This window comes from Trichosurus vulpecula, chromosome 4, assembly GCF_011100635.1.
Source record: "Trichosurus vulpecula isolate mTriVul1 chromosome 4, mTriVul1.pri, whole genome shotgun sequence".
NCBI lineage: Eukaryota > Metazoa > Chordata > Mammalia > Diprotodontia > Phalangeridae > Trichosurus > Trichosurus vulpecula.
Window position 1 is genome coordinate 89,569,036 of NC_050576.1, and position 72,089 is coordinate 89,641,124.

A 72,089-nucleotide genomic window follows, 5' to 3' on the forward strand; every position below is an offset into this window, starting at 1 on the left:
AATCTTTCTAAGACAATTAAAATGGAAATGATTCTGTTTCCTGGCATGGTGTTGGCATTCTGTTCAGGTTTCATAGGCATACAACAATGAAGACAGCACAATGACTCTGTAGACCTTCAGTTTAGTAAGCAGTCTAATAAATCTTTTCCACACTTTTTTTTAAAGCCTCCCAAACTTTAAGCTAGCTCTGACAGTGCATGTGTCAATTTCCACATCTGTGTGTACATATCACCAAAGTAAGTGAACATATCCACAGCATTAACATATCCCCATTTGCTATATCTAATGGTTCCACATATGAATGGTGTGGTTCTGGCTGGTGGAGAACTTCTGTTTTCTTGGTGTTAATTGCTAGACCAAAATTAGCACAAGCAGCAGAGAATCAATCCATACTTGGCTGCATCTCTGCCCTCAGAGGCTTCATTGAATGCACAATCATCTCGAACAAAAAGTCACGTACCAAATCTCCCTCCACTTTAATCTTGGCTTGTAGCGTTTTCAAGTTAAATAATTTGCCTTCAGTGTGGTAGCTTGCCTTGATGCCACTTTCATCCTAGTTGAAGGTCCCTGACAACATTGCCGAAAACATTATTCTAAAAAGCATCGGAGCAAGCACACAACTCTGCTTCACTCCATTGATGACTAGGAAAGCCACAAAAGCATCATCCATTAACCAGAACCCATGCAAGCATGCCACCACTTAATATTATCTAACCATTCAGTCCTCACTGTGGCAAATTAATACTATTGTTCCACCAAAATGATTATCTGCACTATACTCCACAGGAGTTGTTCCAAACCTCTTTTGTCTCCAAGCTTACTACTTTGTGCCCTTTTTAGACCCTATCAACTGAGACCTTGTCTCATACTTTATTACTGAAACTACATAGACCACTATGTTTCCTCTTTTCTGTCTCTCTACCTTTCTTATATCTTTGATACTACCCCCCAGTCTTTCCCTCCCCCCATATTCTCATAAAAGGTGTCCCTTTTCCTTACTAAGCCAAATACCTCCATATACATCCTTGATCCCTCTCCTCAGTCTTAAGAAAATTGTCTCCATAAGCATGCCATCCTCTTTTATAGCTTCAATCTCTTTCTATTTACTCATACTTTACCTGTTGTCTACAAAGTTTCCCATCTCAGCCCTCCAAAAAAGAAGACCCATTTAATAAAGTATCTCTTGATGTTCAAGCTATCATACCATTTCTGGGGGCAGCTAGATTACATTGTGTATTGAGTGTTGGCCTTGGAGTCAGGAAGACTTGAGTTCAAATTCTATGAGAACCTGGGCAAGCCATTTAACCTTCCTTGGCCTCAGTTTTCCCATCTATATAGTGAGGATAATAATATCATTTGCATCACATGGTTGCTATAAATGTAACTTGAGATAACATTTGTAAAACACATTGTAAATCTTACACTATTCAAAAATGTTTGCTAGGTATTATAATTATTATAATTATAATTATTACCTCTCCTCTACTTCTCAAACAAAGACCTAAAGCAAAGGTACCTGTAATAGTTATTTCAATTTCCATTCTTTTCACTATCTTGTCATCCCTTTGGAATCTTGCTTCTGATCTTAGCAGTTGGCTAAAATGGCACTTTCCAGTATTACCACTGGTCTCTTAATGGGCAAAGTTGAAAACCTTTTCTCAATTCTCATCTTTCTTGACTTTATATGATTTAACACTACCGTCCTACCTCTCTTCCTAGATACCCTCTCCTTTCTAGGATTTCATGCCACCCTATCTGTCTCACCACCTCTCAATCCCTTTTGCTTTATCAGCATTCATATCCTTCCTCCTTCCTATAGATGTACCCAAAGTCTCTCTTGTGGGTCCTCTTCTTTTCCTATTATCTATATTGATACCTTATCAGAATCTATAGGATTAGTTATCCTCTTGATGTGAATCACTTCTATCTATCTAGCTCTGATCTTTCTCCTAAGCTCCAGTCACCTAAAACCAACTGCTTATTGGACATTTTGAACTAGAAATTCAGTATGTCCAAAATATACATTATCTTGAACTCCAAACTTACTCATGTTCTAAACTCCCTATTCCTGTCTAGGTTACTACTATCATTCTTCCAAAAACCCAGATTCACAACCTTGATATCATTTTGACTACTCACTCTCTCTCCTCCCACAAATCTAATCAGTTGTGCAATCTTGTTTTTTCTAACTGCAAAACATCTTTCACATCTTACCTCTTCTCTCCACTCACATACTAACTACCTTAGGTCATGGCAGGTCATGTCACCTTCTTTTCCTCTGAAATACTGCAATGTTCTTTTATTGGGTTTTAGTACTTCAATTGTTTCTCCACTGCACTCTATCTCCCACTCATTTACTGAAGTAAGTTTTTGCAAAGCTCAGTTCCTACTGTATCACTGCCTATATATAGAATCAAGTTTGCATTTGTCTGTTTAGCATTAAAAGTCCTTCACATTCTGGCCCCAACATACATTTCTAGCCTTATCACACATTATTCTCCTGCACTGATAAGTATCTCATAGTATTTGTGTGGAGAATATGGAGAAATATGAATGCAGTAATAACTATTACTCATTGAATCTAACTGTTAATGATTCAATGTCAATGTGGAAGGAGGTCACTAATGGAGTACTCCATGGACGTGTGTTTACCTCTATGTTATTTAGCATTTAATCAATAACTTGGAAAAGTCATAGATGGTGTGTTTATTGAATGCACAGTTGACACAAATTTCTAAGGGATAGCTAAAACACTTGATGACAGAATCAAGATCTAAAAGGAAAAAAACACATTGATTCAGATGTAATAGAATGAAATTCAGTAGGGATAAAAGAAAACTTTTGTACTTGAGTATAAATAATTTAACTTCACAAGTACAAGATGGGTGAAGTATTATAAAAGCTGTTCTGAAAAAAAAAGATTTGGGAGTTTATTTGACCTTCAAGCTTAATATGCATCAACAATATCACAGCAGTTTGACAAAGTTAATGGATCTCTGTTAAGAGGCATATATCTTCTACCAATCTAGAATCTTATATAATGGTTAGATGTAAAGATAAGCAACCATGACAAATTTGATAACTAATCAACACAATGACCCACTAAAATTCTAAATGAGTCATGATAAAAAAGGTTGTCCATCTATACACAGAGAAATAATGGACATAAAGTGTAGATCAAGACATTTTTTTCCTTTTTCTTGCATTTTTCAGAACCTGGCTAATGAGGAAAATAAATAATTAAATAATTGAAAGAAATGTTAAATTTGACTTAGAGGCAAGTGAACCTAATCATATAATTTTCCCATATAATTTTACAAACCCCTTACCACAGGTTTATACCCTTATTTTAAGGTATTGGTTGAAATAAATGACACAAATATATTCTAACAATACATGATTTCACAGATAAATATTCCTTTTCTGCATCATATATACAGTTGATTTTGCAATTTATTAGTTATTCTATAAGTTTTTATTAAGTACCTACTATGCCAGGCAGTGTGCTAAGTTCTAAGGTTATGAAAAAGAGCAAAAGACAGTTCCTGCCTTTAAGGAACTCACAATATAATAGGGGAGAAAACAAGCAAGCAAAAAATGTAAAAACAAGCTAAATATGGTATAAATAAGAAATCATTAACTGAAGGAAAGCCCTAGATTTAAGAGGAGTTGGGAAAGGCTTCCTGAAGAATGTGGGAATTTCGTTGAAGCTTGAAACATACTAGAGAAGTCAGGGAAGACAGTAGGTAGAGAGGAGGAAGGAAAGCATTCTAGTTATGAAGGACAGGCAGAGAAAGTGTCCAGAGCTAAGATATGGAGTGGCATATTTGTGGAACAGCAAAGAGGCCAGTGGCACTGAATCAAAGAGTTTAGGGTGGGCAAGAAGATATAAGAAGACTGGAGAAGTAGAGCAAGGGAGCTAGGTTATGGAGGACTTTGAGGTCTAAAACAAGGATTTTATATTTATCCTAGAGCTGATAGGGAGTCACTGGAATTTAATGAGTAGGGGATGACTGTTGTTTTTATAAATTTTAAGTGAAATTAAACAAATAAATGCATCAGCAACAATATGGACCCATGCCAAAGAATAATATTTTGAAAAGAGATCACCATACTTCTAACCTTAACTTACATGGAATGAAAAGGTTTCAACATATAAAGACCTAATAGAAGAAATCACAACCATATGGGAGAAGTACATGCCATCCCTTTATACTACTGGAGTTTTCTCAAAGATGAGGCTATAGTTGATAAGACTATCTCCAAAATTTAATTACTAAAAACAAATCATTTTGTCCACTTGCACAAAAGTTCACTAACCACTAAATATGAAAGGAAAATAGGATAGCAACTCATCCCTAGAACCCATTTCTACCTAATCTCCAAGATATCTAAAGGTAGGAGATTAGAGAAATAATTCTAACTGGAGAGGCAACATGGTAGATAGAATGATAGAGTGTAGACATTGCCATCAGGGAAAGTTTGGGGCTTAAGTTCTACCTTGGACAGCTACTTGCGTGATCCTAGCCAAGTCATTCCAGTGCCCACAAATTACCTCCATCACTCTGCTTGCAGAATACTGTCAGATCTAGATTGATAGCATTTTCTTACTGAGAGGTCTCTACACTAACTAAATTATAGTTCAGCATATTTAGAGGTTTAAGTTTTCCAGTGTTTTGAACACATTATGGCCTTTGAGTCTCCCACCAACCCCTGTGAACTAGGAACTACATGCACTATTACAAAAAAAAATTACAGAAATCATAAAAAACCTACTTCCGATGGTCATACAGCTAGCAATTGTCAGTAGCAGGAGTTGAATCCAGATCTTCTTGATATTGAAGTTCAACATTATTCATACCTAACCCAACTGTTTTGAAATACATCATATGTCATTTGTTCAATTTGCTTATTCAACAATCTCTCAGTAAAGAAGTCCTGAATGCACAACAGTCAATGAGTGAGATGGGAAGTAAAGGAGAGAAGGTTCCTGCTCTGAAACAGCTTGTGAACTAATTGAGAGATAAACACTCAACAACTACATAACAATTCTAAAGGAAAGGCATGTTAATTAAAGAGTTGGTGTGGTATAATAGAACATTGACCCAAGGGTCAGGGAGATCTAAGTCTAAGCTCTCCTCCTGACAAGTATGATCTTAGAAGACCACAGGAAAGTCATTTTAACTTTTTTGGACATAAGGGAGAGGTCTAAGACATACATTTTAAACAATTTCCTATATTGTATCAGTGGCAGAAATTTGGATACTAGCAAAGTCAGTAGGGGTCTGCCTAGCAATAACCATTGGCTTACAGTAAAGAAAGGAAAAAAAAGTTACTGTAAAATAGTAGATATTAAATTATAATTGTGAACAATATAGACCCAACCTCTGAATGTGTTCTCAGAAAACATTAGAAAGATTGAAGAGGGATAAGATTAGGTTACATAGAACCACTACTAATTAATTATAATAATTCAGACTTTGTCCTATCACTTACTAATAATGAAGTTTGAATCTGGTGAACATAGAAAGGGAGAAGTAAGTGTGGTATTGAAATAAACAATATAATATGTAATGGATGCTGCCAAGAATTAGGGTTAAATGTTTTTTTTTAAGTTTGGCATGTAGCTCTAACATTTATCAGGAGTAATGTCTGTTCAAATCGCTATTACATGGAATCCACTTCAGAGTAAAGATTTGAAATTGCAAGGTCATTTTGTCAACCTCGAAATCCCAACGTTTGATGGCCTGTTGCAATTGCATCCATTTTCTCCTAGGGAAATTAAATAGATTCATCGAATGTTCCAAAGCCTGCAAATGAGGTAGGGTCATTCCAAACTACTGATCTTTTCTTGATTTGATTTCACTTGTTGAGCCTTCATTTTTAGCCACCAAAGACATTCATACCTATAAATAGCATAGTCCTTTGAATTTTTTGCTCAGGAAGATGAGCAGATCTTGAAGGTAAGATAAAATGTTTCCTTTAATTTTTTTTACAAAAGCAATCTGTAAATAGACATTCGGGACCTCCTTTAAAATATGACTGATCATTTAGGCTTTTGCCTATTTCCTTTTTTCCAAAATGCTTACATCCAAAATTTATGGGGAAAATTTTATATTAGCCTCTTTTGTTACAACTCACAATCATCATTATCACTAGTCTCCTCACTGGATTTTAGATTTGAGAACTTGATGTTGTCACTGATGCAATCACGACAAGCCCTCTCCCTTGACTTTTATAAAAGCTAATTAGGCACTATACATTACAGATTTCTTTTCCTTAAGTGATATTACTTCATCTCCTGAACATCTTAATAAAACCTAGTGAAATAACCAGCTAACTGACATCCTTAGATCTTTTTCCAACTTAGCCATAGTTGTATGCATATAGATACTTATTTTTGCTATTCTATTTAATACTTGGTATTATGTATTTATTTAGTTACTCACTTATTTCAGTCAATTAACAAACATTTATTAAATGCCTACTATGTATTAGGCAGTGGGCTAAGTGCTATGGAAAGAGTCAATGAACAATTCTTGCTCTCGAAGAGATATAATTTTATGGGAGAGAAAATAAGAGGCAGGGTTAGGGAAAAAGATAATGAGTTTGGTTTTACACATGTCATATTTAACATGTTTATTGGACGTACTCTGAGAGAGGTCTGAAAAACAGACATCTAAGATTAGAGATCAGCTGAGAGGTTAGGACACAACAGGTAGATTTGAAAATCCTTAGCATAGAGATAGTAATTAAATGCATGGGAGCTAATAGGATCATAGAGTGAAAGTCAAGACAAAGAGAAGAGAAGAAAATAGCTAGTACAGGGGAGCTGGCATGGGAGAGAATTGAGGGGCTGAGAGATTAGAGGTTGTAACATTGATAAAGAGTTGGGTAAGTTAAAGGAAAGCAGAGGTAGAGAAGGAGAATCAATAAATTAAGGTTGGACAAGAGTTATTTCAGAATTTTTAAACATGGAGGTGGTAATTTATAGGTAATAGTGATGGTAAAATCAAGAATATGACTATCTTTATGTGTGACTGAGGTAAGGTGGAGGAGTAGATTGTGGGAAGTGAGTAAGTTGAGGATTGAGTGGCTAGGGTATTTGAGGGAGACTCTCTCTCTCTCTCTATATATACATATATATATATATGTGTATATATATGTCACCTAATATGAGGTCAACACTTGGGTAGGAGAGGAAAATTATGAGCCATGTACTAAGCGCATTGAAGAAAGTGAATAACCTGGAAGTTTATAGACAACAATTCTTGGGTATTCTTGGGTGGTAGAAATGAATAGCATGAACATAAAAGGAGAAGCTATTTAGTGAAGGAGATAGGGAGAGAACCTGGATGTGGAAGTGGGGGAGCAAAGAGTATTCTAACTCCCCCACCTCAACCAGTGAGCCCAGGGGAATGAATGAAGGTACAGCCAGTACTGGAAACAGTGGCCAGGGAGTCTGTGTCATTGGGAGTTAGGGAGCCAGTTTTCTATCATAGCTAGAAGATGAAAGGAACATGATAGGAAAAGATTTAGAATCAAGGGAGGTTTGTTGCCTATGGAATAGGTATTCCAGAGGTCACAGTATGAAGGGGAGGGTAGTGATTGAATGGAACTTTGGGGTGGTAGGATTAAGAGTGATTGAAATAATCAAATGGCATAAGACAAGGAATGGGGTTTGGATGACTGCTTACAGGGGTTTAGAATCACTGGGTTGGGTAGGGTATGCCCAAGTGTACGACTGTCCATTCTGCTGCAAATGATCCTCAGGGGACATTTGCAGCAGGAGATGGAAAATGCAAGGTCAGAGGAAGATCTAGCTCTTCCTCTCACCTGAGAATGGAGATGAGGCAGTGAGAGGCACCACTCCTCTTCCCACAGGAGGCTGGAGGTCAGGCTACAGAAAAGTATACTATGAGATGGAAGGTTCAGAGTCAGATGGTCACATAGAAGGTCCGTTTCACTACTGCTCTTTCCTCTGAGGCTGGAGATGTCAGGAAACGACACTGCAGAAGGTGGAAGTAAAAGCTGCACCCTGGGAAAAGGAAATCCTACTCCCTGCTACTTTTCTCTCCCTTCAAAGGAGCAGTGCAGTGGGAGATAGAAGGTCTGAGGTTGAGGGGAAGGTTACACAGGGTAGGTTCCTTCTCTTTATACCAGGTTATCTACTTTTCTACTGGGAGAGCAGGCTGAAAGTAGGAAATGAGAAATGTTTGTGCTGGCACAGATGGAAGCCTGGCCTCTTGTCTTCTTCCATCAGGGGACATTTGCTGCAGAAGATGGAAGATGAAGAGTCAGAAAAAGATCTGGCTCCTCCTCCCACCTTAGACTGTAAATCAGACAGGAAATTGAAGACTCCTGGGTGGGGAAGATAGTGACTTTGGGGCAAATGGAAGACACCTGGTGAGGCTTGGCAAGGCCCCATATAACATTCTTTCAGGGACAGGCAGAGGGGCTAGAGAAAGAACTGGCTGCTCTTCTATATTTATTTGTTCTGTTTCTTTGTCTATTTGTGTTTAATATGAAGCCACTTGTTTCTGAATTTCAAAACAATTTCTATGGTAAAGAATTGCATATAATGAAAACATAGGTGTTTTTGAGTTAACAGCTTTAAAATTTAATTGAAATATTCCTATTTCATTCCTCTTTGGTTAGTCAACATTATTTTCATATTGTGCATTCTACCTATGTTCCATATTGCTTTTTTTGCTTTAAATTTATATCCCATCATATACCCCTATTCCTGCAAATCACTTTACATCACCATTTACATCTAAGGAGGACATCATTGTATGAAATGAAGTATTATGCCTGTCTGAAAGGGTTTGTAAGTCTGGACATGTGACAGATCTTGAGTTGCTCTATACTTGTTAATCAGGAAAGTGGTTTAGAATGAAGATTGATTTTTATTTTAAAGTGCACATTATGTTTCTATTTAGTACATACCATTTGACATTTTTTTTGTACCTGACTGAAGGAAAGGATGTTTGAATATGTCTCTTATGGAGATAAAGATATATTTTAAAAATTATTGGAAACCCCAAGTCTCTTAATGTGCTCTGTGCCTTCTTGCTGATCTTTTGCTGACTTCACTTTATTTGCTTCCAATGCTTCACACAAGCACATGTTTGTCGTGACTCAAATACAATGTACTGGAGAACTCGGTCACGGTATCTATAGTCCTTTGCATAATTTCCTAAAACTGTGCTGATAGAATCAAAGAATCATATTCATTTTATTTCTGTAATTAATAGATTAAAAATGAAAATTATGCATGTGTATGACCTAATTTAAGATTCCAACATGATTTAGATTCCTTGATCTTCAGTCATTGATATTCTGAAAGCACCGATTCCATTTCTGTACTTTGGCATAGGTCATTGCTCATGACTAAAATATTTTCCCCTGCCTCTATTTCTCTTCAAAATTCATCTCAGGTACCATTTCCTATAGGTATCCTATCCTGTTCTTCCCAGTTGCTGTTGCACTCCAAAGGCCAGGACAGTCTTTTGTATTTATCTCTCTGTGTACATGTTGTGTCTTTCAGTAGAAAGTAAGCTTTTTGAGGGCAGAGACTTTCACAATTTTTGCCCATTTCTCAGGACCTAGCAGAGTGCTTGTCAGAAGTAGGTGTATCATAAATGCTTATTGTTTTGCATTGTTGGAATTGAATTATAAGAGTCTAGGAAAAAAAACCCTGTTCTCACAATTTTTCTTTTTGTTTTAAATCTAATCCATATCACCTATACTTGTACCAGATTCTCTGACTTAGGAGTAGAAAAGTAGACTGTTGCATAACAATTCCTCAAATTACATAACGATAATAGGAGAAAAGAGGAGTTACCAATGATGATTCTGCTTCTTCAAGCCATGTGGGGTTTTTAGAATGGGCATTTTCTCTCCATTATGAACTCTATACACTAGGGCATCAAATAAATCCTAACCTAAAATGAGAATAGAAATGCTCTGGGGCCTGGTGGCCATACATTAGCTTCAGCAGAAGAGGAGCCTTATGGATAAAGGGTAAGGAAGTTGGATTATCATTTTACATAAATGTTCACTGAGTCTTTTGTATTTCACATCAATTAAAGGTTTTTCTTGGACTTAATAGTAAAGAATTGAACTTATTTTGGTATATATACTCAAATACTACTGAACAGAACTTTAGTCAAATGTAACTGAGTTGACTATAAATTCACTTTATGTCATCTCAAATAGGCCCTCAGTAAAATGAGACTTTTATTCTAATTTCTTACATTTTGCACTCCCACAAAGGCTATTCTCTCCTCCCCTTTATCATACCTTCTCCTCCCCCAATCCTTACTAATGAATGAAGAACTTACTGAGAAAAAATAGGGGATATGCCTGATGAGTCCATTTGTCCCTTTCTCTATACCACAAACCTGTTGAAATCACTTGACATTTTCTCTTCCTTTGTCCCAGTTCAGATAAATTGGTAGCCCTTCACCTCACCAAGGGAAACCCTTTGATCTCATCTTCCTTCTGTGTAACACAACAGATTGCTTCCACAGTCATCCCCCTACCTGATATTCAATCTTTTCATATCTATTGGTTCTGTCTCTATTTCCTATAAGCAAATCCAATTTTCCACATCCTATCTCCTTATATGGTTTTCCCCTTTCTCAGCCAAACTCTGTGAATAGCTCATGTTCTCTGCATACTCTCCTTTCATTTCCCAGTCCTTTGCAATCTGGCTTCTGAATGCATCATTCAATGGAACTTCTCTCCCCAGAGTTACTGTGGGCCACTTAACTGAGAGATCTGATGATCTTTTTTCAATTCTTCATCCTTTGTGACCTTTCTGAAGAACCTGACATTGTTGACCAGCATTCCCTCCTGGATATTCTTTTTTTTCTGGCATTTTGTGACACTGCTGTCTTAGTTCTCCTCCAGCCTGGCTCACAATTCCTCCTCAGTCTCCCTTATTGGCCCATACCCATTATATGCCCCCTAACTCTGGGTATGTCCCTAAGATTATTATTCTTTCTTTGTTCTTTCTTTCTTCTTTACCTTCCCTCACTCTTCCTCCTTATTCTTTCCCTCCCTCCTATCTTCCTCCTATCCTTGATTCCTTCCTTCCTCCCTCCTCATCCTCTCATCGTCATCATCATCATCATCATCATCATCATCATCATCATCATCATCATCATCTTCTCCTCTTCCTTCTTCTTCTCCTTCTTCTCCTTCTCCTTCTCCTTCTACTTCTTCTTCTTCTTCTTCTTCTTCTTCTTCTTCTTCTTCTTCTTCTTCTTCTTCTTCTTCTTCTTCTTCTTCTTCTTCTTCTTCTTCTTCCTCTTCTTCTCCTCTTTATCTCTCTCTCATACACACACACCCACACACATAAATCACAGAGCTACATATTCAACACAAGTATCTTTCTTAAGCTCAAGTCAATGATCTAATTATTCAACATTCTGAACTGGCTTGACCAAATAAACATCTTAAACTCCACATATCAAAAAAGTCATTGATAAGCTCTCCTCTAAACATCCCTATTTCTACTGAGGGCAACAACATCTTTTGGGTCTCTTTAGTGTGATTTTTAATTCTTTGTTTTCCCTTATCCCACATATCCATGAAGATAACACATAAAAGGGACTTGTAAAGGATAGGGTGGAGAAGGAGGATAGGACCCTTATAGGAACATGGTGGTAATGTCTAAAGAAGTAGGAGCACAATCAAGAGAGGAATAAAAAATAACTAACCTGAGCCCTTCCTCAAAATGGAAGTTCCAAAAGAAATGTATCAAAGGAGAAGGAGGCTTTAGGGGTGGAGGTATGTAATGGCAAGCAGGGTGGGACTTTCTGTTTTGTTCTTTTTTCTCTCGGAGTTCTAGTTCTCATCACTAAGGTAATCAAATGCCTTTGATTGAGACTTGCCTTTGTTTGAATCAAGAGTCTTTGATCTAATCAAGAGTCTTTCATGACCTGCTTAAGTCACAAGAAAGTCTAAGTCACATGGTTATGATGCCCTCGGATTCTGAAGAAGTGTATATATATACTCTGAGGTTAGCTTTTTGCCGTGGGGCTCACTCATTGAAAGAATGTTCACGCGGAGACTCTGGGTAGCCATTAAGGAGCCCCCCGGCTCTGAAAACTCAGATGTTGGTGCCTCTTTCTCTGGTAACTATGTATGCATTACCATGATCAGACAGAAGCCAGTCTGTTGATTTGTGTTATTTTGCTCTGTTTATACTTTCTGCTTATAATTTCTGTTTGTATTCTCTCTGAAGTCCAAGGTGCTGGCTTTCCCCCTGAACTAAGTGAATGATATATGTATGTTTAACTAAAGTGGGATTGTAAACCCCTTAAAGTTGCTTTCCTTAGAAAAGAAGATCAAAAATCCCTCCTGTGTGCTGGTGTTATTGGCCTTGCACAGCCACAGCAGCTGCAAGTAACATTGTTGTTACAAGGTATCATCTAGGGTGAGCTGGCCACAGGAGTGAAGTATACTTCCAGGGTGGGAGGCAGCTTAGGTATGGTGGCAATGTCCAGAGTGTCAAAAACAGAACTAGTTAATGAAGTGTAGATCATAAATGCCTCTGTTTTGGATTTAAGCCCCTTATATATTGATCAATACATTGTTCTCTTTCCCACAATCTACATTCAACCTAAATTTTCCTTCTTACTGTTCCTCACATGTGACACCCTCATTTTAGATCGCCATGTATTTGCACAGGCTGAACCCCTATTCCCAGAATATCCTTCCTCCTCCCTTCTGCCTCTCACAACTTCTTTTTCCTTCAATTCTCAGTTGATTTACTACCTTCTAAATTAAGCTTTTCCTGACCAGCCCAGGTCCTAGTGCTCTTTATATATTACATTTAACATATTTTTATGTAACTTCTATATACTTAGGCATTTTCTTTTCATCTCCTTGGACAGAATAGCAGCTACTTGAGGACAGGGATGGCTTAATTTTCATTTTTGTATCGCCAAGGTCTGGAGACATATTAGGTGACTAATAAATAGCTTCACAGGATCACAATTTTAGAGTTGGAAGGAAACTCAGAAGCCACCTAGTACAAATTACAGCTGAGGAAACTGAGGTTCACAAGAATTAAGCGGCATGCTGAATGTTCAGGCTCTCAGGGATCTTTCTATTGTCCCCTGGGACTTTTTATTGATGGATCATTAATTAATAACAGTGACTCAATCATATGCCTTAAATAAAGACATTAGCGGTATATCAAGGATGAGAGCAGGCAACTTTTAAACTAACAAACATGGGCATTTCATTTAAGCTATTTGAGAACAAGATTAAATGTAAAATTATATTGCAAGCGGCTCTCAGGTTATAACTTCACAATCACTTGATCACTGTGCAATACGTGAAGGAAAAATAATTTCATTGGAGATTGATAAAAAAGAAAAAAATCATATGCAGGTATGCATAACATTTGAAATTGCTAAGTAATATGCCTGCTTATTTAATAAAAACACATGTTCATACATTAATTTCATCTTCATGTAAGTAAGTGTTTAAGTCTGGATTTGAACTCAGGTCTTCCTGATTCCAGGCCCAGCACTCTCTCCACTGTACTATCTAGCTTCTTCTAACACATTTATACACATGTGTTTGCGTGAACATGTGTGCACATGTGTGCATATGTACACAGATAATTCAAGGCTTTGAATAATTGCATACCTTGTCAACTACAGATTTATGAAAAGATATGGCACAAAGTGAGAAGACCAGGATAGGTTGCTGTCTGTATAGCAGGAAATGACCCTGTCTTATTCTACAATATTTTGTGTCATTCAGCAGCCTAAATAATGTCTTATTCATTGGAGGCCCAGCTCTTTCTGGGATATAGGTTCATGTCTGAAAATAGACTTTAGCCTTTTGATTTGCTTGCCAATACTTTACTTTCACTTATATCTAGAGTAAAAGTGTAATTTGTGTGGGTAATATAGAAGCCATGGCAATTTTTGGCAGGGACAACTTTGAGATTAGCCCACTCAGACACACAGGCAAAGATTAATATTGTTATCACCACAAGAAAGACAAGCCAGTTGATCTCTAGGGTAAGGATACAGCTAACAGCTTAAATGATAACCATGAACCTCTCTCCCATACTGAATTCTCCTGTAGCTAGCAGATAAAAGCGTGGAAAGAGCCCCAGCATCCTGGTTGGTATTTAGATAGGCCTATTAAATTGGTGGTAGAACTATGAATTTTGGAAGATAGGGAATCAAGAGAGCCAAATAATCTCTTCATGGAAGAGCAATATGACTCAAGTGAGTCAATTGCTCAAGTAGCAGTTATTAAGTACCCTAGATGGCAGGAACTGTGCTAAGAGCTGTAAATACAAAGATGCAACAACAAACAAACCAAAAACAGTCCTTGCTCTTAAAGTACAAATGAGGTGCACACTAATGGGATAGAAAACAAGGAAATAATTGTGTACAAATATTATAAATCCAGGATAACTTGGGAGTGGTATTAAAGCGAAAGCAGAAAGATTGAGGACTGAGGAAGCATTCTTGCTGATGGTGAGAGTTTAGCTGAGACCTGAGGGAAACTAGAAAGTAGAAATGAGGTGAGAGAACATTCTAGGCATGGGAGAGAGATAAAGAAAATCCTTAGTGTCAGGAGACGGAGAGCTTTGTGCAAGGAATTGCAAGGGGACTAGTGTTACTGGATGCAGTGTAAGTGGGGATGAGGATAAAGGTAAGGTAGAAGATATAAGAAGAATGGAAAAGGAAGAAAAGGAGGTTATAAAGGGCTTTAAAAGCTGTTTTAAAAGCTTTAAAAAAAATTTTATCCTGGAGGTAATAGTCTGGAAGCTGTTTTGGCTTCCCCCTTGTGTTTTCTCTGTGTGTTTCCTTTTGATATTTATTTGGCCCTCGAGAAGTCTGGTATGTTGGGCTGAGCTTTAAGTTGCTTTGAGGGTTTAATCACAGAGTACACAGTGGGCCTGTGCAATGATGACTCTTTCATGAGTTTAGCAATACTTGAAATTATAGCCAGAAATACCCAAATACATGTCTGAGCCTTGAAACTAACAAGCTTTATGACCTCAAACAAGTCATTTAATTTACCTGAGACTCAGTTTCCTTACTTGTAAAATGATGGTAATAATATTGTTAGTGCCTATTTCACAGGATTGTTTGCAAGGCTTGAATAAAATTGCGCCTTTCAGCTTTATATAAATGACAGCTGTTACTTAAAGAATCATATGGGTCTCTCCCTGTTCTTTCTGTCATGCCTGTGAGACCTAATCAGGTCATTCTACCCAATTAGACAATAAACATGGGAAATGTACACATATTAATAGTTACATGAAATGAATTTGTAACAAGAATTCACATTTTATATACATATATATATATTTATCAAGCAATAATAAAAATTAAAATAAAATATAAAGACCAAAATATTTTTTTCATTAAAAAAAAGCAAACCTGATAACTCTTTTGACCTTCTTAGAATCTATTGTAAGGAATATTTAGGCTTTGTAGATTCCAATGTTTAAACACCATGACAGAAATACTTCGTTATTCACCTGACTGATTTTGTTCTTGCTTCGGTACTTTGCCTTTTCTTTCTGAACCAGACTGAAAAGCCCATCTCATTATCTGGCTTCTCTTTTGCTTTTAGAGTGAAGAGATGCTCCCTTGGATCTGCCTTAGCAGTTTCCAATTAATTTCAAAGCTGATTCACTCTAAGTGAGGGACTAAACCTAGTTTTTTTAAAGGTACCTCACCACAAATCACAAGTCTAAGCAGAACTAATCCTTTTAAAATGGTAATTGTAATTTGATGTAAATATAGTTTCTAGTTTAGAAACACCCAATAGGATATGTCCCTGGAATTTTTCATTATTATAATGAGCTGCAATGGATCTTCGATTTCATTAATGTGAATATCCCACTCACTGGTACAGTCGGCAACCTATTCTGGCCTTCTTACTCTATACTATTCTAGACTACATCTGATCCTCAGTTGAGGATTTATGTGCTCAATGCCCTGAATCCTCTGTGTGTGTATATATACACAATGGGCATATGTTTGTATAATATACATGTCTATCAAGCACATGTATGTTTATATGTGTTAGAAGTAGCCAAGTAGTTCAATGGATATAGTGTTGGGCCTGAAATCAGAAAGACTTGAGTTCAAATCCAGCTTCAAACACTTATAAGTTGTATGACCTTGGGCAAGTTACTTAACCTATATTTGGTTCAGTTCCCTTATCTATAAAATGGGAATAATATTAGATAATATTAGCAATTACCTCACGGGCTTATTGTGATGATCAAATGAGATAATAATTGGCACAGTGCCTGGTACATAGCAACCACTTTGTTTATTATTCTTATTCTTATTATATACATATATCCAGAGGGAGAAGGAGAGGGAGAGGGAGAGGGAGAGAGTAGTATACATTTCCATTTCGCTGCAAAACTGGCTTGCCTCTTTTCCTAGTCATGGCAATATGAGGGTAAATTTTAATTTATTAATTGTTATTCTGAACTTTTTGTTGCTGCTGGTTGTTGTTCAGTTGTTTCAGTCATTCCTGGCTCTTAATGACCCCATTTGTGGTTTTCTTGGCAAAGATACTGGCATGGTTTGCCAATTCCTTTTCCAGTTCATTTTACACATGAGGAAACTGAGCCAAACAGTGTTAAGTGACTTTCCCAGGGTCACGCAGCTAATAAATCTCTGAGGCCAAATTGGAACTCAGGTCTTCCTGGCTCTCGGCCCTGCACTTTATGTTCTGCACCACCTAGCTGCCTTAATAAACACCAAATGAAATAAAAATACAATTGTGAGGAGTGCTACAGATGTAAGTGTTACATACACTTTCAGGTGATATCACTGTCTCATTTGTTGATTTTGCTAATGAAGAACTTTCATCAAGTGAGAGTAATCTAAATATTTGTTACATAAAAAGAAAGTACATCAATCTTTTTAAGAGAGAAATTGTTTGGAGAGGATATTTAAGTTTGGATTTTGTATAAGAAACTGAGGCAAATTTATAAAAATAAGAGCCATTACTCAATTGATAAATGGCCAAAGGATATGAACAGACAGGTTTCAGAAGAGGAAATCAAAGCTATCAATAGCCATATGAAAAATACTCTAAATCACTAATGATTAAAGAAATTAAAAATAAAATAACTCTCAGGTATCTTTAATCTTGCATTTCATTTTAACCTTGTATTCATTTCATTCACCCACCTACTGAACAGGTCATCTGTTATAATAAAGAAAAAAAATAACAGTTCAGAAACACCAAAGAACTCTGTGACCATATTTAACAGTGGATACAACATTCTACATCCACAGTACCCTAGTTTTCTATTAAAATGCTAACACAAAATGCTACTAGACATATTTTGATATAAATGTACTCTTTCTTTGTTTCTTTGGCCTTCTTGGTGTATATGACAATGAGATCTCTGGATCATAAGTATGGATAATTTAGTCACTTTTCTAGCCTAATTTCAAATTGTTTTCCATAACGGTTGTATCAATCAAGAAAAGTACCAACAGTTTATTAGCATTGCTATTTGTCCTAGGGCCCTTCCAAAATTGACTGTTTCTTTATTATGTCTTTGATGATTTTCTGGGTAAGGACTAAGATCTCAGAGTTGTTTTAGGTAACATTTTATTAATAGTGACATAGCAATATTTCAAACCTTTGTTTAAAATAGTTTACAATTCTTTTGAAAACTGTTAATATCCTTTGACTGCTTATTTACTGGGGAATGGCACTTGGTTTCATATATTTGCATTAATTCCCTATACATCTTGAATATCTGACATCAGAAATATTTGGCACATGATGTTTCTTAGGTTGCTTTTGAGGTGGAAGTCTATGATCTTTTCCAATTTTTGAGATCTCCATTTTGATATATTTCCAATTGATACCTGAGTGCCTATATATATATATGTATATATGTATGCATGTGTATATGTGTGAGTGTGTGTGTGCATATACACACATACACACAAGTTTAGAGGTCATCTCACTCAAACTCACCTCTTTGTAGATGAATTATCTATCTGAGGTCCAAGCAGGGGTGAAGTGACTTTCCCACAAAGTAAGTGGAGAAAGGGAAGGAGGAAGGGAGGGAAAGAGTTCTGTTGATTAGCTAAGTACGTGACATTGTGTAATATTGCTTTTTTTTTTTTTGCTTTGTTCAAGTGTAGGCATTCTTTTTTTCTTAAAGTAACTATAGATCTCTTCAAAGACGATATGTAATGTCCCAGGATTCTGTATAATCATCATGACATTATCCATAAATGAGCAGCTGGAGGGGCTCACTATCCATAGGGAATCTCTCTTCAATTTGACCTCTGAACTAGATCTCCTCTATCAACATATCAAATACTTCTGTTGTGCATATATATTCCTATTTTAGATCTTATATGACTTTAATAAGCAAATAGCCCTCAAATAAGTTTAAATCTGTTATATCTTTCAAAGCACTTTGAATAATTTTGAAGTACGTATGGAAGATTTTTTGGGAAGAGATCCTTTAAGATCATTTTTTTTTGCTATGCAAAATCAAATATTTTTTCTTAAATATTTAATAAACTACAAATAGTGGAATCATGTATTTGCTGCATCTTTCATTAGTTGTATTATGGTAAGATGTGGCTTCTGTTAAATAGCACTTCTGAAAGACTCATTTTACTACTACTACTGCTACTACTGCTAGTACCACCACCGCCGCCGCCACCACCACCACCACCACCACCACTATTACTACTACTACTACTACTATTACTACAATGACTACTGTGGCTGCTGCTGCTTTAGCTGCTACAATCATCTATGATGCCCTTAATGTAAGCTGGATGATGACGATGATGATGATGATGATAATGATGATGAGAGGAGGAGGAGGAAATTAACTATATGAGTTTGTAGTTATTGAATTTGATGTTTTCTTCTTGTTATTTTTTTGGTATAAATAAGGTTGGAGATATTTTCCTTCACCTTTGATATTATCCCTTCTTCATATAGCTTGTGAATTAATCTTTTGATACTCTCACAATTGTGTTACTTCCAGTGCATATCTTCTCTATCTATTCCTGGTCTAATTTGTATACCTTTCCATCTTTGCTCTTTTATTATTATTATTTACACATTATTAATAGCATTGTTTATTTATTAAATATTATTAATATATTATTGTTCAATGAGAATGTATGAGCCTCTGGTATTAGAATCCAACTTCAGTGATTCTACTGTTCTTTACAATGCAAAAAATTTTTAACAAACTTTCTGAAGATTTTTTTTTCATTTTTCTTCTGTGTCTTTAATTTTTCCATTTTCATCCTTAAATTCCCTCAGGATGACTTTTTTTTAGTTGTGTTTTTCAACAAGCTAACTTTAAATAGACTTTTCCTCCACTGCTTCTCTTTGTTTTATGAAGCAACATTTCTTATAATTTTATATCATCTATCTCTATATGATTTTACAAATAAGTTTACATTCTAGGCTAACATTAGCTTTGGCTGCCATCTGTCCTCACTTGACAAATCAGTCAAGTGTCACTGACAAAGGAGATTTTTACACATTCTTTGCCTGCCCATTACCTCAATTGTTTTTATAAGAACCAAAATATAATAAATTCCATATTTTAAATTTGCCATCACTTCATTCCCCATACTTTACTCAGGATACAAATGTGTAAAAACACATTTTGGAGCCAACCACAAAGCAGTGCTGTCATTATGTGGAGAGTAGTCCAGCTGGCTGTAGACTTGACTGTCTTCTAGTGACGAAGGAGGCATTGCAATCTGCTAAAAAATGTCCCCCTTCTAAATTCCTTGTACTATCTGAAAACAGTCTTCGCGGGTAACAGATCAACAGCCAATGGGTAGTTTTTATATTGTTCTCTGAGTTAATTCAAGGCCTTTGCTTTTATTATTGTGTATATGAGAATATGCATGAACCAATACTCCAAGTGGATACTCTATATACAGGTATATGTAGATCTCACATGGTATTGTCATACTACTTTCTCTTTTTTGGTGAGGTCATATTATTTATAAATTCCATAATCTTGCTTGATGTTTTACAAAAGAGGTAACACTCTAAACCAAATGCTTCTAGATCTCTTTGGTTGACAAAGATATAAATGTTTTAAGATTGATATATTTTGTGGTTTTTCATTGTGGTGACTCTTACATCATTTATGTTTCTCTAAGCAATGGTGATATAGCAAATGTCTTAACTTTTTTTCCTACTCAGAGTAAACTGCATAATTTAAAATTTCAATTTGCAATTATTATAATCATATATATTGTCTTCTATTTGTCACTTAATAATTTGTTGAGTGTGAATTTCGTAATGTGTCAATAATTGATTCTCACATGTTATTACCTGGTCATTATCAGTGTGTTATTATATAATCACTTTTTTATGATGTTCTTTGTCATACTCATTGGTTTCTGCCTCTTTTCTTAAAGGAAATATACATATTATATAAATATTAGGCTTCTGAATAGTCTACAAGCCTTCATACACATTAAAAAGTAAATTCCTGACCCTATCTGCCAACTTGTTTTTCTTTTATGCTGTTTTCCCTATGGCCTACTTTCACACGGAAGTCATCATAAATCATTGGGCATGTTGATTTATTTTATATTATTTTTGTGTTGATTTATTTTAGAAGATTTTGTTAAGGATGCAAGAAAAAATCTCTAATTCTTCAGCCTCTACAGCAAAGATATCAGATTCCAGCTTGGATCAACACTCTTTAGTGTGGCCCAAACCAGATTAAAATGTAATTGGGAAATGTGTAACAAAATGAGTTCAAATACAATAAAACATAGACAATGTTAATTTGTGGTTTCCTAAGTCAATATGCCACCTATAAGGATCTGTTTCTATTTGAGCTTAACACCAATGCTTTATAGAATAGGTGGATATATGTTTTCTAGTCACATTCATTGTGAAACAGGATGACCAAGTATCTTATCATACAACATTTGGGGACATGTTAAAATCATTCCTATCAACTATTTTATTCACTTCTTTCAAGAAAACCTGTGGTCAATCTCTCCATTTACTTAGTGGTTCTTTATATCTTCTAGGTTCATATGTAGAGAAAATGTAGATGTATCTATGATTAAGTATTAGCATCAATATATTAGTCATTGGACAATGATGTCATATGCAGAGCCCCAATTACTGAATTGATGTTTGAAGATAATTTAAGAGTTGTGTAATTCTAGGTGGCACAGTGGATAGAGCACTAGGCCTAGAGTCAGGAAGATCTGAATTCAAATCTTGCCTTAGACATTTACTAGCTGTATGACACTGGGCAAGTCACTTAACCTTGTTTGCCTTGGTTTCCTCATCTATAAAATGAATTAGAGAAGGAAATGGCAAGTTACTTCTGTATCTTTGCCAAGAAAACCCCAAGTGGGGTCACAAAGAGTCAGACACTACTAAAATGACCCAACGACATTTTTGCTTCCTACTCTACCTCACTTTGCCTGTTGACAAGATCATTGCAGATACTGAAGGAGGTTACACAGAACTAAAGGTTCGTTTTACATTTATATTTATTTCATGGGTCATGTGGCTAATACATTCACCATCTAGTAGCCAACTACCTAGAGATGATGCCTCTAAAATTAGCAAGCAAGTTTTCCTGAATAACACGTATGGTTTACCAAAGGACCTATGCTCAAGACATTTCCAGTATGATAATATATGTCTGAAGCTTATATAGCATATATTCCCCTGACATAGCTTTAAGTCACCTCCATGACAAATGAAATATAACAAAATGACTTCTGGAAAATCATTGCTAGTATATTAGTGATAATCTTATTACACAATATTATAAAACATAAGAATTATTACTAAAATTTCAAATTCTGTAGTAATAATAATAAAACCGGGCATTTACACAGTGAATTCAGGTTTGAAAAATTTAGTGAAAAGTATATTAGATTTGGGGTCAGGAGTACTGACTCCCCATAATCTTTGCAACTTTAGCCAGGTCACTTCCTTTGTCTCTTTTTCAGTTTCCTCATCAGAAAAATGGAAGACAAAACTGTGAGGAGAACAGGTATAGAAGTGCTGAATTGAAGGGAGAGGAAAAAATTATAGGAATTATAGGAAGTTTTAGCGAAGTGGGGGGAGTTGCAGAAGTAGGATTGTTGGTCTAGGCCAGGGTCTATTATTTCATCTGTTTGGCTGCTTTTACACACACACACACACACACACACACACACACACACACACACACACACACAAAATAGTGGGTATATTTTACTCCTTATTCTAAGGTTTTCCTCTCCCACCATCATCATACACAGATACTCCATATGCTTTTGGAGATTGTAGTTAGCCTAAGGCACCTGTCATTAACAAAAAGCAGCTGTTACTGTGGATAGTGAGATGGTGGGTCTTGGAGTCGGAATCCTGGATTCAAGCCTCCCTTCTGGAACAAAATGGCTATATATCCCTAACACAACCAGATGGTATCATGGACTCTCAATTTGAAGTCAGGAAGACCTGAACTTGACTGCTACCTTAGACACTACCTGTATCAATACGGGCAGTTTTTCCTCTCTGAACCTCAGTTCTCTTATCTATAAAATGAAAGAGGTTTGGCTTAATGATTTTTAAATATTCCTTCCAGCTCTAAATCAATGATCCTATCTGCCTCCCACCCACCCACCCCCACTCTATTCTACATAGTTTTCTAAGACAAAATTCTAGAAAAGCGACTTCTGAATTTATAGACAGGAATTTCCCTCAATGGAAATTTCCTGCATGTTTGGTGAAAAAGTAATCATCCTTTTTCTCTAGAAGTCATATTACCCAGAGTTACATTCACAGAATAGTTAGCAATTTTATTAGTTATTACTCAGTATAGGTCTAATGTAAATCAGAGTTAAGATTCCATTTTCTCAATGAGGAAACTCTCCCAAAGAAGAAAAGAACTTTATCCAGGGTTACTAAATCATCCCGTCAGTCACTCCATCAGTATTATTAAGGGCTTACTGTGGAACTCAGACCTCCAGGGCATTGCTTAGCCTATTAAGGTGTAATGCCTCTATTTGCTCCAAATCTGTATAGAATGAATTTAGGTAATGAATTTCCCCAGATATACTTCCCTAAGGAAAAATATGCAAAGAATCAACAAATCCCAAATTTCCAGTTCTGGGGGTGGAATGTGGAGGGAGTGGCTGACTGCAGTACCAATATTTCTCTGTTTGTTTTGTTTTCTTAGTACTACTTTAAAATGAAATCCAGAGAACCTCAAGAACTAGTAAGGATGAAAATATTAATAATAAGTTTAGCTTACTTAAAAATCCTTCATCTGATAAACACATTCAAGTCTATACAGCATTTGTTACATACAAGTCTCCTCTTCCTCTTTTACATATGTAAAAGAGATGCTCCCTTATTCACAAAGAACAATGGGAAGGCCTGGTTTTGTGTGAAGTAGAGCCTTGCCCTTTTGAAGATTTTCTGGAACAGATTTTAGTGCATCAGCCTTTAATTACCTGCAGCACTTATGTCTTTTCATTCTGAGAAGTCCATGTACAGCATTTTACACATATTAATTCTAAAAGTAGCCCTTGAAGCAGGTAATGGAAAGCACCATTCACTGTACTTTAGTGAGTGAAGGAAAAAAAGATGAGCACAAAGAATTTTAAAGGCTTTCCTTAAGTTTCAAAAGCCTTCAGTATCAATTTGACAGTAATTACACCAATTCACCAACTTAGATAGGGGTCAGAAAATGAGAGAGAGGCACAGAGGGAGGGAAGGAGGGAAGGAGAGAGAGAGGCAGAGAGAGAGAGACAGAGAGAGAGAGAGATAAACCAGGAGAATGATTTACAGGATAACAACAATAGTCGATAATTCAGTCAACAAACATTGATTAAGTGCCCACTATCATGTCAGGTAATGTGCTAGGAACTGGATATTGATAAAAGGGAAACACCCCATGCTTTATATCCATTATCTCATTTGAGCCCTACCTCATATGACTGGATAGAAGACTATTTGGGAGAGTAAGGAATACCAAATCCAAAATTGGATAGGAGGAATGAGAGGAGTAAGAAAGTAGCAAGCAGAGAATGAGACCTGAGTTGCAAGCCTAGGAGGACAGTGGTAGCTCTGATGGTAATACCGAAGTTAGGAAGTGAGGATCATTTAATACCATTTTATATCATTTTTGTAAATTTCAATAAGGGCCAGAGCCTGAATTAATGATCAACTGGAAGAAGAGCTGAACCTAAGTTTCTTTGCTCTCTGAAGTTTGCTCAGAGAATACCTTTTCCTCTGTCAACAAGGCCAGATCGGGCTCACCTAAGAAGATTCTTTCCCCTACTAGCCATTAAAGGATGAGACCCTAATCCTGAGAAACTATCTTGCTTAATATTTTATGGGCATATACTATGTTATGGAATATTAATGGTAAATTAAACACAAATGCTGGGTTGTAGTTTTAACTGACCCTTGTCAACACTCATTTATTTACAACTTATTCTATTAAGGAAAACCCTTGTCTTATATCAGGGTTAAACATACATGAGGATCATAAAATTGAGTAACACAAACATGCTGAACCGTGACTGTTAAAAATATATAAACTTTTTCATTCTTTTGTTGAGCAATCAGACTTTGTCTGACTGCATACATGTATGTCTGTCCACTATGCTTAAGGGAATAAATGAATAAGTAATATAAATTTTTCTATCACCTAGCTTGTTTGCCTCCTTTAACCAAACTTTCAGGTCAACAGAAGAAAGAAAAGAGGGAGGAATGATGATCAGTTCAGTTCTGGACATGTTGAGTTTAAATATCTTCAGAACATCCAGCCAGAGATGGATAATAGGCAGTTGTAGACTGAGTCTAAAGGTCAGCAGAGAGGGTTAGGGCAAGATAAGTAATCTGAGAATCATCAGCATAGCAATGGCATTGAATCCATGGGAGCTGGTAAGATCACCAAGTGAAATAGTATAGAGTTAGAAAATAAGAGGGCCTGGCAAAGCCCTGTGGTAGCAGTTAGCACACAAACAACAGGCATGACCTGGATGACGATTCTACAAGTGGAACCGAGGTGTGGCATAGGTAAAGACAAAAAAGATATTATGTCATTAAAACCTAGAAAATGGAGAATATCAAAGAAAAGAGGATCATTTAAAGTGTCAAAAACCCAAGGAGATGTCAAGGAAGATAATTATTGGCAAAGATCATTAGATTTGGTAATTAGATCATTAGTAACTTTGTAGAGCATAATTTTTAGTTAATGATAAGGTTAGAAGCCAAATTGTAAAAAGTTAACAAAAGAGTGAGAAGAAAGGAAGTGGAAGCAGTTATTATAGATGGACTTTTCAAGGAATTTAATCACAAAAGGGAAGAGTACTATGGAATGAGAGGGAGCCAGAATTTGTTGTTATTGTTCAGCTGTTTCATTTGTGTTGGACTCTTCATGACTTTTTGGGATTTTCTTGGCAAAGATACTGGAATGGTTTGATATTTCCTTTCTCAGCTCATTTTACAGGTGAGGAAACTGAAGCAAACAGGATTAAATGGCTTGCCCAGAGTCACACAACTAGGAAGTATCTGAGGCTGGATTTGAACTCAGGTCTTCTTGACTCTAGGCTAGGAGCTCTATCCACTGCACCACCTAGGTGCCCTACGTAGCCAGAATAAATGTATTAAATGAGGGTGAGGGAGACATAGGTGTTTGTAAACAACAGAGAAACAGCAGAGGATAAACTCCAATGGTTTCCAGTTTTCTCTAGGATCAAACATAAGCATTCTTGTTTAGTGTTCCAAACCTTTCATAACCTGACCTGCTGCTTTTCTAGTCTTTTTATATTTTACTTCCCCATATACTCCTTCGTACACTGACATTGGCCTTTCTGCTGTTTCTCAAATAAGAATCCATGTCCCAAATCTGGGCATATTCACAGTCTTTCTCATTGACCCAGTGGTTTTCTAAAGTGAGGCTCAAATGGGACACTGTATCCATAAAGCAGGGGGGTAGTTGACTTTTTTCAGTGCTCTCTCTCTGTCTCTCTGTCTGTCTCTCTGTCTGTCTCTCTTCCCCGCCTTGTATGCGAAGTGAAGTAAATGTGTACATATATATATACAAGCATGCACACATATGCACATACACATATATTCCCAATTTTGCTGTTTCCTAATGGCACAATAGTAATTCCATCAATATGCTACAATTTGTTTAGTCTTTCACCAATTTATGGGCATAGACTGATGGGTCTGAAGTCATGGAAACTTTAGTTTCAATTCAACCTTAAACCATTAATAGCTATGTGACTTGGTACAAGTCACTTAATCATTGTTTGCCTCACTTTCCTCACCTGCAAAACGAGGATAAGACCAGAACTTGCCTCCCCGGATTATTGTGAAGATCAAATAAATTTTAAAGAATTTATCACATTGTCTGGCATATAGTAGGTAGATAAACGATTGTTTTCTTTTTTTTCTTCCTATTCTTTGATACCACAAGAAGCTTGCTATAAATATTTTTTACATATAATAAAATTTCCCCTCTATCTTTGGTGTCATTAGGGTAAACCAAAAAGCAGAATCAATTTGATCAAAGGACATGTACAATTTAGAGACTAGTATAATTCCATTTTAAAAATTCTAGAACAATTGGACTAATTTGCATCTTCGTAAGCAGGTCATTAATGGAACAGCCTTATATGTCAGCATATCTATCCCAGAGCCTCAGCTTCTTGGGGTTCAAGAATATTTGAACAGTTTTAAACCCCACTGATATCCAAACATCTTGGCAGCAGATAACATGTTGATCCAACACTAAGCTGTCCAGCATCTTTGTTGCCTATTCTCTTGCTAGTCTCACTGAAGGGAAAAAGTGCCTTTGAGGTCAACTTTACTTAGACCGATCATTTGTTTCTTTGGTGAGTCTCTCAGGGAACTCTATCTAGATCTGAGACCTACCTTTAAATGTGGACTTTCTTCTATAAGTTCAGCTCTCCCATGACAGATGAAAGGAAGCCTGCCACTTCCCCTTTTTAGGACAACCATAAGGGTCTGTAAATTTTTAAAAAAGCTATTACTGATTAATAGGATTTAGGTTCTATCTAAGAAAGAGAAAGAATGGATATCATGTCAACCATTATCTCAAACAAGAAGTGGCTGGCAGAACGTACCAATACAACTGTTTTAGGCCTGGATACATCATGTATCTCCCTGGAGACAGACTTGTCTAAAATACCTTCATAATGGAGGTAGGGCTGGGGCAAGTGGTATTGTAGATATTTTGTCTTTGGAAAGGAGGTAGGGCAAGAGCTCACTGAAGACAGTTCCTTAAAAAGCAGTGTTTTAAGCAGAAAATCAAGGTTCAAGGCACAAGTATGTGATTATAAAGCAGGTAGTTGAGTTAGTAAAAACAATTGTCAGTTATCTTCCACATTTGTTCACCTGACGATGATTTAATTTTTAATTTTTTTAAACTTTAATTGCTATGTGAGTATTTACTAAGGCTCAAAGTGGACAAGATTTTCATTGGTAGAAGCAGTGGAAATATTGATTAAACCAAAAATATTTTGAGTTTTTGAAGAAAGCAATGAATAGTTCAACACCTTGTTCACTTGGACAGCAATATACTCAATTACGTATTTTTATCTTAATATAATCTCACTAATATAAACACTCCCGTGACATCTCCATCCCTACCTTCTCATCCTGTTTGATTCTTGTCAATATTCTTCCATAATTACTGTATTGAAGGTCCATACCAGTGGTAGCAGATGCAAATAGAAATGAAACATACATAAAGATCTCTTTGGTGACAAATTAACTTAGAAAAAAACATAGTAACATTATCTATGTTCTATTGTATTTTCATTTATTTTGTTAGATATTTTCCAATTGAATTTTAATCTGGTTCATGCAGAACACAGGAATGTTCAGTGCTGTCTTTGGCACTTCTGATCTACATGGTACACTAGAGGTGGTCCACGTCTTAACATTCCTTGGGCAACAATGCACCACACCACAGTCTGTTCATCTATTATCTAGTACTTTCACTCATTCAAATTTTTTTCTTACTACACATTTTCTAGATAAAGTGTTCTGCATTTCCTCTTACATTTGAGTCATCATTAATATGTTACAATCTACTTATGCCTACCACATCTTTCTATTGCATTTTGAGTAGCCCACACTTTTCATTCTTCAGACATTGTGCTATCCCATGATTCCTGCTCTTATGGTATCACTAGAAGAATATTACTGGTTAAAAAAGATGTTTTATCTATGCTTAATCGTATATTTTTATCATATGATATCCTGTGGATGCTTTATTATATGCATTTATCTGTATGTCAGAGAGTAGTTTGGGATCATTGATTACACCAAGCAATTGCCCCAAAATCAATGTATTCTGATCACTTCCTAGTATTCACCACTGTCCATATTTTGTAAGATATGTGATTAATTGAGTGGACCACCCATGCAACTACATTTCATACTCTGGGAAATAGGAATTCTTCATTCTTTTTTTTTCCTTATGTTGATAGTGCCTCATCATGGATTTTATATTAGAAGCAACTAAATAATGCAGTGAACACAGTACTGGATCTGGTGCTAGGAAGACCTGAGTTCAAATCTGACCTCAGCTACTAGCTAGTTGTATGGCACAGGGCAATTCACAACCTCTATTTGCCTCATTTTCCTCAACAAGAAAATGAAGATAATAAAATCATCCTACCATCCATTGTTGTGAGAATCAAATAAGATAATATTTGTAAAGCTCTTAGTTTAATACCTGGTACCTAGTAGGTGCTTAATAAATACTTGATTCCTTAGTTTTTTATTCCTAGGAGGTTATCATTCTTGGCACATCCCAAACAAAATCTAGAGTTACTTTTAATAGAGAATCTCTCTTCCTGTTGGATTCTGGACAGGACCTCTTCCATGATAGTGGCAAGTACCTTTCATGAGAAGGTGTCTCCCTATTTTATGCCTCAGTTGATATGTACAATGGAAAGATCATTGTGTGTGTAAGAAACCCTATGACCTTCACATATACATGAGAAACGACTTCTTGGAGAAGAGCTTTTAGGAATGTCTTTTGCTCTACTAATTGAACTGCTTTTTAAAATTAGTAAATTGATACATGCCATGGGATTTAGAATTTTCTACCTTTTTAAAGTTTAATGTGGCCTTCTATTTTTGTATTTTTGTTTATTTTTGTGTTAAATTTAATACATTGTTATTCTTTTAGGATTGCAAACATCTGTTTATTTTCTCCTAAATGTGACTAAATCAATACAATTAATTAGCACTTATTAAGACCTGCTAGGCATAACTAATGAATCAAGAAGTATTTTTAAGTACTTAACTTCTGCCGTGTCTTGTGTTAGGTGCTAGGCATATAAGTACAAAGAATGGCAGAAGCAGCTGGAACACAAAGGCAAACCCATAGGCCACCTCTGCCCTTACGGAGCTTACATAAAACATATAAGAAAATAATAGAATAGAATATATAAGCAAATAAGAGCATACACAATTATTTGAGAAGAGAGAAAACACTATCCTAGAGAAATCAAGAAAGAAATTGTTCCTTGAAATTGCATAGGAAATGTCCCTTGAGCTGAGCCTTGAAAGCAGTCAGAGAATCTAAAAGATATAGATGAGCAGGAGTATTTTCTGGGCCCAAGAGGAAGGCTATGCAAAGATAGAAAAGTAGAAAAGTGAATGCTGAGTTTGTTGCACAGAAAAAAAGATATTTGTGGCTAGAAAATGAAATGTATAAAGAGGAATAATGTGAAAAAACCATGGAATTGTAGAAGGTGGCCATAACCAAGCTGAATAGCTTGTATTTTATCCTAAATGCAGTAAGGAAACCTATGGTCAGACTTGTGCCATAAGAAAATCATGTTGGCATCTATGTCAAGAATGGAATAAAGAGTTAAAGTGTGTATAGATTATGACCACTCAAAATTTCATGATGATGAAATAATAAAAGCATTATTAAGTAGTAGAAATTCAATCTGGAACGTATTAATCAAAAGAAATACATCTTTTTGGACAGGATGATAAAATCCATCCATCCATCTACCTATCCATCCATCCATCCATCCATCCCTCCATTCATCCATTCTTCTGCCTGTCTGTCTGTCTATCTAGTTGTCTCTCTCTCTCTCTAGCTAAGTATTTACTAAGCTTTACATCTGTCTTCCTATATGTCTATCTGACTGCCTGCCTGTCTATCTTTATAAGTGGCTTTAGTTTAGGTGTGGAACAAAAAGGTTTGTATACACAATACAATTTTGCTCAATTCAGTAATTAACCAAGATAATCATTAGGGAAAGTAAACCTAATATTTCAATTTTATTCACAGATTCTATGTACTAACATGTTACCAAGTGTTAAAGATTATAGAAATGGAGGCAATACAGTATAGTGTATAGTCCATAGAGTGTTGGACTTGGAATCAGGAAGATCTGAGTTTGAATACTGCCTCAAGGATTCTCAAGGAATCCCCAAGAAAGTCACAACCTCTCTAAACACATTGCCTCCCACATCTGTAAGATGAGGACAATAATAACACCTCTCATAGGTATGAGGTGGGTTCAAATAATGTAATATATATTTTAAATTGTAAAGTACTATGGATGGTCATAATTCTTCTTTACAACTTGACTTTTATGTAAATAAGTTTAATGAGAAGGTATATGTAGAAGATACATTGAATTCCATGCTGTTTGCGGGGGAAGGATCGAGGCAAGGGAGGGGAAGAAAATTTGGAACTCAAAAACTTGTGAAACTGAGTGTTGTGAACTAAAAATTAAAAATCAAAAAAAGAAAAACAATTTAAAAAGTACTGTGGAACTGTCAACTATTACTATTACCACCACAAAGCTACTGAGAGATATACAGCTCCTGTTAGTCAGTCAGTAAATAAAATTTCTTAAGCATCAACTATGCACATTGTGCTAATTGCTGGGGATACGAAGAAAGGGGAAAGATAGTCCTTGTCCTCAAGGAGATCAAAATTGAAAATAGGAATCAACAGGCAAAAACTATATCCAAACAAGCTATAAATAAGATAAATAGAAAATAAATAAAAAAGACTAGAATTGAGAGAGATTGGAGAAGGTTTCCTATAGAAGACAGGATTTTAACTGGGACTTGAAGGAAGTCAAGGAAGCCAGGAAGTAGAATCAGAAGGAAGAGGATTCCAGGGCTGGGGCCAGCCAGTAAAATTGCCTGGAGTCAGAAGATGGAACAAGAGAGAGAGAGAGAGAGTAAAAAGACTAGAAAAATAGGGCAGAATTTTAATTGCCAAACAGAGAGTTTTATATTGGAACCTGGGTGTGATAGGGAGCCACTGGAATTTATTGAGTAGGAAAAGAAACATGATCAGACCGGTGCTTTAAATAAATCACTTTGACATCTGAGTGGAGGATAGACAGTCCATTCTCAAGGATTTTATATTATAGTAAGGTGGATGAGATATATACAAAAGGCATAATGCAAAATAGAAAATAAATGCTTAGGAGAGATTCAAATACATTTCTGTGAGAAATCAAAGGGAAAGATTACTTCCAGATGACTGAATTAGTCAATTAATTCAGTCAAAAAGATTGATACAGTGGAGAAATAATGCAAGAATATTCATTTCCAGATCCTTGCACTGAGAAGTTTGGTTATTCTCCTTGCTTAACACATGGAGAATTATTAATTTGGGGGTCAACAAACCTTTAAGAATATTATTTTTGGAGTAATAAAACTTGTTTTCATAGTTTATAGTTTCATCGCAGTTTCTTTTAAATGTGATTATTAGGATACATGACTTGTTTGAAGGTTTAATATATTGACTTCCACTGAATCTTGAGTATGTTAAGCATTTCCCAACCTTTTGACGTAGCAGCTAAAAAGGATGTACTTTGTCAGTTCTTATCATTTTTATGCATTCAACACATTTTTAAACTTTGGAATTAATAAGACTACAACACTTAAGTAAACATTGTCCTCTCAGAGTAAGTTTCAAAATCAGAAGAAAAGTAACAAAAATGGTGACCATTTTCATAAGGATAACTAGACTGGAAACATAACTGAGTTTAATCGGATTTTCTAAATGAGAACAGAGCAGTTGAAACAGACAGTTATATGTTTGTCATTAATGGCTATGGAGAAATTGAATATTTTACTTTCCAGGGACAGTGAGGTCAAAAAACAAAGTATGATATAAAAACAATGCTTTCTAAAATCATTGGTAATTTTTCTTTGAAAAAAAATGTTGTTTAAAGCCAATTATCTATGTAAAGGATATAACCCCTCTAAGGAAAGAGTTCTACAATCTTCTTTGGTGGTAGTTTGTGAGGACAGGAATGTTAAAATTTGGCTCTGATGGGAATTATTTGTAAATATTAGATTTCATTGGAGGAGAAGCTCTGATGTACAAAGCTGAGAAGTTGGAGAAGAATTTACCCTTGAAAAATTTATAAATGCCTTTGGTTTTTACACCTTTGAGATCATCCTCCACATTAAAGCTTCTCTTAAAACAAAAAAGGAAAAGAAAAATTAAAATCAACAAATAATGATTACATTTAATAACCTATGCCACATCATATACCCTATGCTTACTTTTCTACTTAATTGTGTTGAGACTCAGTTTCCTTGTTTGTAAAGTAGAATAAAATATGAGTCGTATTACATACTGAAACTGATAGAATTGTTCTGAGGATTAACATGTTCCTTACTTCCCTCTACATCTTAGTATAATTAATTCCCTTTAAAGATTCAACTCATGGGATACCTGGAAGAATGGTGAATGGTTGAAAAAAAAAGCTGAATTTAGAGTTAAAGGCCCTGTGTGACTATAAGCACACTACTTAACATTGCTGGGTTTTAGTTTGCCCATTTGTAAAATGAGAGACTTGGACTGAATGACTTATTGCATTCCTTCCATGTTTAAATCTCTGATCCCAAGATACTTTTCTAAATCCTCATCCTTGATTTCTCAGTGACATTTGATAATGCTGACCATGTTTGCATCAGACTTTCTCCCATCTGGGCTTTTGCAAAATGGTTTTCTCTTGGTTCTCTTCCTCCTTTCAAGACAACTCCTGATTCTCCTTTCCTGGACCATCATCTATATACCACATCTCCTAAATGTGGGTGTATGTCAAGTTTCTGACCTGGCCTCTTCAATTCTCTCTGTCTCTCTCTGTCTCTGTCTCTCTCTCTCTCTCCTCATATACACTTAGGGTATAGTTTTAATTCCATGTTGCCTATAAATAATTCTCAGATCTAATTATTCAGCCCTCAACTCCTAGCTCATCTTCTGAACTCCAGGACCAAATTACTACCATATTTTCCTGCATATTCAGCACATCTTGGTTTTTTTAGTCCAAAAATTTGTTTATAACTTTTTGCCACATAATCATTGTATGGTAAAATTCTGTTCATCATGCCACTTAAAAGATAAACAGTGCAGAAATGTATTCACCAGTAGCATATGGATACACATTTATCTCTCCCACATTGTAAGCCCTGAGCATAGAATTCTCAGGACAGGCACTTTGTCTATGTGTAAACAAACCAGTTAAAGACTACTTTTGCCATTTCTACAATGAATGGATGATGGAGCTCACCGGAAATATTAAGTGTCCTTCCTTGGAACTGATATGCATGTGGGTAATTAAGAGTTGGGACCTCACACCACACAAAATAGTTACCAAAAGCTTCAAAAAGATGAGAATTTCAAATGCACTAGATGGATCTGAAGATAACATACTGGCATTGGGATGACAAAGTAAATATAGCTGATATGAGTGGCACTGAAGACCATGCATCAGATAATGAAACCAATGATAGCAACACAGAATCTTCAGAGACACAGAAGATTAAATTTTCTAAGTCTGTACTTTGCAACACTGTAGTAAATTTCCTTAAGTGTAATATTTTAACTGCAATGCACAAATCAATAACAACTAAAGTGTTAACTTCATTTTTCAGACTAGAAAAATGTTTGCTAAACTGTCATGAAGAAATGATGTGCGTTGATTTGGATTATTCAATTTTAACATATATTCATAAATATTCCATGCATCCTAATTTTGCACCAAAGACCGTTTAGCAATAAATGATTTTTACTAATACTGGCATAATTTTTAAAAGTTTCACATAATGGTCATACCCCATTTTTTTGCCAAAAAAGTTGGCATAGAACATGTGACAATTATACAATGACATACAGTATTTTATATTTTAAAATGGATGTCCCATCGGTTTCTCATATGCAATATGAGAACAAACAGTTCATTCTCTTTCCCTCAAAATGTACCTCTCTTCCAAACTTTATTTCTGTTCTGAACATCAAAATCTTTCTGGTCTTTCCAGTCCTGTCAGGTTTTTAACTTTGGTGTTGTCAACCTCTCCAACTCCTTCAAATCCTCCATTCCTCACTCTCCTTTACCCTTTTTCCACCTAGTAAATTACCAAAACACATCTCCTCCACTCGTACAGCATCTCTTGTGTCTGTCTGCTTCTGTCTACTGACATGACCACCACCCTAATTCATATCTTCAGCACCTACACTCCAGAAAAATGTGTATCCAGGTTTGTTATCAGTAAGCTGGCCTTTATTTACCAGCCTTATTGTATGCCTGTGAAACCTGGACCTGGTACAGGACCACATTAAAGAAGGTGCTGTGCTTTATGAGCAAAGAAGAATTGCAGTAGCAGAAAGGAAACATGAAATGCACAAATCTAGAGACATCTCCATTCCAAATGCTCATATGGACTATTTGTGCCTGACCTGTGATAGAGCCTTCAGAACCTGAGCTTGTGTTGGTTGGACTGATCAGCCACACTTGAACATACCGTACGTTGACCCCAACATCATAATGTCATTGGTCCTCGTCAAGTACAAAGAATGAACAACAGAAACAGATAAAATTCCTCTATTTGCCATTTTGTCTTTACCACTTTTTTTTTTTTGCAATTGGCCTTTCTAGCCACATAACACATAATCTACATTGTTCTTTATACACTGGAGAGTTTAGGAAGATTGACCTTCTTGCTGTTTCTTGTACAACATACTGAATTTTCTCTCTACCTTTGCCTGAGCTTCATTCCTGGAATTCACTGTCTCCTCACCTCTGTTTCTTAGAATCTTCAGTTTCCTTTAAAAAAAAAACATAAAAACTTTCCTGCCTCCCCACCTCAAATTATTTTGCATTTATTTCATGTAAGTCTTTATATGCTTTTCTATATCCCTCATATACTGTAATTTCTCCCTGGTTAAGAACTATTTTATTTCTTTTATATGACCAGCATCTAGTACAATGACTGTGGGCAGATAAGATGCTTTCTGAGCTATGTGTCATCTTCTGTGGTATAATCTCTTAGTATTTTGGGCTCCTGGATGAGTGACACTAAAATTCAAGGAAGCAAAACTTGCTGCATCTTCTCACAGGCTTCCCCAGAACTATCTCTTCTCATTTCCTTTGGGGGACACACCAGTTGTTGGTGCTCATTTAATTTTTATATATGTAAAAATCTGTGTATGTAATGTGTATTCCAATAGGAGATAGTCCTCCTGAAGGTAAGGACTTTTTTTTAACCTCACACTTAGTAGGAACTTGCTGAATTGAATTAATATGTTTAAAGTGCATTGTAGACCTCAAAATATTATAGAAATATTAGTTATTTTATTGGATATGTTTTAATAGAATACTACAGATAATTTTATTTAAATAAAATTCAAAACATGAATGCAATTCAAATTACACTTTCAGCCTTGAACTATTAAAAAAGCATTCCTCTTCTACATTAGGTAATAATAATTCCTTTTACTAGAACTGAATGCCTTTTCCTAATATCCTTTGATTAATTTCTATCTTTTCTTACTAATGAAAGGGAAATTAAGATGCATGAATTATAATATTTTAGTAATATCATTTCTATTTTCTGAGGAAAAGCTTCTCCTTAGTATCCATCTAATGAGTTTCTTTTAAAATAAACAAGAATATATAATTTCAATGTATTTAATGTAAAATTGATTCATAATTTTAAAAATTCACAATCTTGGATGATTTTATAAGAACTTAATATCAATACTAACTCTGTGCCTATAAAGATCTTTGTTCTTTGATTGATTGTTTGAATACTGGGAAGGTCAATCAATATCCCTGCTGTGTTTTAGTTTTTACTCCACTGTGATCTTTTACACCTACAGGTAGCCATAGAGTTGTCCAAGGTACTGAACATAGGCAGAAGCATGCAGGAATCATTTTAAGTGTTGTTAGTTCCAAAGCAGTACAAGAAAGCAAACCAGGAGCTGTTTTTCAAGGACTGTGACTGCAGACAAAAACTGCAGAAAGCACATTTGATATAGTGGGTGACATAAACTACTATATGAACTACCAGCTGGCTTATGATGTAGAACAAAGCAATTTAATATTTAGAGGTAGAGGTAGAGAAGTAATTTACATTTCTACAACATGAATATGAGCTTCCTGAGATATAAGACCATAGAAGCTGTTTTAATGATTTACATTGATTTTGTTTTTAATGAGTACACAATCTATTGAATTATGTCAGATATATTGGGCAGCCAACCTCCAAACATACCTTTTGTTTGAATGACCTGGTCAGCTTCTATAATATTTTATTTTCTTTTGTTTTAACTTCTTTGTCATCCCAGTTCATCAATTAATGGTATTTTATATGTACAAGGTGATTCACTACCCATGGTTGCACATGCTAGCAGTATTTTGGTTGTTGCTTTTCTCTTTGTTGATATTTATGTACGCGTGCATGCATGCATAGGTAGTTATTGTCCCTGTACCTCTCATCCCTCCTCCCCACATGGGTATGCATTTTTAGTTCAGCTAAATAGAGAATTGTACTGTGGTCAGTTCTATGCATACTTACCATATGCATAGTTATACAGCTATACAGAACTTATCACTGAGAACTTGTGTTTCTTATTACATGGGGGTTAGGCAAGAGAATGCCAATGGAACAATGAAAATTCATTACTATGGTACCAGCAAAGAAAATCTAAGTACATGCCCTAATAAGCAAATGCCTCAAGTATTAGAAAGGCTGCCATGTGGTAAAGGGATCAAACTTGTTTTCCTTGGCCCCACAGCACAGAGCAAAAGGCAGTGGATAAATGTTGTATAGAAGCAAATTTAGACTTTTTGGAAAATTAGAGAATTTCACATTTGAAAGAGACCTCAGTGGTAATCTAGTTAAATCCATAACTGAAACATCATTCCTTTTACAACATATCCTAAAAGTCTTTCTGCTGAACAGAGACCCACCACATCCCAAGGCAGCTTGTTACATTTTTGAATAGCTCTGATTGTTAAAAAGTTCCTCCCACCCCTACATCAAGCCTAATATGTCTCTTTTCAACTACCAGTCAAATTCTTCAAACATTTATTGAGAATTGATTTTGTGAAAGGCACTGTTGTAGGTGCTAGGGACAGAAAGAAATAAAACAGTGACACCTACTCTCAAGTGGTTTACATTTTATTGAAGATTTATGACATGTAAATAGATAGTCATAGACATGAAGATGAAAATGGAAAGCACATTAAATGAGGAGGTTCAGGAAAAGCTATCCACAGGTAGCCTATAGACTGAGGAATAAATGATACTCATGCTTTTAAGAGGCAGTGCTTAGGAGAGAGTACATTCCAGGCATGTGAGGCAGACAACTCTTCCAAACGCTGCTCCTAATTCTGAGTTCTGGTACTAAACAGAGCACATCTAATTTGTTTGCCACAAAATAACTCTTCAAGTACTTGAACATATTTAAACCTTACTGAGGTTTCTCTTCTTTATCCTTACATAACATAACCTTGAGGTATTTCAGTATAAGAAGGTCTTCCTCTGGACTCTTTCCAGATGATAAATGTCCTTCCTAAAATGTGGTTCTGACAATGTTGTTCTAAAAACCCACAGTTTGGATATGGTCTGTCTAGGTCAGAGTACAGTAGGCTTATGCTGTCCTTATTCCTAGAAGTTATGCTTCCCCTGCAACTCAAAGTCATATTAGTTGTTTTGGCTTAATCATCACACTCTTGACTTAACATTGTACTGGCCATCCACTAACACTTCCAGATATTTTGCAGGGATTTCCAAGGAAAAGTTAGACTATTTACTGGGGTATGTCATTCAGTGAATTCTTGTTTAGGTATAGAATTGACTAGATGGCTTCTGAGGCCCCTCTAATCTCTGTGACTCTGTTGATGTATGATGAAGAGTCAGTAACTTAATCTTTTTGTTTGAAATATAACATATGAAAGAGTATACATAAAGCCATGTCTAAGAAATATTCTTTTAAAAATACAGGCCTGATGTAGGTATAAGCTGAGTATAGGATGAGCACTGAGCAAAGGATATAATTTATTCACTTTAATGAATAAAAATATTCAAACTAACTCTAGCAGCATTGTTTAGAGACATTAAAATAGCCATTATCTTTGGTTAAATATAATAGCTTGTTAAAGTGTAGGTATCTCTATTTATGCTTTTCTGTTATTAGCATTATTTTTTAAAAAAATATACCCCTCCCATTCCAAGTTAAGAAAAATCAAAGAATTTTGGAATGATAAAATTTAATCCAATTCAATTTAACAAGTACTAAATTCCTACAATAGACCAGTAACTATGCCAGGCACTAGGAAGAGAAAGACCAAAAGGAAGTAGTATGCATCCTTAAGGAATTTATAGTCTTACTCTCTTGAGGGGGATGTGAGATTCACCCAAATAAGTAAATATAAAGTATGGTAGGGAGGTAGGGAATACTAACAAGAATGTACATGTGAGTGATTGCGGGGATTAGGCAACATCTTAGCTAAGAGATAGCAATACAGCTGAGCTCTGAAGAAAGTCAAGGATTCCAAGATGTTGAGATGAAGACATCAATTTTAGGCAAAGAGGACAAGCTGTACAAAGGCCTAAAGAATGTGAAAGTGAAAATTAGAAAGCATCATAAAAATGAAAGATTATTATGGTTATTATTATCAACATCTGTGAATCTTCTAAAATTTCTTCAATGTCTAAATCAAACCCAGAATACCAAGAATACAAAATACCTAGAACACCAAGTATTTTTTTATTCTATTGTTACCTTCACATGACTGTTGGTCATTTAAAATAATTGTACAGGATGGATCAAATTGACTGACAACATCATTTTAAGCCCTCCTAAGTGTCAAAAATCCCTAATGTAAATATGTTGGTTTTATAAATAAAATACACTTATTAAATTAATATCATTAATTAGTTACCCCTCATCCAGACATCAATAGACATGTTGCTATTTCTATAAGATGAATCAAATTAAGTTTATGAATATAATGGCTCATGCATATGTTTATATGTATTCTATTATATTCATTCTAATCTGGCTTTCTGCACCTTAACTTCTATCTGTGGTATTTATGTTTTTAAAGATAATTATCATTTATACTTGTATGTTTTTCAAGCAATTTTGTCAAAATTTTCTCTAAGGCTCCTTAAAAAATCCTGTGAAGATGATGACTCAGAGATCTTCAGTAATTTGCACAAAGTCGCGCAGCTATTTTGTAGACCCAATATTTTTTTCTTTAAATTTATTATTCTTTGGCATTAAAAAAAATTAAGTTCCAAATTCTCTCCCTCCACACTCCCTGAAAAGGCTAGCAATATGATAGCAGTTGTACATGTGAAATCATGTAAAACATATTTCCATATTAGCCATATTGTGAAAAAGCAAGAAAAATAAAGTGAGAAAATTATGCTTTATTTTGTACACAGAGTTCAGCATTTTCTCTGGATGTGGATAACATTTTTAATCTCCCTTCCCTGTTTTCCCAATACATCCCCATCAAATAGTAAATGTCTGAGCAGGATTTGAAGTGGGGCCTTTCTGACTTCAGTATAGCACTCTCTCCACTATGCTAAAATCCTTTAAAATAATTTGTGGCAATGGTCAAGAATGAGCATTTCTTCCTACATTTTAAGAGTGGTACTAAAGACAAACTATTTCTCTGCTCCAACTAACTCAAATCTTTATCCTGGATCCTGAGTTGAACTGGTAATATCTTATTTCTGAACTCCAACACACAACAGTTTGATTTTGTTACATGGTTATATTTTTCTTGATCTCTTATAGAAGAATAAAATTTTCTCAAAAATGTTTTTCATCTGCTCCTTAAACTTTATTTTGTTTACCTGTTCTTACTCTATAAATCCTAAGATTAAATTGTCCCAGTGTCCCAAGTGAGAAGAAATAGATTAAAATTGGATAGCAGAACACAGAACCATTATTCTATTTGTTATGGCTGGCCAGATTTGTTCCAATGAAGCAACAGGGATGTTGAGAAAAGTTCCCTTCATATAATCATTACCAAACATTGCTGGTGGAATCATCTGCGCAAAGTTTTAAGGAATCATCACATAGAGATTGGATTTTTAATGTAGCCAATGTATCAATCTTCCATGTGACTATAGGCAGCAAAATTTTACTTTGAAAACTCATTTCAGTATACTGGTAGAGGTGATATTGATTACAAAGAAATGCCTGCATTTGAAATTTAAAATTACTCTGGAAGGGTATATTGCAGCAAGTCATCTTGTGCCAATATAATTGATTATTAATGCATCATTTTTATATTATTGTGATAAACATGAAGGTGCACTTTTTTCTTAGCAGGCTATTATGTTTAGAAGGTCAATTTTACTAATTACAAATGCTTTCAGCTGTTTATGGAACAAAGAAATAAAAAAAATATCTGGGGGATGATTGTCCAAATTAAAGCTCTTTATTTTAAGTATTTGTTATCATCACTCTAGGAAAATGGGCACTTATACTTCTGGAAGCCAAAATGGCAGAGTAAGGAGTAAATTCCTGTAGCTCCCTGATATATACCACTAAACAACCATAAAATAGTACCCCAGAACAAATACTGGAAAGTGGAACCAGCAGATAGACAGGATGGAGCAGTCCTTTAGTCCATGAGACTTGGAGGATCATCAGGAAAGGTCAATATCAGGCAGGTAAAAGGGGAACACAGTCCAGGACAGGCAGAAAACCTGTGGGAGATTCTGAGCCCTGGTGTGATGCAGCAGGCAAATGCCAACACCAGGACCCTCCCCCCACTCCCCCTGGGGCCTTAGCATAGCCAGGGCAACCAGCAGACTCCAGCTCCAAAATCACCATGTGCTTCAGTGTAGATCAAGGAAGGCTAGGATATGACTATCCTAGAAGAGCCAGACTTCTACATGCTTCAGAGCAGCCCCAGGGAAATGCAAAAAAAAAAAAAAAAAAAACAACAAAAAACCCTATGTGGCCTCAACGCATGCCAGACATCGCCACTAGGATCATAGCTCAGTACCAAGTAAACTAATAGATTGTTCCAGCCTCCAGTCACCAACACCTGAGGCCCCAGCACACAAAGCCAGTAACCAGGCCCCTAGTTCCAAGTATAAGAAGCTTGAAACAGTGCCCCCTATGCTCCAGGAGGAGATCTCAAATTTAAAAGCCCTAAAACAGGCAAAAAGATGAGCAAGAAGCAAAAATGATCACTAACCTTAGAAAGTTACTATGGTAACAGGGAGGATCAAAACACAAAATCAAAAGAGGACAACAGTGTCAATACACCTACATCCAAAACTCCAAAGAGGAATATGAATTGGTCTCAAGTCTAGAAAGTACTCTTGGAACAGCTCAAGAAGGATTTTAAAAGTCAAATAAGAAAGGCAAAAGAAAAATTGGGAAAAGAAATGAGAAGTATGCAAGAGAGAGACAATAGCTTGGAAAAAGAAGGACAAAAATTGACTAAAGATAACAATTCCTTAAAAAATACAATTGGAAAAATGGAAAAAAAAATCATTGAAGAAAACAACTCTTTTAAAAGTGGAGTTGGTCAGGGGACAGGGCCAAGATGGCAAAGTAAAAGCAGGAACTCACTTGAGCTCTCCCCCAAACCCCTCCAAACATCTCTAAAAATGACTCTAAATAAATTCTAGAGCAGCAGAACCCACAAAAAAGTGAAACAAATTCCAGCCCAAGATGACATGGAATGTCAAAAAGAAAGGCCTGTTGGACCAGTCTGAGAGAAAAGCACAGTCTAGTGTGGGCCACACTGGCAAAGCTAGGGCCAGAGCAGGCCTCAGGGTCCTGAATCACTGGCAACTGTGTCTGCTTCCAGACTTCTCAACCCGCAAATGTCAAAGATAGTTTAGAAGTCAGTCGGAAAGTTCAGTCAGACCTGGGTGAGAACAGTTCACTATCTGGATCCCAGGCCCAGGGTGGCAGAGGCAAAGGTGGTGGCAGTAGCAGATGCTGCTTCTGGAGCTCTCAGTCCACAGATGGTGGGGGGATTGAGTGGCTCATCAGAGGGGGATTGCAGGGATCTCTTTGCTGGTGCTGAGGCAGGATTCTCTTGCTTTGCTTGTGCTTTGATCTGGGTAAAGTCCTGGGTGGTGGTCCTGAGGTGAAGAGGGGCACTGGAGAGGTATAGCTTGTGGTGACAGTGGAGAGGGAATCCTCCTCACAGTTCCAAAGCAGAAAAGAGTTCTTGGGGTCACTCACAGACCAGAGCACAGACCAGGAGAGGAGTAAACACCTCTCGTTAAACCATACAACCTTGGAAGAACTGAAAATGCATAGGTCCCCAGAAATATCTCTGAAAACAACTGCACAAAACCCATGAAGCTTGGGACAGTACACCTTCCACACTGAAAACAGAGACTTACCTTAACACAGAGCTAAAAAGTCAAGTAATTGGTTGTGAAAATGAGCCAACAGCAGGAAAAAAATCTTACTTTGCTGACAAAGAAGATCAAAACATAAAACCAGAAGAAGAAAACAAAGTAAAGGTCCTACATCCAAAGACTCCAAGAAAAATATGAATTGGTCATGGGCCATGGAAGTGTTAAGAAAGGATTTTGAAAATCAAGAGAAGTAGAAGAAAAATTGGGAAGAGAAATGAGAGTGATACAAGAAAATCATAAAAAATAAATCAACAGCTTGCTAAAGGAGACCCCCAAGATAGTGAAGAAAATAACAATTTAAAGAATAGACTAACCCAAATGGCAAAAGAGGTCCAAAAAAGCCAAAGAGGATAACAATGCCTTAAAAAGCAGAATTGGCCAAATGGAAAAGGAGGTCCAAAAGCTCACTGAAGAAAATAATTCCTTAAAAATTAAAATGGAGCAAATGGCAGCTAGTGACTCTATGAGAAATCAAGAAATTATAAAATAAAACCAAAAGAATTAAAAAAATTGAAGATAGTGTGAAATATCTCATTTGAAAAGCAACTGACCTGGAATAGATCCAGGAAAGATAATTTAAAAATTATTGGACTACCTGAAAGCCATGATCAAAAAAAAAAAAAAAGAGCCAGGACACCATCTTTCAAGAAATTGTCAAGGAAAACTGCCCTGAATTCCTAGGAATATTGTAACCAAATTCCAGAGCTCCCAGATCAAGAAGAAAATATTGCAAGCAGCCAGAAAGAAACAATTCAAGCATTGTGGAAACACAATAAGGATCTACGTAAAGGGATTGTAGGGCTTGGAATATGATATTTTGGAGGTTGAAGGAGCTAGGATGAAAATCAAGAATCGCCTACCCAGCAAAACTGAGTATAATTCTTCAGGGGAAAAATGGATATTCAATGAAAAAGAGAACTTTCAAGCATTCTTGATGAAAAGGCCAGAGCTGAATAGAAAATTTGACTTTCAAATACAAGACTCAAGGGAAGCATGAAAAGGTAAACGGGAAAGAGAAATCATAAGGGACTTATTAAGGTTGAACTATTTACATTCCTACTTGGAAAGATGATATTTGTAATTCATGAGACACTTCTCAGTATTGGGGTAGTTGGAGGGTACATACAAACATACATACACACACACATATAGATGTAGTGCACAGAGTGAATTGAATATGAAGGGATGATATCTAAAAAATAAAATTAAAGGGTGAGAGAAGAATATACTGGGGAGGGAGAAAAGGAGAGGTAGAATGGGGTAAATTATCTCATGCAAAAGAGGCAAGAAAAAGCTTTTACAGTGAAGGAGAAGAGGATGAAAGTGAGGGGGAGTGAGTGAACCTTACTCTCAAGGAGGGAATAATGTACACACTCAACTGGGTATGGAAATCTATCTTACACTACAGGAAAGTAGGGAGGAAAGGGGATAAGAGAGGGGGGGATGATAGATTGAAGGGCAGCTTGGGGGAGGGGGTAATCAGAAGGAAACACATTTGAGGAGGTACAAGGTCAGAAGAGAGAATAGAATGAATGGAGGGCAGGATAGGGTGGAGGAAATATAGTTCATCTTTCACAACATCACCAAAAGTTTTACATGACTACATATGTACAACCTATATCAAATTACTTGCCCTCTCAATGAGAGTAGGTGGGGAGAGAGGAAGGGAGAGAATTTGGAACTCAAAGTTTTAAAAATGAATGTTAAAAATTGTTTTTACTTCTAACTGGAAAATAAAACATACAGGAAATGAGACAGAAATCTATCTTGTCCTAAGGAAAACAGAAGAGGAAGGGGATAAGAGAAGGGATGGGTGATAGAATGGAGGGCAGATTGGGGGAATAGGTATTCAGAATGCATGCCATCTTGGGGTGGGGGGAGGGAGAGAGGGGAGAAAATTTGGAATTCAAAATCTTGTGGAAGTGAATGTTGAAAACTAAAAATATTTTTTTTTTAAAAAAAGGAGAATTGACCAAATGGAAAAGGAAGTACATATGCTACCTGAAGAAAACAATTCCTTAAAAATTAGAATTGGGCAAATGGAAGCTAATGACTCTAAGAAACATCAAGAATCAGTCAAAGAAAAAGAATGAAAAAAACAGAAGAAAATATAAAATAGCTTATTGGGAAAAAACTGACCTGGAAAATTGAGCTAGGAGAGACAATTTAAGAATTTTTGGACTACTTGAAGGCCATGATAAAAAAGAGCCTGGAAGCAGCTTTCAAGAAATTATCAAGGAAAACTTCCCTGATATCCTAGAACCAGAGGGCCCAATAATCATTGAAAGAATTTACTGATCAACTTCTGAAAGAGATCTCAAAATGAAAACTCCAAGAAATATTGTAGCCAAATCCCAGAATTATAAGGTCAAGTAGAAACCACTACAAGCAGTCAGAAAGAGTCAATTCAAATATTGTAGAACCATAGGATTGCACAGGGTTTGGCAGCTTCTACATCAATGAATCAAAGGACTTGGAATATGATATTCTGGAAGGCAAAGGAGCATGGATCACCATCAAGAATCAACTACCCAGCAAAATTGAGGATAATCTTTCAGGAGAAAAGATTGATTTTCAATGAAATAGGGGACTTTGCATCATTCTTGATAAAAAAAAAACAAGAGCTGAACAGAAAATTCAATCTTCAAATTCAAGACTCAAAAGAAGCATAAAAAAGTAAACAGGAAAAGAAAATAAAACACATTATTCAATACTTTTAAACTGGTTACATCCCTACATGGAAAGATGATACTTGTAACTCTTGAGGACTGTATCTTTATTAGGGCTGTTAGGAGGAGTATACATAGAGGTTAAGGATATAAGTTGATTTCAGTGTGATGATTAAAAAATTATTAAGAGGTAAAAAAGGATTGTACTGGGAGAAGAGGAAAGGGAGAGGCACAATAAAATAAATTATATCACGTGAAGAGGTGCAAAGACCGATTATAATAGATTGAAAAAAGGGAGGGGGTGAGCATTGTTTGAATCTTATTCTCATTGGATTTGATCAAAGAGAGAATAACGTATACATTCAGTTGGTTATAGTAATCTATCTTACCCTACAGGGAAGTAGGAGGGGAAAGGGGAAGAAAAAGGGGGAGTAGAAAGAAGGGAAGGCAGATGGGAGGGAAAATGTAGTAGGGGAAAGGGGGGGAAGGGAGGAGGGTTGATAGGAGGGGAACAGATTGAGGGAGGCAGTGGTCAGAAGCAAAACACTGGTGAGGAGGGAAAGGGTGAAAGAAAATAGTATAAACAGGAAAGGGGCAGGGGGGATAGGATGGAGAAAAATATGCAGTTAGTAATTATAACTGTGAATGTAAGTGGGATGAATTGTCCCATAAGACAGAAGCAGAAAGCAGAGTGGATTAAAAAACATAATACTACAATATGTTGTTTACAAGAAACACATTTGAAGCAGAGAGATACATACAGAGTAAAGGTTAAAGGCTGGAGCAGAATTCATCAGCTGAAGTAACAAAAAAAAAAACCAGGGGTAGCAATTCTGATTTCAGACAAAGCAAAAACAAAACTAGATTTACTAAAAAGTATTTTATAGTGCTAGAAAAAAATAATGAAATTCACCTGGAAGAACAAAAGGTCAAGAATATCAAAAGACTTAATGAAAAGAAATGCAAGCGAAGGTGACCCAGACATTATATCATAAAGTGGCAATCATCAAAATTATTTGGTACTGGTTAAGAAATAGAGTGGTGGATCAGTGGATTAGGTGAGGTACCCAAGACAGTAGTCAATGACTATAGTAATCTATTGTTTTATAACCCCGAAGATGACAGCTTCTGCCATAAGAACTCATTATTTGACAAAAACTGCTGAAAAAAACAGAAAATAGTATGGCAGAAACTAGGCATAGACCAATATTTCACACCATATTCCAAGATAAGGCCAAAATGAGTACATAAATAAGATATAAAGGATGATACCATAAACAAATTAGAAGAGCAAGGAATATTTGACCTGTCAGACATAAGAAGGGAAAAATGTATGATCAAACAAGAGATAGAGAATATTGTGAAATGCGAAATGAATAATTTTGATTGCATTAAATTAAAATGCAAATGTTTCTTGCAAAAACAATGCCAATGCAACCAAGGTTAGAAGAGAAGCAGAAAGCTGGGAAGTAATCTTTACACCAAGAGTTTCTGATTTCTAAAATATATAGAGAACTAAGTCAAATTTATAAGAATACATATCATTCCCCAAGTCATAAAATGGTCAAAGAATATGAACAGGAAGTTTTCAGATGAAGAAATAAAGCTAGTTATAGTCATACGAAAAAATGCTCTAAATCACTATTGGTCACAGAAATGCAAATTAAAAAACTCTGAGGTACCACATCATGCCTTAGATTGGCTAATACAACAAAAAGGGGAAAACGACAAATGCCTGAGAAGATATGGGAAAATTGGAACACTGATGCATTTTGATGGACTTGTGAACTGATCCAACCATTCCGGAGAGTGGTTTGGAACTATGCACAAAGGGCTATAAAACTGTGTGTACCCTTTGATCCAGCAATACCACTACTAGATCTATATCCCAAAGAGGTCATAAAAAAGGGAAAAGGATCTGTATGTACAAAAATATTTATAGATCTTTTAGTGGTGACAAAGACTTAGAAATTAAAGGAATGCCTATCAATTGAGGAATGGCTAAACATGTTGTAGTATATTAATATAATGGAATAGTATTGTGTTATTAGAAATGATATGCAGGAGGATTTCAGAATAACCTGGAAAGACTTACATGAACTGATGCTGAGTGAAGTGAGCAGAACCAGGAGAACATTGTACACAGTAACAGCAAGATTTTTCAGCTTTAATAGACTTAGCTCTTTTCAGCAATACAATGATCTAAGACTATTCAAAATACTCATGACGGAAAATGCTGACCACATCCAGAGAAATAACAATGGAGTCTGAATGCAGATCAAAGCATACCATTTTGTCTTTTTTATTTTTTTTTCTTTCTTGTGGTTTTTCCCCTTTGTTCTGATTTTTCTTTCAAAATATGAGTAATGTGGGAATATGTTTAATATTATTGTATATGTATAGCCTGGATCAGGTTGCTTGCCGTCTTGGGCAAGGGGAGGGAGCGAGAAAAAAATGGAATGCAAAATCTAATAAAAGTGATTGGTGAAAAAAATATATATATACATATATATATATATATATATATACTAAAAATTTTAAAAAAAAGAAAATGGGTACTTATTTATCTTAATATACAAACAATATATACATGAACTTAAATATTCAAAGATATTTTGCTAATGGATCAGTTGGATCCTCTTGTTGACCAAATATTTTAGGTAGGTTCAAATTTCACAGTCAAAATAATATATGGTGACATTGAAGAATTTTTCCTATGGGTTTCATTGACAAAATCTCAAGTTGCTCTATTACTGCTCATATCAATGGCCTTGTTTTTCAGAAGTATCCCAAAATACAATCCTTTTGACCTAACTTTAGATGAGGGATCTTTTTTTAATTTATATTTTGTTTTCCCTAGTTACACATAAAAACAATTTTTAACATTTGTTTTTAAAACTTTGAGTTTCAAATTCTCTCCCTTCCTCCCTCCCCACCTCTCCCAATTCAACAAAGGTTATACTTGTATAGTTAGGCTAAACATATCCAAAATAGTCATATTGTGAAAGAAAACAGACTAAAAAAAACCTCAAGAAAAATGACAGTTAAAAAATATGCTTCAATCTATATCCAGATATCAACGGTTCTTTCTCTGAGGAATGATAGCATTTTTCTGCATAAGTCCTTCAGACTTCTCTTGGATCATTGCATTACTGAGAATAGCTAAGTTGGTGACAGCTGATGATCTTACACTATTGCTGTTACTTTGTACACAATACATTTCATTTTGCATCAGCCTGTGCAAGTCTTTCCAGGTTTTTCTGAGAGCATCCTGCTAGCTATTTCGTATAGTGTAATGATATTCCATCATAATCACATACTACAACTTGTTCAGCCATTCCCCAATTAATGGGCAGCCCCTCAATTTCTAATTTGCTTCCCCCAGAAAAGAGCTGCTATAAATATTTTTCATACATATAGGTCCTTTTCCTTTTTGCTTTTTTATCTCTTTTGGGATACAGATGTTTGGTCAAAGGATAAGCATGGTTTTATAGCCCCTTTGGCATAGTTCCTAATTGCTCTACAAAATGGTTGAATCAGTTCACAATTCTACTAACAGTGCATTAATGTCTCATTTGCTCCACACCTGAGGGATCATTTTTGAACCAGAAAGTGATATATTAAATCAATCAATAACCAAGGAATAAAATTTTATTAAGCACCTAATACTATGTGCAAGGCTAATCACTGTGCTAAGCTGTATTTAAAGGCGGAGAACTTTTATTAATGCTTTCCCTCCCACCAGAATAATTTCCTGACATCTCCCTACAAGCTCCACCATTGAAATTTCCCTTGAAACAAAAAAAGCAAGTTAAGTAATACTACCAAAACAACAACCATGTTGGATAGTACATGCAGCATTATATACTTAACCAAGAAGAAAAATGTATTCTATCCTCAGATCTCTGGGACCAAGATTTAATACTGCAATTAATATGTTCAGTTGCTTTTTATTGTTTTCTTTGACATCATTTTATTCATATTGTTTTCTTGTTTCAGCTTTCTTCACTCTTCACCAGTTTATAAACATCTTCCAATCTTTGTCCAAATTCCTCATATACATCTTTTCATAGAGCAAAGTAACATGCCAATAAGTCATTTACCATAATTTGTATGGATCATTCACTAGCCGTTGAGCACCAATTTTGATACCAGTTTTTGGCACTACAGAGAAGGATGCTATAGGCTTTTTTGTATGTGTGGGCCAGGTAATTCTTTTTTTAAACCAACTTGGAGTATATTCTAAATAATTATATCAAAGGTATAAAGACATTACTGACTTTTCTCACAAAGTATCAAAATTGTTTTTCAGAACAGCTGAACTATAGACATAATTTAACAAGACTAGGTTGTTTTTTTTTTCTTTTCTTAAAGATGGGGCATTTAAAAAAACCAGGTAATCTTATTTACATGCTGCTGACATTTAATTCGGTTCCTTATAATTCCCTCCTACACACTCTCCTACTTCCCTTTTCAGTGCCTTTTAGGTCACTTTCTTTAGGAAGTAAACTAGCAGAAAGAAAGAATCACAAGAAACACAGAGAACAGATGGCAAACACAATCCCCTCCATAAGACTCCTGCTACCATAGGAGCGTGCTCAAGACCACATAGTAAATAGTGTTTATTGTAGGTGGGATCATTAGCCCCATAGCCCTTTCATTACCACCTTGACCCCCACCGTTCAGCATTAATGAAACGATAACTTCCCATTGCTGCGGCCTCTGCTCTAATTCCAGCAGTGGCCTAGTAATGATGTAAGTGTTTACTGCAATTATATTACTAAGCTATGTATTACATGCCCCTAGCATCAGCCCCACGCAGTTGTGGGCCTTTGACACACACTGGTAAAATTCTGCGATGAACTGTGCTTATTAGAGCCCACCAGGAAGGCTTACTTCTTAGTATAATTAGATCCCCTGAGCTCAATGGAGGGCTCCACAGCTAGAAAGTTAGGGGAAAAACATTCTGAAGTGTGGGGAGCATTGAAAAGATACCTGTAATTAAGTTTCTTTAAAAAAAAAACACTTTTATCTCCACTCTGATTAGCAGACTGCAAAACAACATATTTAGCAAGCTTTTTAGAAAAGCCGAAAGTCATACCTTCAACTAAGGCCTATATCATTATAAATCTAGCTTTTCTGTCTTAATAGTAGTAGAATGGTCTTTTTTTTTTCTCCCTCCCAGGAGAAATGCCAGTTGTTGTGCAAAAATAATTGTTCAAAGTAAAAGAAGGTAGGAATGACACTATTTGGAGTTTCCTTTTTTCCCATGGGACTACGGTTCTTTGCTGTTACTGTCTCAGCTTGTTTCCCACTGTGGTTTGAATTTTTTTCCTGTTACTTGTGCTTCCCTTATGATATTATCCAGCTCTTCTTATCAGGATCCTCTGTGTTTTCCCTCCATCTTCCCACTATTGCCTTTCTGTTAATAGCTGCCAGTCTGCTGACTGCTGTTATGAATAGGCTAATCATCATTTTAATAGTTTCCAGCTTCTCTCTAGTGGACCAGTGAGCTGTGTAAGTAATGCATAGCAGGTGGTGGCAGGCAGGACATTATCTCAAATATGAATAGTCACAAATTCTCAGTTGACTTGATGGCTCCCTATTACAACATTTTCCATTTATAAAGTAGGCCGAGATAAGGACATGCTTCAACCTGTCTAATGTACTATTATTTATCTAGTAAATGGCTATTTTCTTGAGCTACACCTCTGGTTTCTTGGGGGCACTGGAATTGTTATGGAGAGCTGAGCAATGCTTAGTTCATTTGCCTGGTCTCTGGAAAAAGTATGTTTTCCATGTAGTTAGAGAATAGAAATGATAACAACAAGAGTATTTTTTTTTTAATTCCAGTGTTCTTTTGTTAAAGTTTTATGGAGAAAGATGAGCTCAACATAAAGAAGGCAATCTGTTCTAGGAGGTAACGCAGTAGATTCCCATGTTCCCAAATTTGGGTTTTTGAAAGAGTAGAGGGTGTTTTTGTGACTTTGCCCAAACAATTCATTTGCTTTCAAATAGCACTTACACAATGCTAAAACAATCTGCTGTTTCAGTCATTAGTAGGAAAAGGAAAGGAAAACAGGGCCAGATGCTTGGCATCAGGTATACCAACCTGCAATTGAGTAGCTCTTTAACTCCTGAACCAGTCATGCTGGCATTCTATAGAGACCTCCTGAGAGCCCATTTAATTGAAGTGTTTTAAGGGTCAACTAACTCAAAAATAATTATGGAAAGTAGTGGGAAACTAACACATAGAGAAAGGCATAATTTTTTCCATTTTATTTTGTTTTTCAATTGACCAGCTGAGAGAGGTAGGGAAGCTGCAGCCTCAAGGCCATATGTGGTCCTCTAGGTTCTCAAGCACTAGCTCCTCCTTTGACTCAAAGGTCCGCACTTGAGGACCTAGGGGGCCACATGTGGCATCAAGACCACAGGTTCCTCACCCCTGGACCAACATATATTCTTCTCCCTCCAACTCCAACTGCATCTTAAATGAAAACCCTTATAATAAACATGTACACTTAAGCAAAACAAATTCTCGAATGGCGTGTTGAAGGGGCTGCTGGAAAACAGGTACATTCATGAACAGCTGGTGGAGCTATGAATTGTTGCAGCTATTCTGTAAAGCAATTTGGAACTCTGCCCCCAAAGCCACTAAAATGTCCATACTCTTTGACCCATTGATACTACTCTTGGTCTATACCTCAAGAGATAAAAGAAAGATGAAAAGTACTAAAGCAGGTCTTTATAGTGACAAAGAGTTAGAAATGAATGGAGTGGCCAACAACTGGTGAATGCCTGGACAAAATATGTCATATGAATATGATAGGGAAGGAAGCAAATAAGTATTTATATGGCTAATGATCCTCATAACAACTTCATGAGGTAAATGCTACTATTATCCCCTTTTTTCAGTCGAGGAAATTGAGGCAAACAGATTAAATTACTTTCCCAGGGTCATAGTTAGTAAGTGTCTAAGAAAGGATTTGAAGTCAGGACTTTGTGACACCAAGCCCTTTACTTATCAATGTGATGACTCTACTACACCACCTAGGTACCTCTGACATTGTGTATAACTTTATATCGAAAGAATTGTGAGGTTTTGCCTCTACTAAATTTATTCCCCTCCTACATAATAAAAAATCTTTATTATTTTAGTCATTTATACCATGAATTTTCAGGAAATTAGTTCCAATGGCTGAGATTTCTTGCTGTTGGTTCTCACAAACTGTGCTTCTCTGAGTAAAGCAAGGAGATTCTTTGAAGAATTTTAACTAAAACCTGAACATTTTAGCTAAAATTTTTAAGTAAATCAAGGTGTTTTTTCTGGCTTCCTTCTCATAATTTCACTTTATATACTCAAGGAATCTATTTTTGTGCTTAGAATACTTAATATACTCAATATACACATTAATTTTCTCAGCTAGAATCTTATACCTAACCTCATTATAATGTCTGCGGTATGCTAAATAACATTATAGACCCCCACCAGTCTCCCCATGGTTACCCGTGGTTACATTTATAGGGGATTCTTTGCTAAACTGTGTCCATATCTTTGATTTCTGTAATATCATCCTTCTTTTACATTCCATATGTGTAGCAAAATGAAAAAAAAAACACTACATTTGTGAAAGAGCCCAAAGAATATGTAGAGTATCCCTCTCCCCTTTCTTTTTGTCATTTCATTTCAGCCTCTTTCCCAAGCCCTAGAAAAGCTGTTTTAGAAGGGAAATAAGATGCCCAGGAGTTAAAAAAATGAGAGGAGTTGGGAGGTGCATAGGCCCCATATGCCTGGAAGTTGGCAGTGCCAGAAAGGTCCAATTGCATTTACTTTAAAAGACCAACATATGTGAGATAGCTACCAGTGTAAGGTGGAGATGATGCAACCCTCATAACAAGGCAGCAGAACAGATAGCAAAACTCTAGATAGTGAAGGAATTGATTCAATTATGAAAAAAACCACATTGTTATGCTTCCCAAGTATGCAATTATGACACTGAATGGAAGAATGAGAGGTATTTGGTAGATACAACTCCATCTGTAGATGCAGATTTTAAGTTTGGTGAGGGATGTCACTCATTTCATTAATATCATGAGTTAGGATTTATGATGAGGTTCTTTTTTTGCATGAACTCTTGTTAAAATACAATTAACATTTGAAATAAAACTAGAATATTCTCATCTCAGAGATGGTTTTGAATTTTGAGTGGGTGGTTGTCACTGCTATAACTATTGGTTGCAGAGACCTCAGTGTTATGTATTTGCTGAGTAAATTCCTTACCACTTAAGCCCTTCCTACAAAAATGACACATGTCATCAGAAGTTCAACTTAGTGCAGCTACCAGGAAAAAAGAAGTGGTTGGCAGGTAGCTGCTAAACTTCCTCTGTGGCTGTGTAGTATTCTTGGCACACTGGACACTATAAATTCATATCAATTTATTCCTGAATTACTGTTATTGTCAGCATCTTTATTAGCTGGGGGAGGTCTGGTGTTATTTAACTACAATGAGGAAGGGTAGGGGTTTGTGGAAACCTGGGAAAATTGTAATTGACTCATACATATTGAAATGAGCAAAACTGGGAGAGCAAATTATACAGCAACAACAACATTGTAAAGGCAAACAATTTGAAACACTTAAGAGCATGGATCAATGCAAGGCACAATCATGATTTCAAAGGACAGATCATATGCTATAGGTTTAAAATACAAAATGAGACAAATATTTTTAGATGTAAACAATATGGGAAAGGCATAGATTTCAAGAAAAGGGAATAAGAGGGAAATCTAGGTGATATTTGTCAGCATTATATTCTTTAAAATAGATTTACGATTTGTTCAGTAGCATTATGCCATGACAATTATAGCTTTTTACTAAAGTTAACTTTCCGTGAGTCACATGGTCAGTTGTACGTGTATTGATTGTGATTTGTCCACTTCTAACTTCATGTGAAAGTGGATCCAATTTGTAACATAGGAGATGATCAGGTCTTGACCAAACAGGTTAATGCTACTTAAATTCATTCAATCGTATCTTCCATATGTAAGGCATAATTGAATGGACTGTGCTTTTTTGTAGGGGGAAAGGGACCTACATTTGGGATTTCATTGATGAAGATGACTCCCCAGTGAGAAAAAAACTTGTCTATCAATGTAGATCTGAACTTGTTTTCCAACTTAAGTCTAAAAAAGTTGTCTGGGTTTCTAATAGGTTAAATGATTTGTACAAGGTCACAAAATCAGTATATGTCAAAGGAAGGACTTAAATCCAGGACTTTCTGACTCAGAGATATCTAGTATGCCATGCTGCATCTTAGCCTATACATTATTTAATTTTGTGTATGCTCCTTGATCTTTGGCTTTAAGTCTTCAGAAAACGAAGTATTCTGAGACTCACAGGAATAAAAACATCATTGGAAAAATACTGGTGTTAAAAGATTGGCCTTTGTTTCAGAGAGAATAACCTTAGTAGCATGATAAAACCCCTGTGGTTAATTTATGAGAGGATATAGACAACAGTCATAGAGAAGGAGCAGGCATAGATGAGTTGAAATCTTCATAGTTAGATGGAAAGCACACATCATTGTGATCACATATTCTTTGGAGCAATAGGGAACAATTAGGAATGAACTAGACAAGCTCTACTCTTGACGTACTTTTTTAAAGGATCTGAAGTGGTATGGAACATAAATTTGGTTTTTTTATGTGCCAGGGTTTGGCAGAATGTACTCCACACAAGTATACTTCACTCACCCTTTCATAATATAATTTGACCTTTGAATAAATGCATCCTTTCTCCATAGGGATTTTTTATTATTATTTTTAATTTTATCTTTCATTTATGAATATATCTTTATGCACTATCCATTGAGCCATCAAACAATAAAAAAGAAAGAAAAGAAGTAGCTCTGTTCTGGGAGCCAAGATGGCTGAGAAAGATGTAAGTTGCTCTAACCCTCCCTTATTGACCTCTGAAAACCCAGAAAATATCACTCCAGGAAAAATCCTAGAAAAGCTGATCCAACAGAAAGATGGGTTGCAGCAGTCTTATAGCCCAGGAAGCTTGGAGGATTAACACTCTGGGGGCAGGGGAGCCGACTGTCCCAGCAAGCCAGTGGCAAGCCCCACCTCATCAAACCAGGGGCAGATCCTGAGTCCCTGGGTGGTGAAGCAGTCAAGTACCAACACCCGAGCGCCTCAGCACAGGCAGTAGAACCAATAGACACAAAGTCAGAAAACCACTACATTCGCTAGCATTCTTCAGCAGCCAAATCTCCTGGTGCTTCAACACAACTCCAGGAAGCACAACTCCAGGAAGCACAGCTCCAGGCTGGCAGACATCCTCTAGCAGCCAAATATTCAGGTGCTTAAAGAAGCTAGGGTGAGTAGGCAGCCCCCAGGGGTTGGACTCTCCAGCCCCACCCTGAGAGATCCAGTGTTGCTGACCCCAGCTCTGTAGCAGGTAAGCTGCTAGACCCCTACAGACTCTTGCTGCCAGAACCTGAGGCCCCAGCACACAAAGCCAATGACCAGGTCCTGGACTCCCAGAAGTTCTATATTAGAAAACCATCAGCACTATTGACCATATTTAAAACAAAACTAACAGAAATTGTATGATTATCTCAATAGATGCAGAAAAATAATTTGAAAAAATACAATACCCATTCCTATTAAAAACATTACAGAGCATAGGAATAAATGGTGTCTTCCTTAAAGTGATAGGTGGCATCTATCTAAAACCATCAGCAAATATTATACATAATGGGGATAAGCTAGAAGCATTTTCAATAAAATTAAGGATGAAACAAAGATGTCTATTATCCTTGGATAGTAGGAATGATAGCTTTAGGAATAAGAGAAGAAAAAAGTGAAGGAATTAGAGTAGGCAAAGAGGAAAGAAAGCTATCACTTTTCAGATGATGTGATGTTATACATAGAGAATACTAGAGAATCAAGTAAAAAATTACTTGAAACAATAAACAAATTTAGCAAAATTTCAGGATATAAAATAAACCCACATAAATCATGGGCATTTCTATATATTACTGACAAAGCCCGACAGCAAGAGATAGAAAGAGAAATTCCATTAAGGTTACTATAGACATTACAAGATATTTGGGAGTCTGCCAACCAAAACAAACCCAGGAACTATATGAACACAATTCCAAAACACTTTTCACAGAAATAAAGCCAAATCTAAATAATTTTAAAAATATCAGTTGCTCAGGAGTAGGCCAAGCTAATATAACAAAAATGACAATTCGACCTAAATTAATTTACTTATTCAGTACCATACCAATCAAACTACCAAAAATTATTTTATAGAGTTATAAAAATAGTAACAAAATTCATCTGGAAGAGCAAAAGGTCCAGAATATCAGGGGAATTAATGAAAAAAATGCAAGGGAAGGTGGCCTAGCTGTACCAGATCTTAAATTGTGGTATAAAGCAGCAATCATCAAAACTACTTGGTACTGGCTAAGCAGTAGAGTGGCTGATCAGTGGAATAGGTTAGTTACTCGAGACACAATAGTCAATAACTGTAGTAATCTACTGTTTGATAAATCCAAAGACTGTAGCTTCTGGGATAAGAACTCATTATTTGACAAAAACTTCTGGGAAAACTAGAAAACAGCATGGCACAAACTATCCATAGATCAATATCTTACCTCCTATACCAAGATAAAGTCAAAATGGGTGTATGATTCAGATATAAAGTCCTATACTATAAGCAAATTGGAGAGCAAGGAATAGTTTACTTGTCAGATCTGTGGAGAAGAGAAGAATTTATGACCAAACAAGAAATAGAGAACATTATGAAATACAAAATGGATTATTTTGATTACATTAAACTGAAAAGTTTTTGCACAAACAAATACAACACATCCAAGACTAGTAGGGAAGTAGAAAGCTGGGAAACAATTTTTGCAGCCCATGTATCTGATAAAGGCCTCATTTCTAAAATATATGGAGAACTGAGTCAAATTTATAAGAATACAAGTCATTCCCCAATTGATAAATGATCAAAGGATATGAACAGGCAGTTTCCAGAGGAAGAAATTAAAGCTACCTATAGCCATATGAAAAAATGCTCTAAATAACTATTGATTAGAAAAATGCAGATCAAAACAACTCTGAGGTACCACCTCACACCTTTCAGATTGGCTAAATGACAAAACAGGAAAATGATAAATGCTGGAGAAGATGTGGGAAAATTGGAATGCTAATGCATTGTTGGTGAAGTTGTGAACTGGTCCAACCTTTCTGGAGAGCAATTTGGAACTATGCTTATGCTGAAAGGGTGTAAGATCAATGTTGCTAGCAGCTGCTATGGACAAGAAGACCAACAACACCAGCACACAGGAGGGCTGCTAGCAGAGTTCTTTGATCTGCTTTTCTAAGGAAAGCAATTTTAATGGGTTTGCAATCTTACTTTATTTAAACACACATATATCATTCTTTTAGTTCAGGGGGAAAAAATCAGCACCTTGAACTTCAGAGAAAATACAAAGAGAAATTATATAAACAGAGCAAATAACACAAATGAACAGACAGGCTTCTAGCTGTCTGACCAAGACAATACATACACAGTTACCAGAGAGTGAAGCACCAATATCTGGGTTTTCAAAGCCAGGGAGGGTTCCTTAACAGTGACCCAGATGTTAAGGAACCCTTCCCCAGCTTTGAAAACACAGATATTGGTGCTCATTTGGCCGAATCACAGGAACAGTCTTCCAATGAATGAGCCCCCAAAGCAAAATGCTATCGCTTCTTCAGGGTCAGAGGGCATCACAACCATGTGACTCAAACTCATGCGACTTAGGCTTTCTTGTGACTTAATCAGGTCATCAAAGACTCTTCATTCAATGAAAGACTCTTCATTCAAACAAAGGCGACATTCAAAGGCACTTGATTGCCTTAGTGCTGAGAAGCACTCCAAAAAAACAGCAAAAAGTCCCACCCTGCTTGCCATTACAAAGGGCTATAAGATTCTGCATACTCTTTGACCCAACAATACCACTTCTAGCTCTGTATCCCAAAGAGATCATAAAAACAGGAAAAGGACCCACATGTACAAAAATATTTATAGCAGTTCTTTTTGTGGTGGCAAAGAACTGGAAATTGCAGGGATGCCAATCAGTTGGGGAATGGCTCAACAAGTTGTGGTATATGAATGTAATGGAATACTGTTATGCTATAAGAAATGATGAGCAAGTGGACTTCCAAAGAAACCTTGGAAAGACTTATATGAATTGATACTGAATTAAACGAGCAGAACCAGGAGAACATTGTACACAGTAACAGCCACACTGTGTGAAGACTGACTTTGATAATCTTAGCTCTTCTCAGCAATACAGGGATCTAACACAACGCCAAAAGACTGATGATGGAAAATGATATCCAAATCCAGAAAAAGAGCTTTGAAGTCTGAATGCAGATGGACACATACCATTTGCTCTCCTTTCGTTTTGTTGTTTTGTTTTGTTTCTTCTTTCTGGTGGTTCCTCCAATTAGTTCTAATTCTTCCTTACATCAGTACTAATGTGAAAATCCTAGGATGATTTCTCCTTGATAATAGGAATGGACATTAGTGAAGAAAAAAATATAATAATACTATAGTTACTTAGAAGGAAGTTTTAATGCAAAAACAAATGTGTAAGGAGAGCCTATATCATATTGCATGCTATCTTGGGAAGGGGCGGGGGGGGAGGAGAGGAAGGAGGAGAAAATTTAAAACTCAAAATCTTATGTAAGCGAATGTTGAAAACTAAAAATAAGTAAATTATAAAACCAAAAGAGCAATTCCACAAAATTCAACCATAGATCATCCACGTCTGATAATATATACACACTGTTCTCCACCCAAAGTCCAGCACCTCTTCAAAGAAGGAAGAGAATTTTTCATCTTTTCTCAGAGACTAGTTTGACTCTTATTATACATTGTTTAGTTGTTTGTTGTTATGTTACTGCTGTTGCTACTGCTCTTTCAATTTAAGATGCTTAGAGTCATTGTTTATATAGTTTCCCTGCACTTCTTTATTTCACTCAGCATCAGTTTACATAGCTACATCCCTTTGCATAGGAGCTACTCAAACTGTAGGTGGCACTATACACAACAGGGAGCAGAGAAACACTAGATAAAAATGGATACAGAGATGCAGTCACTTGAGGGAGGGAGCAATTCCTAATATAAGATCTTTGTCAATAGAAAAGGAAACCACCGTAGACTAAATAGAGAGCAAGCCCTGGAAATCAAGAATTGCACTTTGGAAGTGGGGCACAACCTGGGAAGCCAGCAGAACAATCTTCCCAGCAGTGATACTAAGCCCAGAATGGAGCTTCATGAGGATGCCACTTGGAGAGATGTGACATTGAAAGCTGCAACACCATAGTTGTGAGTTGCCTTCGTCACACACGTTCCTTTTGCTCATGTCTTACGATGATTGTATTTTAATTTTGTGCTCACTCTTCCCAGATACCTGTGTATATTTATTGGAGAGTGTGCCTTGGGCTTATGGAGAGAACATAGTTCAGTGCTTACTCTTATTATGGCATCTCACTAAATGCTTTGGCTAAGAGCTAATTGTCTGATGCAGGGGTGGGGAAACTATTCAGCTTGAGGAATATCCTAGTATGATTTCTCCTTGATAATAGGAATGGACATTAGTGAATAAAAAACTAAAATAATACTATGGTTACTTAGAAGGAAGTTTTAATGCAAAAACAAAAATATTCATCTATTGACAAGTTTTCCCCCATGGGGAATTTTGGTTCTGCAACATTATAATTATCTAATCACACGTATATTTATTCAGAAGAGGAAAGCAAAACATATGTTTTAGATATGTGAAGGATCATTTGATGCCCAGCCAAAGGCCAAAGATATTGCAAAGTTCCAACTGAATGCATGGAGGTAAAGAGAGCAAAGTACCAATCAAGCAATTAAAAAGTAGTTGTTTAGGTGCCTACTATATGCCAAACACTGCACTCATCTCTGAGAATACAAATACAACACATGAAGCAATCTCTATTTAAAAGAATCTTATGTTCTAATTGCTGAAGCAACAATGAAATATACAAGTATATACAGAATAAACACAAAAGGAAACCATACAAATATATACAAAGTAGTTAAATGTTAGAAACACATATTTGAGTATGAGGTCACTAGCAATTATTGGGATCAAGGAAGGCTTTGGATAGAAAGTAATTCTTATAGTGTATCTCAAAAAAAGAGAGGGAATCTGTGAGGCAGAGATGAGGAAGGAGTGCATTCCAGACATGGGGTGGAAGGGCAGCTAATTTAAAAGCAGTGAACATGAAGATAGAGTATCATTTCTGAGAAATAGAAAGAAGGCTGTTGGTTGGACTTCAGAATGTGGGGATTCTCCAAGGAGGATGGATAGAAATGTAGGTTTGAGTATGGTTTGAATGGCTCTAAAAGCTAATCAGAAGTGGATATATTTGATTCTAGAATCAATGAGAAAACCATAGAATTTATTGAGTAAAGGACTGACAAGGTATGGATGATAGATACTTGAGGGAAACAAATTCAACGGTTATTGAAATAATCTAGACAAGAGGGGAAGAACTGAGGTAGTAGCTGAGTGAGTAGAGAAAGAGCATGGATGTGAAATATGTTGAAGAGGTAGAAATGACAAGATTTGGAAATTGATTGAATATGTGGAGTGTGAGAGAGTGAGGAGTCCAGGATAGCACCAAAGTAATGAACCTGAGAGACTGGGAGAATGGAATTTGCTTTTATTGAATAGGGAAGTCTGAAAGATGAGTGAGTTGGAGATGGAGGTGGGAGTTGTGTTTTGGATATGTTGCATTTGAGATGTCTCTAGGATATTCAGATTGAAATAGCTAATAAAATGAGGGATTGAAGCTCAGGCAAAACAACAGCTGGATAGCTAACTAGGTAGATGATAGACAGACAGACACATAGATAGATAGATAGATAGATAGATAGATAGATAGATAGACAGAAAGACAGACAGAAAGACAGACATATAGAAAGATGGAGATCTGGGTGTCATTGACAAAGAAATAATAAATATTATGATAGTTGATGAGGTCACCAAGAAAGACAATCCATTTTTCATCATAAGAGAATTTCCAGACTAGGTGTGAATCTCTTCCTAAACTTGAAACCAGGCTTGAGAATGGGGGTTGTGGGATATCTGTGAGGGCTTGTAATTCATTAACTTCCAAGAGGTACATTCCTGAATGAGAATCAAGCCCCAGATCTCTACTACAGTTTAATTCCTACCAGTAACAGTTGGCTCAACCAAAATCACAATCCTCCTTGACAATTTCTGGCTAAAGAGTTATCATTCAGGAGTCATAGCTATTTTTTTCTTTTTTCCCCATCACATTGTAATGTCCGTCATAACAAGTGAGGAGAATTCTAAAAGATCGTATCCATTTTTGTCATTACTTTATGTCTCTTCCCTAAAAACATTCTCTCTCTCTCTCTCTCTCTCTCTCTCTCTCTCTCTCTCTCTCTGTCTGTCTTTCTCTCTTCTATATTAAAAAGAGTATAGTTGTTTGTGTGTGTGTGTGTTCATATGTTTCTTCAAACTTCTAATTATTCAACTAGCTCTATACTCCTCACATCCTTTTGAGAGTAGATTGTCCATACTAAGGGAAAAAGCCAATTGAGAGCAGAATAATTCGGGTCTCTTTTCCACAGGCAGAAACCATGTCCAATCCTAGTGCAAAGTACACCCATTCCAAGATTCTGAGACACTTACAGTAGATTAGTCTATTACCATGGTAATATTACCACCTAGCAACAAGGATAGAACAATTTATTCACTAGTTCATTCATGCTTGACCTATATATTTAGAGAATACTCTACTAGCAAAGTTCTAAATAAGTTTAGAAGCATTTGAGGTCACTTTTGGATAAGACTATTAGGGAAATGTGTTTCTTAGGTAGAATTAGCCTTGCTATATGAGGTAAGATGCAGAGACAGAAAAGCATATAAGGAACATATGAGGAAAGTAACAAGCAAACCAGCTTGGTTGAAGTGGCAAATTATGTAGGAGAGTGGAAGGATATAAGGCTAATGGAAATGCAGAATTTCAGAATTCTAGTTACAAGGGATTTCAGTGGCCATTCCATCCCATGCATATCTGAAATGAAATTCTCATTATAATATTCCAGATGAGTGGCCTTTTAGCTTTCTTGTAGAGACTTCTAATGATGGGGAACCAACTATCAATATTCAAGGTAGATTACACTACTTTTAGACAGATAAAATTGTTAATTTTTTTTTTCCCAGAGAACAAACTTAAATTTTCATCTTTACAATTTCTACCCATTGCTTTATCATGTCACCCAGGGCCAAAGAGAATAAAGTAACCTTTCTTATATACACTAAACCTTCAAATACTTGAAGACAATGATCTTTTTTCTTCTGAGTTTTTACTTTCTCAGAATAAACATCCTCATTTCTGTCACAGATCCTCTTATGACATGGATTCAAGTCTCTCAAATCAATCAAATATTTATACTCTACTAAGCTAGGCACTAGTGCCTAGTTCACCTATCTTGATTTCTGAATTTCCTCATGGGAATATAACTTCTTAATATAGATGTATATCTATACCCCCTTGTTAAACATCCTATTTCTTTTTAGTAAGATATATGGCACATAAAGTCATATTCTTGTTATAGGGATCATACTCCTATATGTCAGAGATACCTATTAATTCAAATTTAAGACTTATAGAGGTGCAGCCAAAATGTCAGAGTAAAGGTCAGAACTCACCTGAACTCAACCCCAAACCCCTCCAAACCCCTTTAAAAATGACTATAAACAAATTCTAGGGCAACTGAACCCACAAAGACTGAGTAAAATGATTTTTTTCAGCTCAATTCAACTGAGGTCAGCAGGAAAGGTCTCTTGTACCAGGGTGAAAGATGAGGGCAGTCCAGTGCAGACAGGCCCCAGCAAACTAGGAGCAGGCCTTGGGGCAACTGAATCAGTGGCAGCAGTGACGGTTTCCCTACCTTAGCCCATAGATACAAAAGACAACTTTGAAGGTCAGCAGGAAAGATCTGGCATACCTGGGTGATTATGGCACACAGTCCAGCACAGGCCAGGCCCCAGCAAACCAGGAACAGATGTTTGGAGCCACTGAATTAGCAGCAATGAAGCTCTTAACCCACAGACAGTAATGGGGTCAAACTACTTCTCAGAAGATTATAGGAATTTGTTTGCTAGCACTGAGGCAGGACTCTGTTATTTTGCCAATACTCTGATCCAGGTGGCAGTCCTCCAGGGCAAGGAGGAGCACTAGCACTGTGTGACACAGCGAAATAGGGATCCTCCTCACAGTTCCAGGGCAGAAAAGAGTACTTGTGGTCACTCACAGACTAGAACACAGGTCAAGAGAGTAGTAAGCATGCCTCTCCTTAGATCATACCACCTTGGAAGAACTGAAAACTTACAGGTCCCTAGGAGTATCTCTGAAAACAGCTGTACAAAACCCCTGAAGCTTGGGACAGTATACCCTCCACCCTAGAAGAAGAGCCCAATATTAACAAGGAATTAAAAATCAAGCAATAGACTAGGAAAATGAGACGAAGGAAAAATTCTGACCACAGAAAATTACTATGGTGGCAAAGAAGGTAAAAAAACACACTCAGAAGAAGATAATGAAGTCAAAGCTCCTACATCCAAAGCCTCCAAAAAAAACATGGATTCATCTCTGGCCATGGAAGAGCTTAAAAAGGATTTTGAAAATCAAGTAAGAGAGGTAGTGGAAAAATGGGAGGAGAAATGAGAGTGATGCAAGAAAATCATGATAAATGAATCAACAGCTTGGTAAAGGAGACACAAAAAAAATAGTGAAGAAAAAAATACCCTAAAAAGGAGACTAGGTTAAATGGTAAAGACATACAAAAAGCCAGTGAGAAGAAGAATGCCTCAAAAAGCAGAATTGGCCAATTGGAAAAAGGAGGACAAAAATTCATTAAACAAAAAAAGTCCTTAAAAATAGAATTGGCCAAATGGAAAAAGAGGTACAAAAGTTCACTGAAGAAAATAATTCCTTAAAAAATTAGAATTGAGTAAATGGAAGCTAATCACTTTATAAGAAACCAAGAAACAATAAAAGGGAAACAAAATAATGATAAAAGAGAAGACAATGTGGACCTGACCTGGGAAATAGGTTCAGGAGAGATAATTTAAAAAATTATAGGACTTCCTGAAAGCCATGATTAAAAAAAGAGCCTAGACATCATCTTTAAAGAAATTATCAAAGAAAGCTATCCTGATATTCTAGAACCACAGGGTAAACTGGAAATTGAAAGAATACACAGATCACATCCTGAAAGATATTCCAAAATGAAAACTCCTAGGAATATTATAGCCAAATTCAAGAGCTCTCAGGTCATGGGATAATATGGCAAGTAGCCAGAAAGAAGCCATTCAAGTATCATGGAACCATAGTCAGGAAAAGACAAGATTTAACAGTTTCTATATTAGAGGAGTTGAGGGCTTGGAATGTATTATTCTAGAGGTCAAAGGAGCTAGGATTACAACCAAGAATCACCTATCCAACAAAACTGAGTATAATCCTTCAGGGGGAAAATAGATATTCAGTGCAAAAGAGGACTGTCAAGCATTCTTAATAAAAGAATAGAGCTAAATAGAAAATTTGACTTTCAAATACAAAACTCAAGAGAAGCACAAAAAGGTCAACAGGAAAGGGAAATCATAAAGGGCTTAATAAGGTTAAGCTGTTTATATTCCTACATGGGAGGATGATACTTGTAAAATAATAATATTCTCATTTTTAAGGTAGTTAGAAGGAGTATATATAGACAGATTGCACAAGTACAAGTTGAAAATGAAGAGATGATATCTAAAACAATAAAATTAAGGGGTGGGAGAGGAATGTACTGGGAGAAAGGGAAATGGAGAGGTAGAATGAGACAAATTATCTCACATAAAAGAGGCAAGAAAAAGTTTTTTCAGTGGAGGGGAAGAGTGGGGACTTGTGGGGGGGAGTGAGTGAACCTTACTTTCACCAGAATGGGCTCAAAAAGGGAAGAATGTACATATTCAATTGGGTGTAGAAATTTATATTACACTGCAGGAAGGTAGGAGAGGAAGGGGTAAGAGAAGGGGGCTGATAAAAGTGAGGGCAGATTGGGGGAATGGGTAGTCAGAAGCAAAACACTTTTGAAGAGAGACAGGGTAAAAGGAGACAGAGAATAGAATAAACAGGGTAGGTGGAAATAGTATCTGTGAAAAAAAAATTGAAGCAAGGTTCTCTGATAAAGGCCTCATTTTCTAACACACGGAGAAATGAGTCAAATTTATAAAAATAACAGCATTTGCCAGTTGATAAATGATTAAATATATGAACAGTTGTCAGATGAAGGTAACAAAGCTATCTTTAGTCATATGAAAAAAGTTCTCTAGCTCACTATTGATTGGATAAATGCAAATTAAAATAATTATGAGGTACCAAGTCATACCTATTAGATGGGCTAGTAGGGCTGAAATGGAAAATGACAAATGGTGGATGGGATGTGGGGAAAATGAGACATTAATGCATTGTTTGTGGAGTCATGAACTGATTCAACCATTCTTTAGAACAATTTGGAACTATGCCCAAAGGGCTATGATACCAGGCACATTCTTTTACTTAGCAATAACACTATGTCTGTGTCAGAAAAGAGGTTTTTAAAAAGGAAAAGAATCTATGTGTACAAAAATATTTATAGCACCTCTCTTCTGGGGGCAAAGAATTAGAAACTGAAGAGATGCCCATCAATTGAGAAATGGCTGAACAAATTGTGGTATGTGATTATGATGGAATACTATTGTGCTATAAGCAATGATAAGCAGGATGACTTGAGGAAAAAACCTAGACTTAAATGAGCTGATGCAAAGTGAAATGTACTCTGTAGAAAGTAACAATAGCACTGTAAGACGGTCAGCTTTTTTTGAGCAATACCATGATCCAAGATCATTCTGAAGGATTTATGATGAAAAATGCTATACCTCCCCAGAGAAGGATCTGGTGATGTCTGAATACAGATTGAAGCATACTTTTTTAACTTTATTTTTCCTTGAGTTTTTTGGGGGGGCGGAGTGGGAGGGAGCATCTGTTTTCTTTCACAACATGACTATTATGGAAATGTTTTGCATGAGCACACACGTATAACCTATGTCAAATTGCTTGTCTTCTCAAAGAAGAGGGTGGGAAGGGAGGGAGAGAATTTGGAAGTCAAGGTTTTCAAAATCAATGTTAAAATTGTTTTACATGTAACTTGGAAAAATAAAATACAAAATGAAGTTAAATATTAAGACATATTTTATCTTATCTTATCTAAATTTTAGGATCTTATGTATAAATAGATGGATCTACAGATTTTTTTCTCAGTTCCTTTTTCTTGGAGAGGGAAGACAAGGCAATTGGGGTTAAGTGAGTTGTGCAAGGTCACACATCTAGTAAGTGTTAAGTATCTGAGACCAAATATGAACTCAGATCCTCCTGACTCCAGGGCCAGTGGTCTATTCACTGTGCCATCTAGCTGCCCCTCAGTTCCTTTCTTAGATTGTTTTTGGTGAGGTATTCTGGTACTCTCATTTTTCTGCCATCATTGTCACTGAACCTACTCTCTACGTAGCTAGCTACTCAGTCACTAAATAAACAAAAAAAAATGGGCATTTGAGTTTTAATATTGGAAAAAGGAGATTCATTTACAGATTCAAAAATAATGTGTGCATATACAACAAAACATACTAAGATATCAGTCATTGTCCAAAAACTGATCTTGAAGTCATAGTAGACTGATATCTAGAGAAATTGATATGATATGATGCAATGGCTAAATGGTTGGAAAAATATTTAGTATCATAAAAGGGCATGTTCAAAAGAAAATTGGAAAATGTATCCTATGTGGATCCAGAGCTACTCCATTTTGAGAATTATTTCATTTTGTTCACATGTGTGTCTGTACTTTTCTTATTTGTGTTTGTCACAAAAGTAACAAGTAATGCAAAATAGCATATGCCATAGTATCCTGTTGTGCATTCTGTTCTAAGAAATAGTCTACTCCCCACACCTAGACTGTTATGCAGAAACCTCTAACCCTGAAATTTGGTTAAAGGGTTATTATGCCAGATCAGCCTCAAGCCCCAGAGACAGGGACCTTGACAAATTTGCTTTTACCCTGCCCCATGCCCTGTTCTCACTTTCTAAAAGTTATACAAATATTGTGTACTGTGCATTTAGGGAGTCTTTTCCTCTTCAAGTGAGACTCCTCTGATGGTGAACTCGATCAACCCTACCTAGTTAGTCCAAATTCTGTTTCTTGGCCAGTCTCTTCTTCCTGGCACCAACACTGACATTTATGTAAAACTATAGTATATCCAACTGGAATGCCATGTGTGTTTTAGGTTACTGCATCTCAAGAGGAATATTGTACGATAAGATATGTAATACAGAGGAAAAAGTTGATAGGCAAGATTGGGGATTATGTTTTATTGGGACAGAGTAAAAAGATAAGGATTCTTCAGTTTGCTATGGTGAAAACAGAGAGAAAGATAGTCAAATCAATTCCACAATATTTATTAAGGACTTACTTTGTTCCAGGTACTGTGCTAAGCACTGGGAACCCAAATTCTAGCAGAAAGACAGTCCCTGCCCTCAAAGAGATTACATTCCAATGATGAAGACAATACCTTAAAGAAAGCTGAAAAGGAGGGTGTAGGAGAGAAAATCCAGGCATTCATTGGTAGAGTCTGGAAAAGAGTGCAGACATGGCTGGCCTGGGCATTTCCCTTAAAATATTCTGGGTTGAACTGGACAATTGAAAGAAAAGACCCCAAAGAAGGAACGTACTTCCAATGTGAGAAAACCAGGGACAGTGTGAACTTCCAGGGTGAGAAGGTTGCATGGTATAGAAAATTCAGAGGTTCAAAAGGACAGACTGAGGAGAAATGAAGAATTATATCCTAGGTAGGATGAACATTTAGAAAGTTTTGAACATGGATAAGATAAACAAATTATTAGAATGCCAGGAATGTTTTGAAATTTACAATAGATAAATAATAATTTATGTACAAAAATGAGCAGTGTGCTACAGTGAAAAGAGTGCTAGCTTTGGATTCAGAGTACATGGGTTTGATCCTGGCTCTGCTGTTTATTAGCTATGTGATGTTCAGCAACTGCCTTAATCTCTCTGGCCTTTCCAAATAGTTCCAAACAAAATAAATGTAATCTCATTTCCACATGTAATCCTTCTTTTTGGCATAGAAGAGTCCATAGTTACATAAATCCCACAATGAGGCATTGTAAGAAAATTTGAGTAGAGGCAGATATACATGCATTCATACATACATGCATATGCATGTATGTATACACATATATGCCTATATATGTTGATGTGTGCATTTATCTATATACATACATATTTGCATATATAAACATATAATATATACCTATATGCATATATATGTATGTAAATGCATATATGTATGGGAATGGGAAAGGCTTGAGAAAAATACAGGCTTATACATGGCTTATTAAATAAGTTAGGGTATATTTGAGTTTTAAGATCAACATTTTTTCTGTTCTCTGTCAACAGAATATTGGACTGCAAGGATCATAAGAATAACCCAAAATTATAGCTCTTGTCTTCCTAACCTTCTGTATGTACATAGAAGACATATGAAATGCAAATACAGCACAAAGTGAAGTAAATATTTTGATTATTTGCTTAAGCTGCTGAATATAGACAGCCAATCCAGAACAATGTAGGATCCAAAGTAGATTTAGGTCATAGAATTCTTTACTGGTAATATTTATTGAACAAGTTAACTGAATTATTGTCAAATGCTTTTTCTTTTTGTTCTTTCCCTAATCATGACTATGCTTAATATTTTTTTTTAAATGCAATTTATTTATTTAACATATTTGGTTTTCAGCATTGATTTTCACAACAGTTTGAATTACAAATTTTCTCCCCATTTCTACCCTCCCCCCCACTCCAAGATGGCTTATATTCTGGTTGCCCTGTTCCCCAGTCAGCCCTCCCCTCTATCACCCCCTTCCCCTCTCATCCCCTTTTCCCTTCCTTTCTTGTAGGGCAAGATAAATTTCTACGCCCCATCGCCTGTGTATCTTATTTTTTAGTTGCATACAAAAACTTTTTGTTTTTGAACATCTGATTTTAAAACTTTGAGTTCCAAATTCCCTTCCCTCTTCCCTTCCCACCCACCCTCCCTAAGAAGTTGAGCAATTCAACCTAGGCCACACATGTATTATTATGTATAACCCTTCCACAATACTCATGTTGTGAAAGGCTAACTACATTTTGCTCCTTCCCAACCCATCCCGCTTTATTGAATTTTCTCCCTTGACCCTGTCCCCTTTCCAAAGTGTTTGTTTTGATTACCTCCAACCCCATCTGCCCTCCACTCCATCATCCCCTCCGCCTTTTATTTTATTTTTTTTATCTTCCTCCCTCTTCTTTCCTGTGGGGTAAGATACCCAACTGAGTATGTATGGTATCCCCCCTCAGGCCAAATCTGATGAGAGCAAGGTTCACTCATTCCCCCCTCACCTGCCCTCTCCCCTCCTCCCATAGAACTGCTTCCTCTTGCCACCTTTATGCGAGATAATCCACCCCATTCTATCTCTCCCTATCTCCCTCTCTCAGTATGTTACTCTCTCATCCCTTAATTTCATTTTATTTCTTTTAGCTATCTTCCCTTCATCCTCAACTCACCCTGTGTCTGCTCTCTCTCTTTTACATATATATATATATATATATTATATAAACACATATATATATACACATACATACACATACATACATATACACATAGATATATACATACATACACATTCACTTATATATATACATAAACATATATATATATATATATATATACATATATATATATATATGCATATTCCCTTCAACTACCCTAATACTGAGGTCTCATGAATCATACTCATCATCTTTCCATGTTGGAATGTAAACAAAACAGTTCAACTTTAGTAAGTCCCTTGCAATTTCCGTTTCTTGATTACCTTTTCATGCTTCTCTTGATTCTTGTGTTTGAAAGTCAAATTTTCTATTCAGTTCTGGTCTTTTCACTGAGAAAGCTTGAAAGTCCTCTATTTTATTGAAACTCCATATTTTGCCTTGGAACATGATACTCAGTTTTGCTGGGTAGGTGATTCTAGGTTTTAATCCTAGCTCCATTGACCTCCAGAATATCGCATTCCAAGCCCTTCGATCTCTTAATGTAGAAGCTGCCAGATCTTGGATTATTCTGATTGGGTTTCCACAATACTCAAATTGTTTCTTTCTGGCTGCTTGCAGTATTTTCTCCTTGATCTGGGAGCTCTGGAATTTGGCAACAATATTGCTGGGAGATTTCTTTTTGGGATCTATTTGAGGAAGCGATCGATGGATTCTTTCAATTTCTATTTTGCCCTGTGGCTTTAGAATATCAGGGCAGTTCTCCTTGATAATTTCCTGAAAGATGGTATCTAGGCTCTTTTTTTGATCATGGCTTTCAGGTAGTCCAATAATTTTTAAATTATCTCTCCTGGATCTATTTTCCAGGTCAGTGGTTTTTCCAAGGAGATATTTCACATTGTCTTCCATTTTTTCATTCCTCTGGTTCTGTTTTATAATATCCTGATTTCTCATAGTCACTAGCTTCCACTTGCTCCAATCTAATTTTTAAAGTAGTATTTTCTTCAGTGGTCTTTTGGACCTCCTTTTCCATTTGGCTAATTCTGTCTTTCAAAGCATTCTTCTCCTCATTGGCTTTTTGGAGCTCTTTTGCCATTTGAGTTAGTCTATTTTTTAAGGTGTTGTTTTCTTCAGTGTATTTTTCAGTATTTTTTTGGGTCTCCTTTAGCAAGTCATTGACTTGTTTTTCATGGTTTTCTCGCATCCTTCTCATTTCTCTTCCCAATTTTTCCTCTACTTCTCTAACTTGCTTTTCCAAATCCTTTTTGAGTTCTTCTATGGCCTGGGGCCAGTTCATGTTTTTCTTGGAGGCTTTGATTGTAGGCTCTAATACTTTGTTGTCTTCTTTAGGCTGTATGTTTTGGTCTTCTTTGTCACCAAAGAAAGAATCCAAAGTCTGAGACTGAATCTGGGCGCGTTTTCGCTGCCTGGCCATATTCCCAACCAACTAACTTGACCCTTGAGTTTTTCAGTGGGGTATGACTGCTTGTAGACTAACAAGTTCTATGTTCTACGTTTGGGGGGGAGGTGCCAGCTCTGTCAGAGCCGCACTCCTCCTTCCCCAAGGACCCCCAGTCCAGACTGGGCTTAGATCTTCAGCAGGCTGTTGCACTCCTGCTGTGATCCGCCACTTAATTCCTCCCACCAGGTGGGCCTGGAGCCGGAAGTAACAACAGCTGTAGCTGCCCCACCTCCGCTGCCCCCGTGGCTGGAAGCCGAACCGCGAACTCCTTCCACTCCTGCAGCTTTTCCCACTAACCTTCTCCGCAGTCTTTGGTGTTTGTGGGTCGAGGGGTCTGGTAACTGCCGCAGCTCACTGAATCAGGGCGCTAGGGCCCCCTCCGCCCGGCTTCTGGTCTGGATCGTCCACGCCGCTCAGGCTGGGCTCTGCTCCACTCCGTTCCTAGCTCCCAGCTCCGTGTGG